Raw genomic sequence first — 71,882 nt, forward strand, 5'->3', positions numbered from 1 at the left:
GGAAGAGGAAAAGGGGAGAAGGTGGTGTTCTGCGGGCTGTGCGTCTGATCCCCAGCAGGGAGGGAGAGGGGAACATATGTGTGTGTCATAGACAATTTATTCTAGGAGGGAAGGAGAGAGCTGAGGGTGGGGTGGGGGACCGAGTGCCTCCCCCCTCATTTCCTCCCCCATTCCTGCAACCCATTCCTCTGGATGAAGATGAGGGCCTTCATTCCAGGAATGGCCCTCCTCCCTCTTCTCCTCCAGCCAGAACCTCCTTCTTCTCTCCCCTTAGAACCCAGCCTGCCTCTTCCTCCAGAGAGTTTTCTCTGACTAGACAGGAAAGGAGAGTGGGGGCGGGCAAGGCGGGGGGTGTCCCATGGAATGACAACCTCTAATATTTGATCTCTCTTGGTAACCCCTCGTCTCATACCACAGCACCCTACACTGAGTCCATCCATATTCACCTCCCTTGTGATGTCATAGAAAAAAGTTCTGGACTTGTAATCAAGAAATTGGGGTTCAAATAGGGGTTTATTAGTTGTTCGACTCGGGGTACATCACTTCATGTATTATAAAACAGGATCTTGCACCACCTACATCACAGGGTCTGTTGTAGAAATCAAATAAGACAACGTGGTAATAACTTTACAAACCCTAAAGGGAGCTATAAACGTCAGCTGTTTGCTCCCATTCCCCTAATTTCTGGCTCTTTAAAATTCTTCATCCTATGTCTCCCATCTACCCAGTAGTATCCCTATTCCCCACCTCTGTGACAGTCCCCGCTCCTTGCCAAAGAAAAGAAAAGACAGCCTAGTTCTGCTTCCTCTGGGAAGCCTTCCAGGATTGAGTGTCTTTGGAGGTCTCACTAACTCGAGTCTATGTCTTTGTCTACTCCTCCAACTCCTGATGGCCAGGGCCTGATCAAGGAAGACCCTTGGGTTGGGGGAGTCCGAGGTGTGGAACTCCCAGGGTCATCTCAGCCATCTGCTCCGGGCACTGGATGGATGGGCCCAGGGCTGTCTTCTCCCTGCTGCAGGTCTCTAAGGATCTTCGGGGAAGGCAACTGTAACTTGGTAACATTTGACCTACTTCTCCAGGCTGGATCTGTGTCTTTGGCAATGAGATCCGGACCCACAAGTTTGTAGAGGGAAAGCGAGGGCAAACTCCCTCCTCACCACCCCACCCCCTTCCCCCACTGCCCCTGGCAGGAGGAGGGACGGTGAGTGTCTTGCATTACTCCAGGAAGAAGCCAGATGGCGGGAGAGCTCACGCTACCGTCCAACTCTGCTCCCTGAGCCGCCGGGATGTGGAGCCCTGGCCTGCCAGCGGACACTCAGACAAAGCCAGGGATTCTCTGGGTCCTGGGGCTGTCTCCCCCTCAGACCTCAGCACAGCTGCTGGGTCTACCGCCTGTAAGGGGAAGGGCGGCAGCGGGGACGTCTCCTTGCTCAGTCTTAGGAATGGAGAACAGCAAAGTATCCAAGAAGAATCCCCCCAATAAGGAGGCGGTCAAAGGGGTGACTCTTGTCCCTCTCTCTTAGTCCCTTGTTCTCCTTCTGGCTCAGTCTCCACTGGAGAGGATGGCCCCGAGCCAGCTGACCTACCCAGCCCCAGCCCCTGTGCCCAGAATGCTACTTCTCTTCTCAGGAGAGCAACAGCCAGCATTGGGAAACATCCCTAGGAACCCAGACCCAAGAGCAGATTGTTTTTCTCTGAAGGGAGGAGGTGAATACCTCTTCTCTGCACTGTCCTCCCAGAAAAATCACACATACTGAGCCCGGGCCCTAGAGTCAGAGGATCTGAGTTCAAATCAGACCTCTGGTACTTTGGGCATATGTGATCTTGGGCAAGTTACTATCTCTTTGGGCCTCAGTTTACTCATCTGTAAAATAAAGGAGATGGACTAGATGGCTTTTGAGATCCCTTATATTTTTAGATCTACGATCCTATGAATGTATCTTCACAAGATGGCAGCACTCATCGAGAGAGTGGCAGGCCAGGCCATCTGGAGTGCTGGCTCTTCTCTCCCACCCTCTGCCCCCAAACATACACATACCACAAAAGAACCCACAGGAGCAGGGCTTCCCTTGCAACGTTTGTGGTTGTGTGACTCTAATTAAGCTGCTTTCCTTTTGGGGTTGAAGTCTTCCCATCTGCAAAATGAGGGTGTTGGATTCTGCGATTTTTGAGGTCTCATCCAACTTTTACCAGATCATTCTGTTTGATGTCCCATCCGGCTCTGAAATTCTGTGTGTGTGTGTGTGTGTGTGTGTGTGTGTGTGTGTGTGTGTGTGTTCTAAATTCCCATCCAGATCATAAAATTCATTGCTCTCAAGCAGCTTTGACATTGTGTCTATTCAGTTTTCCTTGGATATTATTTACCAGGGCCTGTTGGGTGCTCAGCATTTTCCTAGGTATAATGAGGGAAAAGGAGACTCAGGAGATAGGGTTCTTGGTCTCAGGAAGCTCACTGTCTTATGGGCATACGCTACACATAATCTGACCAGGGGCATTGGAATGTGGGATCCTGGAGGCCAGAGACCACTTTTGCCTTTCTTTGTACTCAATAAAGTGCTTAATAAATAACGTGCTTAATAAAGGCTTGTTGATTATTAACTGAACTTTGAGTCTCAACTTCCTTTTCTCTAAGATGGGATTTTAATCTTGACATGAAAATTAAACAGAGAGATATGTGTATATGCGTCCTTGAGAGGCTATACAAAGTCATGGGTTTTGTATACCTTAAAGTCATTCATTTTGTTTAAAACAAAAGATATACAAACTGAGTGTGCTGATAAAAGAAAAAACAGCTGGCTTATTACGGGACACACAAATAATGATCTTTGTGGTCAAGGGGAGATGGAACTGCAAACCCATAGCTTGGGTAAGGGACAAATGGGGCCTCTGATAATGTCCCTCTTTTTAATTTTTTACTGTAGGTAGGGCAAGTAATGAAATTCTTTGAATTCAGTAACATAACCCTAAAACCATAGGATCAGAAGATTTAGAGCCAGCAGGGGCTTTAAAGATCACCTGGTGTTTATTTTAAGTAAGAAGAAACTGGGACCCCAAAAGAGATGTGATTTAATCAGGTAAAAACAGGTAGTAAATAGGGAGGGAGCAGAGTGTGGTAGAAGGAGGACACTTATAGAGACTGAAAAGGCCTAATGTTGTTTGATTTTTTAAAAAATTATTATTTATTTATGACTTCTTTTGAGTTCCAAATTCTCTCCCTCCCTCCCCCGCACGGAAGGCAAGCAAAAATGATATCGATTATATATGTGAAATCATAAAACCATTTTCCATATTTGCCACATCACCAAAAAAAGCAAAAAAAAAGTGAGAAAATTATACTTCAGTTTGCTCTCGGAGTTCATCAATTCTCTCTCTGGAGGCAGATAACATTTTTTCATCATGAGTCCTTAATTGGCTTGGATCATTGTATTGATCAGAGTAGCCAAGTCTTTCATAGCTGATCGCCTGCTACAACACTGCTCTTACTACGCACAATGATCTCCCAGTTGTTTTCCTGTCACTTTGCATCAGTTCATATGGGTCTTGCCATGTTTTTTTTTCTGAAAACACCCCCCTCATCATTTCTTATAGCACAATAACACTCCATCACACTCATACACTACAACTTAGCCATTCCCCAGTTGATAAGAATCCCCTCAAATTCCAATTCTTTGCCACCACATAAAGACTTGCTATAAATATCTTTGTATATGTAAGTACTTTTCCTTTTTCTTTGATCTTGGGGTACAAACCCGGTAGTGACAGTGCACAGTTTTATAGTCCTTTGGGTATATTTGCAAATTGCTCTCCAGAATGGTTGGAACAGTTCACAATTCCACCAACACTTACTTATTTTTCCTTATGCCCTCCAGCATTGTCATTTCTGATAAGTGTGGGGTGGTATCTCAGAGCTATTTTAATTTGTGTTTCTCTAATCAATAGTGATTTAAGGCATTTCTTTCGTATGACTATAGATAGCTTTGATGTCTTCTTTTGAAAACTGTTTATAACCTTTGATCATTTGTCAGTCTGGGAATGGCTCTTATTTTTATAAATTTTACTCAGCTCCCTATATACTTGAAAAAAGAGGCCTTTATCAGAGAAACTTGATGTAAAAATTTTTTATATTATTCTATTGTTTATGTACCTTTTATCTAAATGTAGTTTCTCTGATTATCTCTTTTAATTAGGTCTATTTTTGCTTTTACTTTGTCAAGATCATGACAGCTATCCCTGCCTTTTTTTTTAACTTAAGCTGAAACATAATAGATTCTACTCCATTTCCTTATTTTAAGTTTATGAGTGTGTATCTTCCGTTTTAAGTGTGTCTCTTGTAAACAACATATTGCTGGTTTCTAATTCATTCTGCTATTCACTTTCATTTTTTGTTACGATTGCTGTGTATTTCTCCACTTTCTTTTGTTTATCCTTCTCTCTCTTTTTATCCTGTTTCTTCTCAAAAGTCTGTTTTACTTCTCACCACTGCCTCCCTTAATCTGCCCTTACTTTTGTCTCCCCCTCCCTATATGCCCTTCCTCTTCTATTTCCCTGTCAGGCAAGAGAGATTTCATACACAACTGAGTGTGAATATATATTCTTCCCTCTTTGAACCAATTCTGATAAGAGTGAGGTTCAAGCATTATCCTCCACCTGCCCATTTTCCCTTTCACTACAAAAGCTTTTTTATGCATACCTCTTTTATGTGAGAAAAACTTCCCCTTTCTACCTCTCCCTTCTCCCAGTGCATTCCTCTTTCTCACTCTATTTTTGTTTCTGAGATCATCCCAACATAATCAACTCACAGTCATGCCCTCTTGTCTATGTAGAAATGATAAAGTTCTTAGGAATTACATATATCATCTTCCCATATAGAAATATAAGCAGTTTAATTTTATTGAGTCTCTTTCATGTTTACCTTTTTATGTTTTTCTAGAATCTTTTGTTCAAATGTGAAACTTTCTATTTAGTTCTGGTCTTTTCATCAGGAATGCTTGAAAGTCCTCTATTTCATTAAATATCCATTTTCCCCCTGAAGGATCATAGTCAGTTTTGGTGGGTAGATTATTCTTGATTGTAATCTTAGCTCTTTTGCCTTCTGGAATATCATATTCTAAGCCCTGTACTCCTTTAACATAGAAGCTGTTAAATCTTGTGTGGTCCTGACTATGGCTCATGATACTTGAATTGTTTCTTTTTGGCTACTTGCACTATTTTCTCCTTGACTTGGGAATTCTGGAATTTGGTTATAATGTTCCTGGGAGTTTTCATGTTGTGATCCCTTTCAGGAGGTGATTGGTGGCTTCTTCTTATTTCTATTTTACTCTTTGGATCTAAGATACTGGGGCAGTTTCTCTTTATAATTTCTTGAAATATGATAGCTAGGCTCCTTCTTTGATCATGGCTTTCAGGTAATCCAATAATTCTTAATTCTTAACTTATCTCTTCTTGATCTATTTTCCAGGTCAGTTTTTTTTCCTTATAAGATATTTTACATTTTATTTTATTTTTTTAATTCTTTTGACTTTGTTTTATTGTTTTTTTGTGTCTCATGGAGTCATTAGCTTTAAGCAATTATTTTCTTCTGTGAGCTATTGTACTTCTTTTTCCATTTGGCCAACTCTGCCTTTTAAGGAGTCCAATTCTTCAGCGAATTTTTGCATCTCCTTTTCCATTTGGCCTATTGTGCTTTTTAAGGAGTCCTTTTCTTCAGTGAATTTTTATGTGTCTTTTACCATTAGGCCAATTTTGTTTTTTAAGGTAGTATTTTCTTCCATATATTTTGCTCTTTTGCCAAGCTGTTAATTCTCTTTTCATAATTTTCTTGCATTATTTTCATTTTCTTTTCCAATTTTTTTCCCTACCACTCTTAGCTCTTTCTTAGCTCTTCCAGGAATTCTTGCTGGCCTTGTGTCTAATGAGCAGGTTTTTTTGGTTGGCTTTGGTTATAGCTGTTTTTTACATTGTTGTCTTCTGAACTTTGAACTTTATATTAAAGTTGGGCTCTGCTCATCTGGGGGTGGGGTAACACTGTTCCATACTAAAGGCTTTTTTGTGTGCTGCTATTTTCAGAGCTAATTCTGGGGGTCTGCAATTCTTTGGTGCATCCAAGGTTGTGTGATCCTGAAAGAGGTACAGTCATTCCTCTCCTGGTCTTCACTCTGGTCTTTGCTCAGGAAAGGCCCATGGTCTCCTGTAGCCACAAGTACTAGGGCTCCTCTTTGCCTTGGAACTGTAAGCAGGGCTTGTGCTCCCTGTGACCGACCATCAACCCTCTTTTCCAGCCTGAAACTGGGACCTAGAGCTACATATGGGCAATAGAGTTGCCAAACAGCACCAGCTGCACCCAATGCCAGCAAAAGGTCCCCTATAATCTCTTTCTGACCAGTTGTCCCACCCCCTTACTGTCTCTGGGCTGAGAGCTACTGAAGCTGCTGCTGCCACCACTGCTGCTCTTGCTGCTGTCCTGGCTGCCTCTGAGGCCCGAAGATGGTGCTTCTCCTTCTGAGCTCTGGGCTGGGTCCCCACCCTGGTGTCACAGACCTCTTCTGCTGGCCACCTAAGCTGTCTTGGGCTGGAAAAATGTCTCACTCTGCTCACGCACTCACATAGCTGCCCCTCTCTCTTTTTTGTGAGGCAATCAAGGTTAAGTGACTTGCTTAGGGTCACACAGCTAGTAAGTGCCAAGTGTCTGAGACCGGATTTGAACTCAGGTCTTCCTGACTCCAGGGCCAGTGCTCTATCCAGTGCACCACCTGGCTGCCCCCCTTTTTGTGTTTTTATTTTTTGGAGGCAATTGAGGTTAAGTGATTTGCCCAAGGTGACACAGCTAGTAGGCATTGTCTCTGCTGCTCCAAAATTTGATTTGAGGAGTTATTTTGAAGTTGTTTGGAGGGGAATGTTGGGAGACTTCAGCTGGGTTGTTGCCTGTACCCTGCCATCTTGGCTCTGCCAAGGCCTGTTTTTCAGTCTTGATATTTGACCTTCACAATGACCCTGTGAAGTAAGTATTTTCTCCATTTTACAGATAAGGAAACTGAGGTAAACGGGAGTTGAGTGGCTTGTCTATCTAAGCAAGTGTCTCAGGCAGGATTTGAACTCAGGCTTTCGTGACTCCAGTCCAGTGCTCTATCCACTGCACCAACTGACTACTCAGATGAATCTGCGATCTCACCCATGTGAGTCCTCCTTATACTAGTACCAGATCTCAACTCGGCTGTACCTTTTCCTCTTGGGCGATTCTTGTCCATGTGTGATCTACAGATGATCCACCCGACATAATAGAGGCCTTCCTCTGGCTTTCTTAATATTTCCCAGAAACCAGCACAGCCAGCAGGCTGTCCGTCCAATCAATATTCTTCTCTCTGCCTACAAGATTGGCCCATCTCCTTATCCAGCCAATTGCATCCTTTGATATACTCTTAAGTTGGGAGCGAGATGTTATTATTAACATGCTACAGGTGATTAACATTACTGATACCCGCCACTGTCTTTCCCCTGCTCTTGGGGTCAATGTACCCATTTTACCCAGATTACCCACATAACAAGTCAGGTCATTCGGTCAGTCAACAAACATTTATTAAGCACCTACTATGTGCCAAACACTGTGCTAAGTTATGCGGATATGAAAAAAAGATAAAAGACAGTCCCTGTTCTCAAGAAGCTCATAATCTATTGGAGGAGACAACATGAAAACAACTGTGTGCAAACAAGACATGGGCAGGATAAATCGGAGATGATCAGCAGATCAGCATAACGACACGTCCCCTCGGGCCCAGGTTCAATCGTTAAGTATCACTTTTATTGTCTTTGGTTTTTTCTGTTCAGTTAAGGTTGTTGGGTGCCTTCCCCTCTGTGTGTCGCCTGTAAACGAGGGCATTGGACTTACTTAGGTGGTCTCTGAGCATTTACATTCTCAGCTAGGTGGTGCAGCGATAGAGGGCTGGACCCAGGGTCAGGAAGACCTGAGTTCAAATGGTGCCTTAGATACTTACCAAACGAGTGATCCTGGGCAAGTCACTTAACCCCCATCTGCCTCAGTTTCCTCATCTGTAGATTGGGGATAATAATAGCCTTTATCTCACAGGGTTGTTGTAAGGCTCAAATGAGATGATATTTGTAAAGCACTTGACAAGTCTTAAAGTGTTGTAGCGATGATGGCATCACCGACACCGACCTGATGATGACAGTGATGGTGGTGATGGTGGTGATGATGATGATGATGATGATGATGATGATGATGATGATGATACCACCGACCTGATGATGATAATGATGGTGGTGGTGATGGTGATGGTGATGATGATGTCACAGGGTCACAGGGCCAGAGACAGTTACGTGATGCAGTGGATAGAGTGCTGGGTCCAGAGTCAAGAAGACCCCAAGTTCAAATCTACCCTCAGACACTTACAAGCCATGTGACCTTGGGCAAGTCAGTTAAGTAACTGCCAGGTGCCTCAGTTTCCTTAACTATAAAATCAGGATGATAATAATAGCACCTACTTATCAGAGTTGTTTTGAGGATCAAATGAAATAGTGTAAATGTAAAATACACTTTACAAATGTAAAGTATACTTAGTACAGTATCTGGTACATGGTAGGTACCTAACAAATGTTTATTCTCTTACCTTATTTAGAGCTTTGGATGGGACCTTGGAGGTCAACTGGTCTAAACCTCACATTTTGCAGATGAAACTGAGGACCTGAGAAATCATGGCAGTCTCAGGGCTACCCAGGCTGTAGGTGGGGGAGGTAAGATTGGAACTTGGGGGTTCAGCTCTTGATCTTGTGTTCACATTCAAAGATTCTTTCCCTCTGACATTCTATGCTCTAAGGGTCTTTCAAGCAGAGAGCAATGGATCTTTCCAGCTCTAGGAACCTAGAGTTTGAATGAATCCATTCCACTCCATTCCTGTAGTGTCCAGAGTTCTAGATCTGGAGTCAAAGAACTCTTGGCTTGAGTCCTTGCTTTGCCATTTACTATCTTGGTGACTTTGGTCCAGTCACTTAAATTCCCTGAGTCTCGATTTCCTCATCTGTACAGTGAGAGAGTCAAAGCAGACAATTCCTAAAGTCCCTTCTAGCTCTCAAGTCTATGATTCCAGGACAGGGTTATCAGTTTAAGCCATAGTCAAATATGAATCGATTTTGCGTGAGCTCTAACTTTTACTAGCTGTGTGATCCCGTGTAATTCATTTCTCCTTCCTGCATCTCAATTTTCTCTTCTATAAAATGGAAATGTGGTACAGTGATCAGAGGGCCAGCCTGTGAGCCAAGAAGACCAGGGTCCAAGTCTTACTTCAGTAAGACTGTGACGCCAGCAACTAAGATTAGAATTTGCAGAGCAGTTGCTGGTCTACATTGGTAGAGGGAGTTCCCTTCTCCAATGAGATCAGAGGAGTGTACTAAAAATAAAAATATGGGCACTACCCACCTCATGGGAAGGGGTTGGGAAGAAAACTTTTAAACAAGATGCTATGTAAATGAGAATTCTTACTCATTAATCAATAAGCATTTGTTAGGGATCTGAAAATAAAATTGAACTTAAAAAAACAAGCATTAGAGATAAAAATGAGACAAAATGAAATAGACCTTATATCCTTTATGGGGAAACATATAACTATGTAAATATATACAGAATAAGCAAACATGAAATACAATCAAAATCCATGCATTTGTTACTTCAACATTTCAGGGATCTATGTGATTCCATTGGCAGGAGGGAGTCTGCTAGCCATCAACCCTCATCTTGCTCTTTTTCTAATTCAGAAAGTAAGTTGTCTCTGGGAGAGTTGATGTCACCAAGCATTTCATCGCCCTGTAACCAGTGTGGTGACGAGAGCCTCCAAACTTAGCTAGGCCAGTGCTCAGTCCCAGGCCTGGGCTAGAGGCCTGTGAGCCATGGAGATGTCAAGGTCACTTCTGCTGTGAGAACCCCACACCGTTGTTGGTGCCCCCAGGAGGCCGAGCAGGGCTTGGGTCAGGAGCTATTATTACTATTGTCGTCATAGAGCTGCAACCAGAGGGCCATGGGAGTGGGAGCTGGTGAGGATTCATTACAGGGACTGTATGGTTGAATAGGTTAATAGGAGATGGTCCTGTCGAGGGTGAAGGCGATGGAGGGGATGGCTATCATGCTGATCTTCCCTTAGGGCTTCAGGAGATGAGGAAAAGGCAGGATGTTGGATTGGAGGAGTCAGGATTTATTATAGAATTATTGTTTATTATGCAAATTATTGAATTTGCAGTCAGGAAGACCTGGGTTCAAATCCCTCCTCAGACACCTATAACTTGGGTCAGTCATTTAAACTCTCTGGTCCTCAGTTTCCCCCTGAGTAAAATGAAGATAACAGCAGCTACCTTAGGGGTTATTACAAGGCACAAGGAGATAAAGTCTATAAAGGACTTTACAAATCTCCAAGGGCTATGTAAACTCCAGTTCCTATGATTATCTAGAAGACCAGTGACTGGACCCTTGTTTCATCATCTGCTAACGTGGTGAGAATCATTATAGCTAATATCTGTCTAGTGCTTTAAATGCTTTTGTATATATTATCACATGGGAGCCTTACCACATCCCTGTGAAGTGGTTACTCTTATGATCATCCCCATTTTACATATAAGAAAACTGAGGCTGAGAAGGACTAAGTGACTCACCCGGGGTCATATGTCTGAGGTAGGATTTGAACTCAGATCCTCCTGACTCAAAGTCCAGTCACTTAGCATCAGGATGGATTTCAAGTTAGACAAAGAATGAGACTGAGGGTCAATGGGACTGGAGAAGGTTCCTAAGAGAGGAAAGTGAATGTCTTTTCCTGGAAAAGCCTGTGAGTGATTTCTTAGCAGAGGGCTTGAGAGGGAGAGGGTGTGGGGCTAGATCAAGTGAGAGGGGGCCAGCAAAGGGCCTTATGAAGCTCTGTAGGAATGTGCGTGGTTATTATTACTCTAGTTGGGGTGACTTTTCAGTTCTAGAGGCCAGCTCTGCTCTAAACCCAGCCCTGTGGGGAAACCCCCACCCCCTCAACCTTCTTGCCTCATGCCAGGCCTGGGCTACCACAGATTTTGGCAGCAACTACCAGCCGTGACATCTCCTCCCTTCAGGAGTTGGACCTGGTAGGAGGTGAGAAATTCCTCTTAGGCCAGTAAACACCTCGTGAGAGGAAAAGAGACCCAAGAGGGGAGGGCAGGTCACAGATCAGGGGATTTAGACCTGGAAAGAACCTTAGATATCCTCCAGGAAATATTTAACAAAATAAATAAAAATACAATAAAACATAATGGTAATATACGGGTTTTCTAAGTCGAGATGTTTCCTGCAGAGATATTTATGGCTCTGTTTCTATTTGAGTTTGACACCAATGAATTAATCCAACTTCCTCCTTTTACAAATGCAAAGATGGACCCGAGGATAATGGAAGTGAATGCTGAAAACTAAAAATAAATAAAATAACTTATTAAAAAAAAAAGATGGACCCAAATCAACTCTTCCAAGAAAACACAGAAGGGGAGAGGGGGAAGGGAGGGGAACATAGGAAAAAAGGTCAGGAGCAAAAAGAGCTGTGTTAGTTTTGTGGAAGGATAAATTAATATAGGTTGGGATAGCTAGAGAAGGGTCCCTGGAAGGATAGGGGATTTGTCCTGCCCTGGAATCCAAAGGAATTTTGCCTGCTTGAATTCCCCTCCTTAGTCTCCAGGATCCCAGCTCAGGCCTATGGGGTGGGGGAGGACATGGCTAAATGGTTTTTAAGGCCCCCTCCTCCTCTAAAGCCTAGGGTCCCATGAGCTCCTCTTCCTGCTTCATATTGCCTTGGTGGATCCTGCCCTCCTTCTCTAGGGTTGGACCAGCCACCTTCCCAGTGGCCCTGATTATGCCCAGTCTCTGGGTCTGAAATGTGGGATATCTATCTGTCTGGGGGCCCGTGGTGGAAGAGAAAGTTCAAGGAGCAGGAGACCGCATGGACGAATCCTTTAGCCTTTTCCTTTGTTCCTCCCCCTTACTCCTGGATGGATGGATTCTCTTGGGCCACTGCCAATGCTGAGAGATTGTTGAAAAGAGCCTTGGACTGGGAGTCAGGACACCTGAGTCCCCTTTCTGACACTTACTAGTTATGTGTCTAGGCCTCAGTTTCCACCTCTGTAAAAGGAGGGGGTTGGACCTCTTCTAAGGTCCTCTCTAAGGACCCCTTCCTGTGCTTGAAATTCTTTGTTCTCGGGTCCCTTCTAGTACTGACATTCTGTATTTTATATCCGACTACCTTCCTGGTTCCAACAGTCTATATTCTGAGTTCTAAGCCCCTTTTCAAAGCTGATGTTCTGTGTTCTATGTTCTCTAGTCCCTCCCAGCTCCAACATTCTATAATCTGAGTTTCAAAGTCCCTTCTAGCTTTGGCCTTCTGTAATTCTGAGGTGGGAGTATTGGGGCCACACAGAGTATGTAGCTAGTTGGACTTTTGTCTATGGGTTGGCCTCTTTGGTGGATGTACCACCGGGTACAAAGAATGTTGTGAAATTATAACGAATAGCAGGAAAGCTTCCAAGCATAGAAAAGTTCAGATAAGAGAGTAGGCATTAGGCAGAAGGAGGAGGCGTGTCTAGAAGAGAGAGAGCCTGTTAGAGACAAACCTCAGGGATCTCAGAGAGCCCCTTCTCCACCCACCCACCCACCCACTCCCAATTTTTTGAACACCACAGGATCAAACCTGCAGTTTCCCAGCTAATTACTGAATGCTAACCACCGACCTACCCAACTCTGTGATGTCGTAAATATCTTTGTGGAAAATAGTAGATTCATCAATCCTTCTTTCAGCTCCAATGAAGCCAGTAATGCTTAAATATTTCTAAGTCTTAAGACAGTTGGAAGGGATGAAGAAAGACTCCATCCCAGCTGTGATGTTAAAGGTTCCAGAGATATAGTTTCTGGGTAATTCAATCATCTAATTAATAAGGCCAGCAGGTTATTAATAAAAGGACGGCCATCTGACCGTCTCTCTTGGGCCAAAGACAATCATGGTGGCGGAACTCACAGTTTATATAGTAGGTCTTCAGTGGGGGGCTGAGAGTGACATCAGTCATCCTTGGACAGAGAAATTATCTCTATTCTCAGACCACTTCCAGCCTTGGGCTCTCTGGACGAAAGGATTTGTTTCCACCCAAGCTGGAGTAGAACACAGTGGGCTGTCAGACCAAGATGAGGAGAGTTATTCGAATTTTGTTATCAGTAATGTCCTTCAAGAGACTGAACTTAACACCAGGACTTTGGGAGAAGGAGAGGTCTGAATCTCCCCAAGATAGTGGTTATTAACAGTCATTTCCCTCACAGCCAAATAGTGACTCACCTGAGCTCACATAGGTGGAAAGCCACAGAGGAAGAGGAAAAAAAGGAAAAACCCAACCCAATCTGGTTTCTGGGCCCAGACTGGGTTCTAATCTTCATCACAGACAAAGTTCTGGCCCTGGTCGATTCAATTTAACACAATAAACGCCTCCTATCTGTCTGTGTTATACAAAGCCATGAATTCTGTGCTGGGAGCACAGGGGTGGTAGATGGCACTTTCTACTAGCCACAAGGCTAACCCTAGCCAAAGACTGACCACAGATTCCCCTTGAGTTTTCTCAGGAACATGCATCATGGGTCACAATGGGACGAGAAAATGTAGGTGGCTCAGTGTGAAACAGACCCATTGTTGGAGATACTCCAGGACCCAAGGGCAGTATCTACTTTCTAGAATCCCCCCCACCTCCTGTCCCCCTGTTGCTGTGACCAATGCGACCCAGCCCAGAATTTGGTTATGGTGAGTCCTTCCATGCGGAACAGGATGATATTGACAATGCTGAGGGCCCCCTCTTCCCTTTCTCTTTCCCCAAGTCACGCCAACTCGTAGAATATTCCATGCAATGACTGCATATGTATAATCTATATCAAATTGTTTGCTTTCTCAAAGACAGGGGAGGGGAGGGAGGAAGGGGGAGAATTTGGAACTCAATTTCTAAAAAATGAATATTAAAAATGATGACATGTAATTGGAAAAATAAAGTACAAAAATTTTCATTAAAAAAGAAATAGAATATACCATGCAAGCCAGAGAGCTGTGGATAGCCTGTTATTCGTTCTTGGGTGGGACCAACCCCCTGAGTGCACATGTGGGGCCCAGATGGTAGCGGGGACAGTCTCCCCTGATGTGTCAGGGTGAGAGCTTCTCACCCTAGATGGTACCAGCGACTGCTCTGGCCTCTGTCCTCTTGCTAGAGCCTCCTTCCTCAACCTTCCACCCTGTTAGTCACAGCAGCCTTCAAGACAAACTCATGGAGTCACATTTGGGGGACAGGGAGACCTCCCTCTGTGATTTTCATCTCTGTCTCTGTGCCTTTTTGTCTTTCTCTGTCTCCATGTGAGAATAGGATAGAGAGCTGGCCTCTGAGCTGGGAAGTTCTAGCTCTAACACATACTGGCTGTGTGACCTTGGACAAGTCATTTCCCCAAGTGCTCTAGACGGTTCTAAAACTATAAGTTTCAGAGAAAGTGCTCACCTGCACTTTTCCAAGAATTCCCCATATCCTCGAAATCCTAGGTCCTGTCCCTTTTATGTGTCTTTTAGCATTTTGTAGAAATAGGAATTGTTATTATTATTTTTTTTATCAATGTCTCTCTCTCTGCTTCTCTCTCTGTCTCTGTCTCTCTCTCTGTCTCTGTCTCTCTGTCTCTGTCTCTCTCTGTCTCTGTCTCTCTCTGTCTCTCTGTCTCTGTCTCTCTCTCTCTTTCTCTCTCTCCCTCTCTCCCTCTGTCTTTGTCTCTTTTTTCCCCCTCGTGTTTCTTTCTTTCTGGGTGCGTGCCTCTTTTTCCCTGTCAACACTATCTTTGGATAGAAAAGTGAAAAACTCAGCCTATCGTCCAGATGCTGTCACATTTCCAGATGTCGAGGGGCCTGTAGTACAAACATCCAGATGATGGAGGACATTTTTCCATTTTCATCTGGATGATCAGGCATTATGTAGAGAGAGCTTGTGCCAGAGCCTGTGTTTCTGTCACGCTGAGGCTTCAAAGTGCTTAAATCTCCCCCCACCACCTCCATCACAGGCACCCCCAGCCCCTACTGAGAGCTGCTGGAGGGATGGAAAGCACATGGCAGGAGAGGTAGGGATGATGGAATTGTAGCTTTAGATTTAGAAAGGACCTTAGAAATCGTCAAATCCTGCCTCCTCATTTTACAGATGAGGAAACAGAGGCATGGGCAAGTTAGCCCACATGCCCAAGGTTACACAGCTATTAAGTGTCTGAGATGGAATTTAAACCCAGATCTTTCTGATTCTGTGTCTTATACTCTACCCCTTACTCTTCACTATCCCCTTGGGTTGCTGGGAGAAAAATTCAATCTTCACTCCCAAGGAAGTGGTAGTCTATGGTATAGATGGCTGTCTGACATTTGGGGCCTTTCATTTGAGAGGGAGATGTAGCCTTTGTCCTTAGAGATCCATAGTCTGAGATTAGACTTTAGAGCACTAGTCCAGCCTACTTATTTTACAAGTGAGGACAAGGAAGAGGACGCCTAAGGTCACACAGATAGTAAGCAGCAGACTTCAGAATCCAGGTTCTTTCTGACCCCACTCCCTTAGGTATACTAAGTGATCTCAGAAATGCTGCTGGACCCCCTGGCCCCCCCCCCAGTCACACCCCATCCACATACTCCTCCCTAAGCTATTTTCATGGGGCCATGATGACACTATCCTCGAGAAGTTCATTCTCTGAGGGGCCTGCCCCAGAGGGGGCCTCTGCCCACTATGAGGGAGCCAGATGGTACCTCCCAGGAAAGCTTTGTAGGGCACCAGCAGGCTGTGAGCTGTAGTGGGGGCCATGTGTGAGGTTTCTTTCAAAGGCCCAGGATGATTTAAAAATAACCTTAGATGGTACTCTCTGCTCCCTTCCACCTTCCCTCAACACATGTGCTGTGCAGCAGGCATGGCCCAGCCTATGCCAACCCAACATGTTTGCAAGATGGTGCTCTGAAATCCTTTTGAACCCCACTTAGTGGAGGGGGGAGGGGAAGAGCTGAATGGGACATGGGTGGGGAGGTTGAGGGGATCTCCACCTTCTAGTAGTCCCTTCTCCTGCCTCTCTCTCTGCTATATCCAGTCTTTAGTAATGGAGAGCCACCTGCTTAATGGCCAAAGAGCACATGATTCCCCAAAGACCGGTCATATATTTTACAGGAGGATAAAAGAGTATTTGGGAGGGGATCTGATTTGGGGGGGGACTCGGCTTGCCCCTAGAGAAGGGGTTCTTAATTACTTCTGTGTAATGGATCCCTTTGACAGTTTGGTGAAGCATATGGAGCCACTTCTCAATATAAATATTTTTAAATGCTTAAAAGAAAATGCATACACTTACAAAGGAAATGAATTATATTGAAATACAAGTTTCACGGACACCAAGTCAAGAACTCCAGATCTACGGTTACTACAACATTATGTGATAAGTGCATTAGGAATTCACGAGCCGAGGAGGAAGGCAGGTGTCACCCAGTCTTTACTTAGACACCTCCAGTGACAGTGTTACTTCTCTCACAATGAAGCCTGTTGGGAGCTCTCATGGTTCTGTATCCTGAACCCCTTCAAATGGGAGCTCCTGAAAGCAATGGTTTAAGGCACTCTTTGAGTTACCATCTATTCAATACGATAGCTTATGAGTCTCCATCTAGTGTTTCTTTTCTTTTTTTAAACTAGACACTTTAACTCAAAACAACGACAATTTAATTGTACAAAATAGCAAGGTAAATAACAAGATTCCTTTCCTCTCTGCTCACAACATGCACACAGATTCTCATACCTCTAGTGGGAGGGGAAATACTCATAACCTGGGTAGCTTATACTCCCAAGGCTGCTTCCTAGTTGGAAAACCCCTCTACCTCTGAATCTGCCACTTGCTCTTGCCACGCAGAGCTCTTGATATCATCTAAGGCTGATTCCTCAGCTATAATAGCATCTGCTAATTCTCTGCAGAAATTTTATCTGTTAGTTTTCTGTTTCTTTACAGTTGTTAAGAAGCCTCTCTTCAAAGGAGTATTAACAGCACTTTTTGCTAGCCTTGGGGATATTTTGACTCTTTTGTGATTCAGATTTACAGACATATACAGTCTACACAAAGGGAGCAGTGAAAATACCCTAGTACAAATCTATCATTTGAAGAGTTTTGGTTTCTCTCTAGTGTCAGCTCCCCCTAGGACTGGTCCAGGTTAATGCTGCAACCTTTATATAGTCCTGATAACCAGTTCATAGGGTTACTAGATTGAGAACTGGAAAAAGACCTTTAGAGGTCATCTAATTGAACCTGTTCATTTTATGGAGTAGAAAGCTGAGGCTCAGAAAAGGGAAATGATTTCCCCAAGCTCAGTCAGGTAGTAAATAGCAGAACTGAATTCCAAATCCAAGTTGTCTGATTCCAAAGCCTGTACTCTACCCACTGCCTGACCCTCCTTGATGTATGAGAGTTCATGAAAGTCCTTTAGGACTTCTAGGAAGAAGTTTAGAAAATTACTTCCTTGAATAGATAAAGGAAAGATAATTCTTTGGATTGCCTGCCAAAGGAAACCCAGTTCTTCTGCCTCTAGGCTCAAGAGTCGGCTGGTCTGGCTACCACCCTGTTCCATCAGGAAGCTCAGAGGTGTTTTCTGGGCTGGCTAAGGAACTTCCTAAGCTTCCTCTTACAACTTGGGGTTTTTATGAATCTCCCAGGCAAACTTCAGACTGGTTGAAGGTGGGGTATCACAGAGCTACCCAGTATGGCACCATAATCAATAATAACTATTTATTAAGAACCTACCATGTGCCAGGCACTGGACTAGGTGCTAGAGATATAAGCATATAATTTTTATTGCATTCCGGTAAAGGATGTGGTTAATATTTCTGCCATTCTGTTGTTGTTTATGCCCTAATCAAATAACTGAGAAAATGCAGATTCCTTTCCGTTATCAGTAATCACCAGAGATGCATCACTACTGATTTTTCTAAAATTCTACTTGATCCTTAACTTACTTATTGTTTATATTTTTATTAGAGTTTTCCATATCTGGAAGGGATACATTGAGATCCGCCACTATCATAATTTTACTCTTTCTCTCTTCAATTTGGTTATCTTTTCCTTTAAGTATATGATGCTATGCTATTTGGCACATATATTAAACATTAACATTCATTTGTTATCTGTGGAACCTTTAAACATAATGTAATCTTTCCACTTATCCCTTTTTATCATGTCTATTTTTACTATACCCTTGTGTGAAATCTTGTTTATCCCTGTTTTTTTTTAATTCACCTGAAGCACAATAGATTTTGCTCTTGCCCCTTATCTTTACTCTGTGTGAATCTTTATGTTTCAAGTGTGTTTATTATTAAAGACGTTGCTGGATTCTGCTTTTTAGCCCGAGTGAGATACAAATACCAAGAATGAAATAATCCCTACTTATAAGGTGCTTACATCGTAACAGCAGAGACAACAAGTATACATATAGATATATACAGCATAAAGAAAAGAAATAAATACAAGTATATTTTGTTTTTGTTGATTAGTTTTGGCAGTGTCCGACCCTTTGTGGCCCCATTTGGGGTTTTCTCGGCAGAGATACTACAGTGGTTTGCCATTTCCTTCTACAACTCATTTTACAGATGAGGAAACTGAGGCAAACAGGGTTAAGTGACTTGCCCAAGGTCACACAGGTAATAACTCTCTGAAACCAAATTCAGACTTACAAAGATATGTCTTCCTGACTCCGGGTCTGGCACTCTTTACAAAGCAGTTACATACATAGTAATTTGGGAAGGATGTCATTAGTAATTGGGAGAAACCAGGAAAGGCTTCAAGCAGAAGGTGCATTTTAAAGGAAGAGAGGAACTCTACGAAGTAGAGTTAAGGAGGGAGGGCATTCCAGGCATGGGGAATGGAAAGTGCAAAGTCATGGAGACAGGCTAGGTTGTGTATGAGGAAAAGGGAAAAGCCAAGTTTGGCTGGATTAAAGAGTGCAGAAGTAATGGAAGTGATGCCTAGAGAAAGGGAGGGCGTAGATTCTCTCTGTCTCTCTCTGACTCTGTCTCTCTCTCTGTCTCTTCCCCCTGCCCTCTCTCAAAGTTGATTATCCTCTTTTCTGGCATACTTTTTCTTCTCTGGATTTTCATGACATCACTCTCTTCTTGGTTCTTCTTCTCCCTATCTGACCACTGTCTACCTTCTCCTTCCTTGTTCTTCCTCCTCCCTCCTCCACTCTCCTTTCTTCCTCTTTTCTCCTTCCTCCACTCTACCTCCTCCTTTCCTTGTTCTCCTTCTTCCATTCTCTCTTCTCCACTTTCCCTTCTTCCTATTCTCCCTCTTCCCTTCTTGCTTTCTTTCCACCACTATCCCCCTTCTTTGATTCTTCCTCCTCCCTTTTCTAGTCTCCATTTTCCATTTTCGCTCTCTCCTCTCTTCTCCCTCCACTCTACCTCCTCCTTTCCCTGTTCTTCTTCCTTCCTTCTTCCTCCTCCACTCTCTCTTCTTCCTTCATTCTCCCTCTTGCGTATTCCCTTCTTACTTTCTTTCCACCATTCTCTCCATTCTTTGATTCTCCTCCCTCCCTTGTCTAGTCTCCCTTTTCCATTTTTACTCTCTCCTCTCTTCTCCCTCCTCTACTCTCCCTCCTTCTTTGATTCTCCCTCCTTCCTTTTCTAGTGTCCCTTCTTCCTCCTCCACTCTCCCTCCTTTTTTTGATTCTCCCTCCTTCCTTTTCTAGTCTTCTTTCTTTCTTTCCTTTCTATTTACTCCTTACTTTCCCTTCCTTTATTCTCTCTCCTCTCTCCTCCCTCTTTTCCCTTTGGAGTGTGAAGAGCCAGGTGGCAGGAGAGAAATGTCATTAATCCTCCTCCACATAAGCCAGAAATGGAGAGCCAGAGGGACCTGTAACCTTCACACTGTGTCTCACCTCCCCCCCTCCCCAACAACCTCCCATTCCTCAGATGTGCCAACTCTGAACAATGCTGTCTACATCAGCTCCAAAATAGCCACTGGTCCCCTGGCTTCTTCTCCTTTTATAGCCCTGTCCCTATTGTAAGGCTCCCCCAACCTCCACTGGGGGTGGGGGTGGGGAGGATGAAGGGCGGGGGAGACACTAGTGACTTGGGGAGGGGCAATCACGGCTGGAGATAAAGACCCTGAATTTGACCCGAGTCTAGCACTGCCTCAGCTCCCCTGAGCCTTTCCTTCCTCTGCTTTGTTCTCCCTGGGCTCACTCTCCTACCTCCCTCTTCTTTGCCTCACCAGCCCCTCTCCATGGCTCCCAAGAAGCCTGACCCAAAGAAGGATGAGGCAAAGGCTGCCCCCAAGGCAGCAGCCCCAGCTCCAGCTCCAGCTCCAGCTCCAGCTCCTCAGCCTGAGCCCCGCAAGGAAGTCGAGTTTGATGCCTCCAAGATCAAAGTAGGTCTCTTCCCTGGGGGTCAGACTAGAGTCAGCCCTGGAGGACTTCTGAAATTCAAAAGAGGGACAAGATTGAATGGAGTTAGGCTAGACTTCTGCAAGGCGAGAGCCTGGGAGATAGAGTAGAGACTGGGGGGCTGCGTCACTGAGGGGGTGGTACGAGGAGCATGGCAAAATACGAATTTCCTGGCGGGGGGAGGGGCTGGCAGTATCAGAGTTGGAAGACAGAGGTGTAGCACGCTGGGTATTTAACTGTAGCGAAAAGAATACTGGGTTTGCAAGCGGAAAATCTGGGTTCAAATCCCAATTCTACCATCTAATTTCTGTGTGACTTTGGGCAGATCACTGAGTGTCAATTTTCTTAACTGTAAAACTAGGTGAGTAGATTAGGTGGTCTTTAAAATTTCCTCCAGCTTCAAGTCCTGCGATCATTTTTTTTTGTTCCTACTAAGGGAGAAGGCAAAACGTAACTAGGATGGGGTGACCAGCACTTTGTCCAGATATGCTGAGGTGGGAAGGGGCCCCCTTCCTTCCAGACACTTCAGTTGCCAAACCTCACACCTAGTTTTCCATTCAATTTGCCATGGTGTGATCCCGTTCCATCACCTGACCCCGGGCCACCGTCCCCTGTGGCACCCCTCTCCCGGGCCCACTTTCTCCCCAACCCCTCCCTAATGAGGGTGAAACCCTTTATGAGCTGGGCTGCCCCTTCTCCTGTTCTCTGTGGCTGGATAGTCCTCTGTGCCAGCACACCTTGTGTACCTACTGCCACTGTCCCCATCCTGATAATCCCTGCCCCCTCCCCCAAAAAAACCTCAACTATTTTTGTCCCACATGAAAGAAAGTCTAGCTGTGGCTCAAGAAGGAGGAAAGCAATTTAATATTAAGCATATTCATGGAAAGTGAAGCTAGAGGAATTAAAGGTAGATGCTAATTAGAATCTTCCCTGAAGGGTTAAAAAATTTTTTTTGAGATTAAAAGGAGAGATGGGGGTGGGCACTCAGTATAGCGAAGTGGTATCATAGAGACAATCCTAGAAGGAAATTTAGAGATCCAACTCCCTACAAACATCCAGTGACTTGCCTCAGGCCACAAGATACAATTAGCAGAATTGGGATTTGAATCTATGTTGTCCAGTTCCAAATCTGGTCTCTTTCCACTATGCTAGCCAGCCTCTCGGGTATACCAAGAGCAAGGAGACAGATGGGATGATCTTTCACCCTGGGCTTCTTTCTCTGATTCTAACTCTAGGGGAGGGCAGCTAGGTGGAACAGTGGATACAGCACTGGCCCTGGAGTAAGGAAGACACATCTTCATTAGTTCAAATTTGGCCTCAGAGAGTTACTAGCTGTGTGACCCTGGGCAAGTCACTTAACCCTGTCTGCCTAGTTTCCTCATCTGTAAAATGAACTGGAGAGGGAAATGGCAAACCACTCCAGTATCTTTGTGGAGAAAACCCCAAATGGGATCACTAAAAGTCAGACATGACCAGAAAAACAAAACAAAACACAATTCTAGTGGATAGGAGGGATTCTGCCCATGCTGGGGACTGGGAATGAGCAAAAAATTAGGAAGTTGGCAACATTTACCTTAGCCATGTGTACAACTCTCTATTCTGATAAGTAAATATTGTGAGGATTAGTTGAAGGAAATGGGGATCTCTAAGCTTGGGGAAGGGAAGACTCAGGGGAATGTGATTGCTGTATTTCAAAGGGATTAGACTCGTTTTGCTTGACCTCAGAGGGTAGTAACTAATTAGGAGCATTGGGTGGAAGTGAAGGGGAGGGCAGATTTCAATGCCATAAAAAAACAAACAAACAAACAAACAAAAAAAACTCCCTGAAAATGAGAACGATCTCAAAGCGAAATTGGTTACCGGAAGAATTTGTGCTTTTTCTCACACTGCATGTCTTCTAGCAGAGGCAAGATAATAAGAATGATCCCATTCGAGCATGAGGTGGTTGGGATTAATGCTTCAGTCAATCCATAATTTACATTTTTATCATGCTTCAAGCCTGCCAAGTAGTTAGTACTTAGTAGTTACATACCTATGGTAGGTATTTACCTATTTAGGTCATCAGGCACATGGCTGCTGTATCAAGCTCAGCTGTTATTATACCTGTTATGGGCAGCTAGTTGGAGCGTGGATAGAGTACTGGGTGTGGAGTCAGGAAGACACCTCTCCATGAGTTCAAATCTGGCCTCGGACACTTGCTGGCTCTGTAACCTTGGGCAAGTCACTTGGCCCTGCTTGCCTCAGTTTCCCCATCTGTAAAATGAGCCGGAGGAGGAAACGGTGAACCCCTCCAGTATCTCTGCCAAGAAAACCCCAAATGGGGCTTCGAAGAGTCAGACGTGACTGAACCACAAAAAGGACCTGACATGTGCCAGGCACCGTGCTAAGCGCTTGACAATTTTTACTTTATTGGATCCTCACAACAAGCCTGCAGGGTGGGTGCTGTCATTATTCCCACTTTACAGTTGAGGAAACTGAGGCAAAGAGAGGCTAAGCAACTGGGCCAGGACCACAGGGTTACTTGAGCCAGTAAGTTTTTGTGAAGATGCAGTTCCTCCCAGTCTGGTTGGGGAGACACTGGAACAGTTAAGTAACAGGGGGATTCTCCTAGGATTACCATGATGAGCCTTCCTCCCTTCCCTGTGGTGGGAAATTCTTCCTGATTTTTAGCCCTAGTCCTAAAGTTTCCTTTTCTCTAAAGCAGGAGTTCTTAACTTGGGGTCAATGAGCTTGGATAAGAATTTTTTTTGCTTCAGTATAATTATTATCTTGAATAATTATTCTAATTTCAAAACAGTTGGTTTCCTTTGTAATTCCATATGTTTTATTTTTACTAGTTAAAAAATATTTTCTAAGAAGGGGTTCATAGGTTTTACCAGACTGCCAAAAAGGTCCATGACCCAAAAAAAGCCTAAGAACCCATGCTCTAAATGGTTAATAGGACGAGGTAGGTGGGTCCAGGTCCACGCTGGGGATGTGACTTTAGGGCTCTGGCATTACACATAGCGGCACGACTGATCGTCTAGCACATGGTGGGGGTGGGAGTGGGGGCAATGTCTGAAAGTGTCCTTGGCTGAGGTTGGTACCCCACCCCTACCCTCAGGCCCCTCCCCAACCCCCTTCTGAGCCTTGGCCACCTTCCTAGCTGTGTCCTGTCTTGCCCACCTCACGAACATTTCCCTTTATTCCATTTCACAGTCCAAGCCCAGGGGGGGGAAAGGTACCTTTCAATCACTTGCACAGATGATGAGGGCGCAGATGATGGATAAATAACATTCGTAAAGTGCTTTTGAGCTCCCAGAGTGCTTTATGAATGTGAGCTTGTTTGTGAGGTATTACTGGTATTTAAGCCCCCACTCTACAAATGGGAAACTGAGTCTTGGGGAGGTGATTTGCCTATGGTCACCCAGCTAATAAAAGTCAGAGGTCTTCCTGAGGTCTGGTCTTCCTGACTCCAGATCCCGCGCTCGGCCCACTGTGGAGGTATTAGTAATGATAATTAATGATAATAAAAGTAGCATCTATGGAGCACTTTGTCACCACACAACTGACTGACCTCTCTAGTCATACACACATATGTATTTATTTATCTCCGTCTCTATCATCTCTCTTTCTCTCTCTCACCTTCTATCTCTTTCTCTCTGTTTCTAGTTCTATTGTTATCTACATCTCTATATCTCCATCTGTCTCACTCTCTATCTCTACATCTCCATCATCTCTAGTTCTAGTTCTTTCTCAGTTTCTGTCTCTGAATCTGCTTCTCTCTGTCTCTGTCTCTCTGTTTCTCTCTCTGTCTCTCCCTCCCTCTCTCTCTCTCTCTCTCTCTCTCTCTCTCTCTCTCTCTCTCTCTCTCTGTCGCTCTCACTCTGTCTCCCTCCAGATTTCCATTTCTAGCTTCACCTCTCTGTCTGTCATCTAGTACCTTATGCTGAAATCAAGATGGCCCCGGGGCAGTTCCTCCAGGCCTATTGACTGAGAACCAATCTAGCCTTGTTTGAAAAAGAGTGTTGGCCAACAGATAACGTTATCATGTGGCTGCCATATATTAGGTTGGTTTTTTTTATTTTGGAGGGGGGTAGGCAGGGCAATCGGGGTTAAGTGATTTGCCCAAGGTCACACAGCTAGCAAGTGTGGTTGCCATGTAAAAGAAGGATTAGATTAGTTCTGCTTGGCACCAGAGGGCAGAATCTTATAGGACCAAAGGGTAGAAGTTTCAGAGAAGCAGACCTTTGTTCTATGTAGAAAAGACTAAGGTGGGCTGCCCTATTTGGTGGTAGGCATTATTAGGTAGCATTCACTAGAATTCTTCCAACAAAGGCTGGATGATCACTTATTGAGGATGGTGTGAAAGGAATTCTTGTTCAACTCAAGCAGAATTAGAACCCTTTCAGGGTTGTTGTATGGGTCCAATGAGATAATATTTATTGAGTGCCTAGCACACAGTAGGCATTATATAAATGTAAGTTATCACCACCACCACCACCACCACCATCATCATCTTGCTCTCTCCTAGCTATTTCTCACACAGTCCTTGGGAAGCAATCGTAGGAGAAGAGGAAATGTCAGCAGCCTGCAAAGTTGGGTTGGGCGGGAGAGACCTCGAGAGGCCTTAGTATGTGTCTAGAGCGTTGACAGATATCATTGACCTTGGGCAGACAGGGCGTCAGACCTTGACTGTGACAGAGATAAACCCCTCTTCTTCCATGGCCTGGTGCCCACATAGCACCATGGGATCATAGAGCTAGAGCTGGAAGGACCCTCTGAGGCAATCTAATCTAATCCCCTCATTTTATAGATTGTGACAATGAGGCCCAGGGTTGGGGAAGACAGTTGAGAGACAGTACGGGTTAGTGGTTAGAGCCCTGGACTTGGTGGTGTCAGCAGCCCTAAGTTTGAATTTCACTTCAGGTATTAGCCCTGGGATTATGGGTAAGTCGATTAACTGATCTATAAAACAGGGATAATGACACTGGAACTACTTACCTCCAGGGCTGATGTGAGAAAAGTGCTGGGTATGAGTGAGTTATTAATATCCTCTTACAATGCCAGGTGGACTCAGCTATTAACTTGCTATAAGACAAATTTGTTTAGGAGCAGACCAGCAAAGAAAGACCCTTTAAGGCTGGATCATAGACTCAGAGCTGGCAGGGAACTTGGAGGTCTTCTATTCCAAAGCCCTCTTTTTGCAAATGAGGAAACTGAGGACCAGTATGATATTAATAATAAGTGTGCTTCAAAAGAGGATGGGTATTTGTTCTACTGCCCCATAGCCCAGATTTGCTATGTCTTCATAGACTATTTTCATGAACAAGTCTCTGGCCCCTCTCCATGACTAGATGAATTCCATTCCATACAGAGGAGAGAAGTGATTCACCCAAGGTCACATAGGCAGTGATAGTGAGTGCTAGAGACAGGATTTGAAATGGATCTGTAGTCTGAGGTCCTGGGTTCAAATCTTGGTTCTACTATTCACTACCTATGTGATCTATGGCAGATGCTTCTCTATTCTGTGCGGAATGGAATTTTTCTGGCTTTTGATGGCATTCTATCATCCCCCTGCACACCTCTAACATTCTCCGATTCCCTGGTTCTATTCCAATACTCAGAAATTACCTACCAGCGTAGCCTACAAGGCCATTCGAGGCTGGCCATGGAGGTTATCACAGCTGAAGTGGCCAAGGTCACATTTCCTATGATGCATCCAAAAATAGACCTGGAACGCTTTCTGGACAACAGCCCCTCCTCCGGCCCCGACCCCCAGGGACCCTAGTATAGGATATAGAGAGGCCGAGGGAGCTGAGATAAAAATAAAGTACATGGTTTGGAGATAGGCAGAGAGTGGGGGATGGGGTGGAGATTGATAGGTTCTCAGAGGTCCCCTTAGCCTCGAGGGGGCTGAGCACTAGAATGCAAATCGGGGGGCCCTTTATCTGCTCACTCTGAGTCTCAGTTTCTTCTACAAAATGGACCGTAGATTCTTAGGTTTTAGAACAAAGCCATTTAGTCCATGCTTCTCCATTTACAGGTGAGGAAACTGAGGCCCAGGAAGGCTATCTCTTGTCCCCCATCCCTCTTTCCTCACCTGTCCCAGTCTCTCTTCTCCCACAAACTTTCACTAAGGCATGGTGGGCATGAGTCTTAGAGGGAGCCCACAATGGGCATGAGGAGAAAGGGGCTGGTTGATTTAGAACTGGAAGAGACTAACTTCATCCAGCCTCCTCAGTGTTTGGGTGAGAAAAATGAGAGCCCGGGGGAAGTTAAGTGACTCATCTGAGGTCACACACAAGGGCTGGATTTGAACTCAGGTTCTCTGACTCCAGAGCCCATCCTCTTTCTCGAGACTTATCAGACAAACTGCTTTGGGCTCTCACCTCACACAGCTTTCTTTCTGTCCCATGTTCTGCCAAGGAACTGAGCATCCATAGAAACCAAGGACTTCAAAGCTGGAAGGGACAGGGCCTAGGGTTTTCATCGGGCTTGAGAAGGCCACAAGAGTGAGGAGTAAGCCATTCAGTGACATGGCTAATCAGCAGCAGAACCGAGATTTGAACCCAAATCTTCTGACTCCAAATCAAATGTCTTCTCACTGCTTTTCACTGCCCCTCAGTGAGATAAAAACACTCATGGTACCTGCCTCATGGGCTATGATTAACCTTAATCTTCCTATGTAAATGTAAGTTATTATTATTATTGCTATTTCAAAACTGGGCTTTTGTGAAGCTGCATCTCGCCCATCCCGGCCCTCTATGGCTGGCCCTCACAACCCAACTCTAGCTCATCGAGGGTTAGTTAGCTCAGGCTTTGGGGGAGGGAGCTCAAGTGTGGGGTGGTGCAATAGGGTACTGTGTGCAGGCAACCTAGGCCCCAACCAGGGTCAGAATCCAGAAATGAAGGAAATGACCAAGGAATAGACAAGATCGAGATTCACGATGGCAGTCTGCTTCCTCCAGAGAATGGAGACCTGCCCACCCTCCCAGGTTCAGAGGGCCCCTTCCTCTGTTATGACTTCCCCCTCCCAGACCATAAGTGGAGGATTATTTGGAATTAGGTGGGGAGGGGCTCTGAGGAAAATGATTATATTTCCCACTGGCAGCTCCCACCCCCACGTCAGGGGAGTACACAGGGCAACATCTTAGCCTCAGACTCATTGCCGTTCCTCTCTCATACCTCCACTAAGTCTGAGGCAGGAGATTATAATGTTTTTTTTCTGTTGTTTCTGTATACCCCAATAGTTATATACACACACAACCCTCTCCCCCTCCTCCTTCTCTTCCTCCTCCTCCTCCTCCTCCTCCTCCTCCTCCTCCTCCTCCTCCTCCTTCTTCTTCTTCTTCTTCTTCTTCTTCTTCTTCTTCTTCTTCTTCTTCTTCTTCTTCTTCTTCTTCTTCTTCTTCTTCTTCTTCTTCTTCTTCTTCTTCTTCTTCTTCTTCCTCTCTTTCTTTCTCTGTCACTTTCCCTCTCCCTCATTCTATGCCTCTGTCTTTGTATATTTATTCCTCATTCTGTCTTTCTGTATATTTCTCCTTCTATCCCTATCTCTCCCCATCTCTCTCCCTCTCTGCCTTTTCTGTCTTTATGTATTTCTCCCTCACTCTGTCTTTCTCTATATCTGCCTCTCTGTCTCTCCTATCCCTATCTCTCTCCCTGTCTGTCTTCCTTGTCTCTCTGACACACACTCAGTCTCTCACAGATTCTTTCACTCTCTCACTCCCCCTCCCTCTGGTCTCAGTTTAGACCTGGAACATACGGCTCGCAGTGGGAAATGATGACTTACACCCTGGGCCTGTTTGTGGTTGCCTTCTCTGAGGGAGAAAATAGCATCAAAAGCACCAGCTGCAGGCCTGCCCTGATGGGTGCCCGGGCACAGTGGGGCCAGGCAGGCGATGATCCAGCTCACACCTCGTAAATCTCTCTCTCTCTCTGTGACCGTCAGAGCTAGGGATCTGGCTGCTTCCACAGCTCCAGTGGAGGGTGGTGAGGATTTGGGAGGGAGGAGAGAAAAAAATCAGTGAGAGCAGCTAGGGTGACTCTTTCCTCTCTTCCCTGGTCAGTCATGGGAGAAGGGCAGGAGTGGTGGACCTGGGCAATTCTAGAGGGCACTTGTGCTGTTGAAGGTGGACTATTTCTCCTCGTCAACTTGGTGTGGTTGGAAGAACCCTAGAATGTGAAGACCTAGGTTTGTCTCCCATGCTGGTTCTCTGACCTCTTTCCCGGCCTCAGTTTCTTCATCGGTTAGGTGAAGGGCTTTGACTAGACAGTCTCCAGGGTGTCTCCCATCTCTGACGCTTTTTGACTCTCATAACAAAAGCTCACTTTTATAACCTTATCTATATACCCCTGTGGAGATGGGTAGTATAATATTCCTATCTTACAGATGAGAAAGTTGAGGCCCCTGAGAGATGAAATAGTTTGCTAGGAAGTGTGTATTGGGTTCCAAACCCAGCCTGACACAAGGCCCACCAAGTTAACCATGCTGTCTCTTGTGAATCTTGTGTTAGACACTGTGGGAGATACAAAGATCAGTTACTCAGCCCTCGAAGAGCTCACAGATCAGTAAAGCATGAGACTGGGGAAGCAAAAGAGATTTGGGTTCGATGCTATGAAGGATGCTGGGATATTAGGGCTGCAAGAAGCTGCCAGGAATGAAGGAGAGATGTTGTGGGGAGTTATCTACCGTCCTTTGCTCATTCCAGGCCTGCTCTACTCGTCCATACATAGCAGCTCCGCCTCTGTCTATCTGGGATAGAGGGACAGTCTGCTCTGAGGGCCCCGAGCCAATGGCTAAGAGCTCGAGGCAGAGGATGGGGAGGAAGGGACTCAATCAAAGTGCTACTTCAGAGTTCCATGTTGTGGGTGAATCAGGGTCAGGGAATAATAGAATTTTAAAAGCAGGAGGAGCCTTAGAGAATACCTAATCTGACCCCCTCATTTTGCAGATGAAGGAAATGAAGAAAGAGGGGATTTGCTCATGGCCATACAGAAAGGAAGAGCAGAACTGATTCCAAATCTTTCTAGTATGCCTTCATCGACTGTTAAAATGAAATTTAAAAATGAGGCAGGGGAGATATCCCTCTTCCTCTCGGAGACTTTCTCATGTTGTTGAGGAGCTCAAGCTATCCTTAGTTTCTCTGTGTGCGTGGGGATTGATGGTAGAGATAGACCCATTTCTCCAATCTGCACTTCTTCCCCCAGCTCCCCAACTCCACCCCACCAAAGAGGCCCTTGTGGCCAGTATGGGACATTCCTATCCATTCATAGCCCAGTTTAGAGTTTCCATGGTGTGGTTGGTCTAACTCAGCTCAGCGTGCCTGTCTGAGACACTGAGCTCCCTGTGAGTGGGGCTGGGTGTGTGTCAGTTGCTGGGGGACAGAGCCGGTGATGACTGAGGGACCTGTCTGGGGAAAGAGCCATAAATGCCTCACTGCTCTCCTTCCCTATCCCATAGCAACACACTCACACATACACACTGATTGAATGGGGTCATCTTTCTTCTCTCCATATTTGAGGAAACCGGGATTAATCCCTGGGAGTGGGGAGTTCATCCTTGCAGTTAGGGAGGAGGGAATGCTAAGGCAGCTTCATGAGTTGACCATTGCCCTTGGTGGCAGGGACTCTGATCTTCCATGTCCACTCCAAAAAAGCATCCCCAGAATAAAAGTCCAACCCTCATGGCCACATAACTCCTGGAGGGTAGGTCTCATACATCAGTCAAATGTTAAAGAAAAAAATACAGTGAAAGAGTATGGAGGAGATTCACAGAATCAGAGCTGAGTCTTCAGAAATCCTCAGAGACTGCATAATACAATGATGGCCAGAGAATTCAACTTAAAATCAGGAGTACTTGGGTTCAAATTTTGCCTCAGACATTTATGAGTTTTGTGCCAAGGGACACAATCTTTCTGTTTTTCAGTTTCCTCCCCCATAAAGTGAGGCTGCTGGCCTAGATGACCTCTATGGTCTCTTACATTTCTAATTCTATGATCCTCTGGCCCCGTACCCTAACAAGGATCTCCTTTACAACGTAGCAGACTTTACTTGAAGACTACCAGTGAGGGGGCACTACCTGCTGAGGCATTCTGAGAGAGTTCTAATTGTTAGAAATTTTTCCTTCAACTGAAATCTGCTTCTCTGCAATGACCACTCTTTACTATTAGTTCTGCTCTCTGAGCTAGACAGGATTAATCTGTCCTCTACCCGATGGCCCTGAAAAGGCTTGAAGATTATGGGATTATGTCCTCTCTAAGTCTTCTCTTCCTAGGCTAAAGATAACCAGTTCCTTCAGAAGGAATTGTCAGAAGGGATGAGAGGTCCTGAGATTCTTTACGGTCACCCTTCTTTGAATAATCACCATTCACTTAATAATGTTTTGTCATAATACTCAACAATGTTCCCCAAAAGAATTTCCAAGGCATCTTTCCATACATGGAACAGACGACTTCAGTTCGGGTGTCAGGGCTGTCTATCTATCTTCACTGGGCTCTGCTGAGGGGGCTTTTGAGAGTCCAGGGGCAGCAATTAGAACTTTTCTTCTGTCTTCTATTCCAGATTGAGTTCACTCCAGAGCAGATAGAAGGTGAGTAGCTTTGGGCCCCTCTGTCCTCATCTAGTACTCAGATTATTAGTCAGTTAATAGGCTAACTTGCTCAGCCCCTGTGGGATGCCCAATCCAGTGACTGCCCAATGCCAGTCAGGCATTATTAATGCCAGAGATGACACAACTCCCATCCTCTGGAAGCCCCCAGTCTGAGGAGGAGACAAGACCCCTGCCTTTAAGGAGTCCCTAATTTGAGGGAGAGAGGTATGACACTTGCCCTCTGGGAGCCCCAAGTCTGAGAGAAAAACATGGCTCTTACCTTCAGGGGATTTCCCATCTTACCTGAGAAACATAGCTCCTGTCCTTAGAGACCTTCCTCCTTCACTCTCCTTTAACTGCCATAGAAATCCCAGCCTGAGGTGAAAGGCACTGACCCCACCTCTTTCAGGAAATTGTACTAAACTAACCATAATTAACCTCAAAATTAATAGTTGCTCTGGAACCATGGGTTTCAAAGAATCAGAGGAGGACATTCACTTCCTGGTTCATTCTATGTTCTGAGCCCTCCCCATGTCATCAGACTCATCTGGTGTTTCCACCCCACCCCACCAGAGTTCAAAGAAGCCTTCTCTCTATTCGATCGGACCCCCAAGATGGAGATGAAGATCACATATGGGCAGTGTGGGGATGTGATGAGAGCACTGGGTCAGAACCCAACCCAGGCTGAGGTTCTTCGGGTGCTGGGCAGGCCTAAGCAGGAAGGTAAGTGACCTCAGACCTACTCGCAGGGAAAGAAAGCAGCAACCGCAGTCTGTGAGAGGTGTTATTGCTAAGCCCTACCTGCCTCAAAATTTCTCCCTGTTCAAGGTTGTTAGCACAGCGAGGAAGCCAGGGCAGCTCACTATTGGAATGGGAAGGTAGGAGCTACAGATGACAGCCTCAAGGTGGGCACCAGTTTCCTAAGCTGGGGCTGCCTGCAGTCAGCTCATATGAGCAGGATGAAATAGGTCGTCCCCTGGAAATTAGTGCTAGCCTAACTGTTTGACTAGAATCCTTTGGCTTTAAAGGAGAGGGAGAGAGAGAGGGAGGGAGGGAGGGAGGGAGGGAGGGAGAGAGAGAGAGAGAGAGAGAGAGAGAGAGAGAGAGAGAGAGAGAGAGAGAGACTGAGAGCCTTATTCTATTGAGCAGAAGGTTATATGCACCTCGAGGTCTTTCTGTATGGGCTTCGTTGTGAGCGATGCCCTTGAGAGGTCTTGTGTAGAGAGCCATACAGTTGCACTACCAGTGATTTTAGGCACAGAGAAGATCAAAGGGATCAGTGGTGATGAAACCATGTCACTAAACCAAGCGCTGCCATGTTTTTGAACACCTGCTACGCCCTTCAGCCGGCCCTGGGGTTGTGGGGAGTGGTTAGGGTAATTATTAGTGTCTGAAGTAACCTAACAATCTGCCACTTTCTCTAATCCTTGCCCCAGAATTCCCATTAAAGTCATTCCTTTGGGTTAGCAGGATTGTTGTCTTCAGAAGGTATGTGCAAGATTGTGGAGGACCTTGAATGTCAGTCAAAGGAGCCTGAATTTTACTCAAATGGCAATAGGGAATAATCAAGTCATTTAAGGCAGGGAAAGTCATATGGTTGGTTCCAACCGTGTAAAACAGAGCAGTACTGGAAAGCATTCATTGGGCCTTACTGTATGTCAAGCACTGTGCTAAGCTTATACAGATAGAAAATCGAGATGGTCCCTGACCTCCAGGAGCACACACTGTGATTGGGACAGACAAAAGGAAGACCTTAGGTTTTGGCAGGGAAAGTGCTAGAGCAGATGACAGGGTCCCAAGGACCTTAGGGAACAAAGGCCAGGCAGATAGACTAAGAGGATGTTAGCTTCAAGGGTAAGTGATGTCACCACTGGGGGACATCCCAATATACTTCCCCATAATTCATCCAAACCCCTATAAGACATGCCTTGCTCCTTCCCAAATGGGTCTGGTCCAGAGATAGGTGTGTGTGTGTGTGTGCGTGCGTATGTGTGTGTGTGTGTACGTGTGTGTGTGTGTGTGTGTGTGTGTGTGTGTGTGTGTACGTGTGTGTATGTGTGCATGGCGCATGGTTCTCATGTTTGCTTTTAACTTTCCCATCTCCCTTCTCTGTCCCCAGAGCTCAACACCAAAATGATGGATTTTGAAACCTTCTTGCCCATGCTGCAACATATTGCCACCTGCAAGGACACTGGCACTTTCGAGGACTTCGTGGAGGGGCTGAGGGTCTTTGACAAGGAAGGCAATGGAACTGTTATGGGCGCTGAGCTGCGCCACGTGCTGGCCACCCTAGGTAAGTCTCTACCTACCCCCGTGAGGCCCTTGGGGAAACATGGCTAGATGCAGGCCAGCAGGGAACATAAAGCAAAGGCCTGAATCTCCCTGGAACCCTATCTGTTATTATGTCAGGGACCCCTGACCTCTAACTCAGAGATGCCCTAGGACAGACGGAAGACCTCAAGTGAAGGACACAGTTTTCTCTGACCTTATGGTACAGATGTTTCGGCCAATCTTTTCAATGTCCTCCGTACCTCCGAGGACTTTAGATGGCATAAAAATAGCCAGCATTTATAGATGTCATTTCACTCATTAATCTCCCCAACAACTCTGTGAAGTAGCCGCTGTTATTAGCCTCATTTTACAGAACAGAAGATGCGGCCTGAGGTTAAATGAATTGCACGGAATCATAGAACTAGTGTCTGAAGCAAGATTTGAACTCAAGTCTTCCTAACATCAGGTCCAGTGCTCTAATGATGATGATGATGATGATGATGGTGATGATCATTATAATGCCTAACATTTGTATAGCGCTTACCAAGAGCCAGCCACCATACACTTTACAATTATTGTCTCATTTAATCCTGGGAGGTAGGAGCCATTATAATTCCCATCTGACAGATGAAGAAACTGAGGCAAGCGAAGTTTAAGTGACTTGCCTCAGGTCTCTCTCTCTCTCTCTCTCTCTCTCTCTCTCTCTCTCTCTCTCTCGCTCTGTCTCTCTCTCTGTCTCTGTCTCTCTCTGTCTCTCTCTCTCTCTCTCTCTCTCTCTCTGTCTCTGTCTCTCTCTCGTGCGCACACACGCACACACTAGTATCTCAAATAAGATTTGAACTCGATTCCTAACTTCAAGTCTAGCGCCCTCTCAATGATACCACCTTGCTACTATACACGGTCAGGCTCATTCCAGAGTTTCCCAGGCACACACAGCAGCCCAGGGGAAATACGTCTGCAAACACGAAAGGGAAGACCCCTAGGAACACCTGGCCCTTGCAGTTGCTGGGATGAAGTCTTACCCGTCTCCTCCTTCCTACCGCTGATGCTATGGATCTCTAGTGCTAACAGTTATGAAGACGAGTCTCCACCACCACTTTCCTTCTTCCACTTTTCCTGTGCTCCTTCTGGGCAGCCCTCGCCGCCGGGGGCTCTTTGGGGTTCATAACCACAGCTGCTGCCTTCCCGACCCCACAGCTCAACCATCCCGTCTTCCCTGGTTCCATAAGTTGATATTGTTACATAGAGATGTGCTGAGAACAGCCTGGACCGGCTTTTGAGAGCCAATCGCTTGAGCCTATTGTTAAATTTTCATTGTGAATATTTACACGCCGGAAATCAGCCAGGGCTTGACTTACTGTTTTATTGATTGTCTAGACTTAACAAAGTGAAGGAGAAGATAATGATAAAAATTAAACTTAAAAGTCTGTCCTGGTACACCCCTATTGTTAACCACGTCCTCCAGAGATTTATGTTGAGTGAAGCTGTTTGTTATAGTGAAGGCCTAAAGTCTTGGTGGTTGGTAAAACGCAGGAGGCTATAATTTCCCAACTTGGCCAGGGGAGTGTCAGTGCTTCATTCCAGCTTCCGACAATGCCCAAGGTTGAGGGGATTGGTGCCTGTTTTATACTTTCTCTTGGGCTGTCACCAGAATGTGGCCTTGCCACATATGTCCCCTTTTCCTCTTATACACCCAAGTCTTAAATGGGGTTTTGAAACAATCAGGGATGAGAGGCAGAAATATGAAGGTACAAACTTAGGAGTTACAGAAGGATCACGTTACAGGATTCGGGGACCCCATCTCAAGACCTTCTACTCTTGTCACATGACTAGCATGCAATTATCTAATGACTAAACCCATCCCTCTACCAACCTGGGGCAACATAAGGAGTGAAAATGCAGCGGAGCGCCCCAGTGGGGAGGTTTTCCTCTTGGAACATCTTCTCTGTCTTCCTAGCCCTGAAGGACTGAGGGCTTCAATGGATTATAAGTTTAGTATAAATCGATCATACGATATGACAAACAAAATAATTAATATGATCTTGAGTCGTATTAAAGGCAGTGTTACATTAGGCCGCCAGGTGGCATAGTGGATAAAGTACTGGGCTTGAAGCCAGGATAGACCTGAGTTCAAGTCCTGCCCCAGATGCTTCATAGCTATGTGACCGTGGGCCCATCCTTTAACCCCTTTCAACATTGGTTTCTTTATCTGTAAAATGAGAATAGCAGCTCTCTCCTTCCCAGAAGTGTTTGAGAATCTCATATGTAAGGTGCTTCATAATCTTTAAAATGCTATATGAACGTCAGCTAGTATTATTATTAAGGCTAATTAATTATGGAGACTAATTAATAATTAAAGTTAGCTCGATTCTTTTAAATCTAATATTAAGAGACACAAAGCATTCAGAATAAAGGATTTCTGCTGTCCTCTGCCTGGTCAGGTCACACCCGAAGTCCTGTGTTCTGTTCCAGGCCTCCCTTAAGGAGGGATGCTGATAAATTGAAGGATGTTGTGGCAAAGTAGAAAGAGGCGCCCCAGACGTAGGAAGACCTGAGTTCAAGTCACACACGCTGTGTGGCTCTGGGCAAGTCCAGTAACCTCTCGTGCCCCAGGCAACTCTCTAAGACAAAACAATCATAGGACAGTTGGTGATCTGCCTTGGTGAGCTTTGCTTTTCCTCACAAGAACAAAATTACAAGTCTATATTTTAAATAAAAAGAGCCTGAAATAAACTACCTGGAGGGAAAGATGACCAGAATTCCCCATGAAGGAACTGGACATCTTGGCATCTTAGCATCTTGTTAGGCTGAAACAGGAGAAGACCTGGGAAGACAGGAAAGCTATCTCTGAGTGTCCTTAAGTGGAAGAGAAAATAGATTTGTTTTGTACAGTCCCGGGGAGCGGGGGAGGGCAGAATGATGAGCAACGGACAAAAGTGACAAAAAGCCAGAATTCCAGTAGGGCTGTCCAAAAGTTGAAAGAGCTGCCTCAAGTTTTCTTTTGGAGGGGGGAAGGCAGGGCAATTGGGGTTCAGTGACTTGCCCAAGGTCACACAGCTAGTAAGTGTGTCAAGTGTCTAAGGCTGGATTTGAACTCCTGACTTCTGGGCTGGTGCTCTGCCCCCTCGCATTTTGATAATATTGTCTCACATTTACAGAACATTTTAAGGTTCACAAAACACTTTTACTCATAATATCCATGGATGGTAGATACCGTAAGTATTATTGGCTTTCCTATTTTGCAAATAGGATTAAATGACTCGCCTATAGCCTTGTATGAATGAATGAATGAATGGATTTATTAAACAACCCACTATGGGCTTAAATATATATTAAAAAATGAAACAGTCATTGTCTTTTTAAAGCAGTTTATATTCTAACAGGGCAACTGGGTAGCAGGCCTGGGCCTAGAATCAGGGAGACCTGAGCTCAAATCCAGCCTTGATGCTTTCTAACCGTGTGACCCTGGACGAGTCACTTAACCTCAGTTTTCTCATCTGTAATATGGGGATTATAATAGCACCCACCTCCCAAGGCTGTTGTAAGAATAAAATGAGAATAATTTAAATCACTAAGTACAGTTCCTTGAGTATAAGAAGGGCCATATTAATGTTAGTTATTATTTTATTATTATTGATGAGGGAGCCAATACACAGAAAGGAGCGGTGACCGTTTGCATCAGGGGTACGCTGGTAAATGTTTAACAACCGGCTGTCCCCACCCCTCCCCAACTATATACAGGACAAAGTTTCAAGTTTAATCTGCATGTTTAATATTTTCTCTGTCACTTTCTTAAGTCTAAACAAACAGCGAAACAATAAATCAAGTTGTAATTGGCAGCATTTACTTATTTCTGAGACGTAAATGCTCCCATCGAAAATTTAACAATCAGCTTTCCTGCATGTGCTTAGCACACCCTCACTAGTCAGCACAGCTCATGCGTTAGGTGCTGGGAACATAAAGACAAAAACAAAACCATACCTCCCCTTGAAGAGCTCACTTTCTGTGGAGAGAAATAACATATACAGGTACTACCATGATAATGTCCTGTATTATATTCTGCTTTCTGGGTTTGTAAAGCACTTTACAAATATAACTTCATTTGATCCTCACAATGACCCTGGGAAGTAGGGGCCATTATACCCCCATTTTACAGCTGAGAAGACTGAGGCAAACAGAGGTCTGAGGCAGGATTTGAACAGCTGGCTGCCTTGTGCACTCGGTTCATGGGGGAGGAGAGGAGCTGCGGGCATCCAGAAAAGTCCCTCATAGGAAGGAGGTGGCACCAAAGGCGAGCTTGGGATTCCAAAGGCAGAGGGGAGGCTGGAGTACTCCAGGCATGGCGGTTAGAGAAAGGAACGGTGCCGTAGAAAGAATGCTGGAGTTGGAGTTAGAGAGCCTGGGTTCAAATTCTGGTTCTGCCACTTATTTCCTGTGTGACCCTTAGGCAAGCGATGAACCTCTCTGGGCCCGGGTTTCCTCATCTATCTAGGGGGCTGGCTGGACTAGAGGTCCCATAGGATCCTTGCTGTGGAGCTTGATGGGCTGGTTGAGCTGGCTAGTCAATCCCCATCATCAGTTAAGAAAACTGATGCCCATGGAAGTTAAGTAATTTGTCCAGGATATACAGGTAGCAAGCATCAGAGGCAGGATCTAAACACAAGTCTTTTGATTCTGGAGCCAGTGCTATTTCCACTGAACCACACTGCCTCCCAAAGTTCCCTCTAGTTCTTAATCTAGGTTCCCGAGATCCAATGAATGGATGAGCCCTCCTGAGATCTTTTCCAGCCAGAGAGTATCATAGACAGAACATGTGGGACTCCAGGCTTGCCCTTAAACCCCTCTAGGTGAGAGACTGACTGAAGATGAGGTGGAGAAGCTGATGGCTGGACAGGAAGATGCCAACGGATGCATCAACTATGAAGGTGAGAGGCAGAGGCAGAGAGGGAGGTTCCTCCCAAAGGGCCAAGGGGCTCGTGTTCTAGGGACCCGCCCTTGCAGGGGAGACAAGGGAGCTATAGAAGAGCTGCGGGCTTCCTCGGTCTCAGGGGTTGACCTTGCAAAACAAACTCCTTCCAGTCATCTCCCCACAGTCCTGGTCTGAGGGGGAGACAAACCTCATCTTACCCCACCTCCACCCTAACCCCACGCCCACCCCCATCCATGAGATCCCAGTCTGATGAGGGAGAGGGGCACATCAGCATGCATCTCTCACACACTCATATGTATGTACGTGTTGACCCATTCTCCACTCTTGGCTTCTTTCTAGCTTTTGTGAAGCACATCATGGCCAGCTGAGCTGTCAGCTCTTCAGGTGAGCTTGCCTCCTCCCCTTTCACCTCTGGCAGCAGAGGTCCCAAAGTCTGAGAGGGTCTCAGGTGCCCAGGGGCAGAAATTGGACCGGGAGAAGAAGTCAGGGCTCCCTCTGCATTTGGATTTCAATGATTTTCCTTTATAAGAGATTGGATAAAGAAGAGAAGGAAGGAGAGGAAAGAAGTAATGATGGGAAGAAGGAAGAAAGGGAGGGAAAGAAGGAGGGAAGAGAAAGAAAGGAAGGAATGAAGGAAAGAAAAAAGAAAGAGAAAGAAGAAGGAAGGAAAGAGAGAAAGGGGGAGAAGAGAGAGAGGAAAAATAAAGAGAAAAGAAGGAAATAAGGAATAAGAAGTTAGGCCATAAGAATTTATTAAGTACCTACCATATTCCAGGCACTGTGCTATGTGCTAGGGATAGACAGACAGACAGACAGACAGATAGATAGAGATGTAGATATATGTATGTATGTATGTATATGGCAAAATATAAGAAAAGAGAGAAAGGAAAAAATAAAGAAGGAATGGAAGGAAAGAAGAGAGAGAGAAAAAAAAGAAAAGAAAGACAGCGGGGTATCCTGGTCCCTGGAATCTCCAGGATGGGGCTGTGGAGAGCAGCTGACCTTTGACTTTGCCAGTTGACTCTGGAATCACCATGAGGCCTGTACTGCCTCCATCCTGTGGTTTGAGGAGACTTTCAAAACAATAGGGAGTTCTCCTAAAAAAGGTCCCAGGCCAGATTTCTGCCCTTGGGCTCTTGATAACCTTGCTCCTTTGTAATTCATGAATAATTTTTCTTTCAGGAAGCCCCCATAGAGGACCTGATGGAGGTGTTTCTTCAACCAGTCCCCTGAAGTGGTGGGGAATGCTCATTTGGATGAAGGTTGGGTGGTTTGTGGTGGGAAGGCCAAGAAAGAGGAGGCTGACTTCTATGGGATGGAGTCCATGGTGTGGGGTGAAGGAAGGAGAATACAATTCTCAAGGGGGCACTCAACTGAAATACTTGACTGCCCTCTTTGAAAATTGCAATGGTCCAATGGTAGCTTCTGTGGAGAAGGTGAAGAGTGGGGCATTATGGGAGGAAGGAAAGAGATGTTTGGATGTTTCCTAAGCAACTGGAACCAAGTGGCTTTTGCCTGTCTGTCCATCTCACTCATACACACACACACACACACACACACACACACACACACACACACACACATGCCACTTTCATTACCACATGCATCATACATTGCCTCAGGAATAGGGGTGAAGAAGGTGGGTCATGGTCTCTTTGGAGAGTCTAATTTTGTGATATGAGGACCATGACCCTGCCTTCCTTTCTCATTTTCATTTTTACATAATATATTCAAGTCCACCCCCAAGGTCTACCTTTTGGTTCCAAGTCAGGGGCCATGGGAGGAGGGGTTAGAATCTTCCCAATGACCTCTTGGGGTACAGAGAAGCCTCCCCCCAGCCAGGCCACAAGGCTGGATAGCCAAGGCTTCTGACTCCTAGCCCAGGGTTCACCCTATAGCTTGGGGGAAGTGCTGCTGACTGTAGCATAGCCCCTGTTTTTGTGCTCTTAGGGGTGTGTTCCTGATGGAAGAGTCCAAGGAGCAGGGTCCTAGGGTCCTTTGCCCATCCCTACCCCACTTCTACCTCTTGGTGCTACCTTCATCCCCCTGGTTGCTGACACCCTCTCCCCCCTTCATTAAAGGGCTTCCTCATTCATTTTAGTTCTTGTTTTATTTTTGTTGAATGAAGCAGTGTTCATAGAGCAGAAGAGTGGAGAGGAAGGAACCTAGCGTTCTTCCTCCTTGCACATATACCAAAACCCCCCAGCTTGTGTGCCAGCCCTTTATGACCCAGTTCTCTAGACCACTCAAGTCAATGGCTCACTAATATGATAAACTTGTTCATGATGCCGAAAGAGGGATAGAGAAAGGCACACAGAGTCCTCCAAGGGAATATAAGTGCACTTTTATAGACCATTTCTGGAAACAAAAGTCCTGTGTCCATGATCTAAACACATAGTAATTCTGATGAGGTGGGGTTAAGGCCTTGGGGGGAAGGGAAGGTAGCATGGAGTGTGGGGAAGGGAGGAAATTTGGAGTCAGACAGGGCTCTAAGTACTCACCTCTTTCCCCTGGGCCTGGGATGGCCCTAGTGATTACTCTGTGCCCTAGAATCCCTACAGGCTGAGTTAATACCCTATGGCATGAGTCTAGACATCGAGGTCACCGTCCCTCTACTTCTTAGAATGCCAAGTGTCCTTGTCTCATTATGGGATACTGAAGGACAGTTTGTATCCCTGCAGACCTAAGATTGTTCCCCACGCCTACATAAAGGGTGATGCCTCAGGGTCCCACCAAGTTCCCACTTGCTGCTCCCCTCACCTGTGATAGAATATTGTCCATCAAGCTGGGATTGTTCCAGAGCCCTGGACCAAGCTCATTTGCCCATTCTCCAGTTCCAGGCTTACTCTTAGACAGCCTCAAAGTCCACTTTTGATGGTTTGCGTACCTTCACTGGTTACCCGGATAACTACTATCCTTTCGAAAAAAAGAAGGAAGAGAAGACCTTATAATAAGTACTATCATTACATTTTTAAAAAATCTTCTGGATGGAAATCCTACCTCAGACACTCAGATCACTGTGTGATCCTGGGCAAGCCAGTTAACCTTATTGGGTCTCATTTGCCTCATTTGTAAAATGAGGTAGTTAAAGTCAAGGATTTCTAAGAATCCTTCTACCTCTAAATCTATGACCCTGAAAATCATTACAGCTTCATGGAAGACATGACTCTTAACTGAGGATTTAAAGGAAGAAAGGGACTTCAACAGGAAGAAATGGGGGAAAGTGTATTCCAAGCATGGCAGAAGCACAAGCAAAGACAACCAAGCCATAAAGGGAAGGGTGAGATTGGCCAGGGCAAGGGGGTCATATTTTAGTTTGGCTGGAACATAGAATAAATGAGGGCCAGGAGTTAGTGTAAGATAATCAGAAAAGGAAATTGAAGCTAGATTGTGAAGAGCTTTGAATGTTAGGTTCTTAAATAAGATCATAGATTCCTGAGCTAGCAGAGGCCTTACAGGCAATCTAGCTTAATTACTTTATTGTAGGACTTTGTGGTTTCTCCACTAGGTGATGGAGAACCCGTGAAGGTTTTGAGCAGAGGAGTGATGGGATTGAAAATAGCACACTAGGAAGATTATCGAGGTAGCCCAGTGAAGGATAGATTGGAGAGGAAAGATTATAGATAAGGGACCAGTTAAAGGGGCTATTATAGTACCACAAGAAAGGGTGGCAAGAGATTGAACTAGGATGGGATTAGTGAAGGGGAAAGGAGGAAATGAAGACTGATGGGTAGATCAGAGGTAAAAATGGACTTGGCAGTGGATTGTATATGAGAGATTAGGGAAGAATTGAGGATAAAGATACCCTAATATCATTTTATCGTGTTTGTCATTTATCAACTGGATCTCTGGGAATGGATGGTGGTTGGATCAGTGGAAGAAGAGAGAGGTTAAAGGGAAGGCCAGGTGTGAGAGGGAAGATTCTGAGTTCTGTTTTGGTTGGGTCTAAGGTGCTGGCAGGCCATTCAGGTGGTGATGTCCAGGGGGAAAGTGGAAAAGGGTCAGGGGTCCAGAGATTCGGAGTTACGGAGTTAGGGGTCATCTACATAACATTGTAAATGGTGTCATTGGATTGGATAAGTTTGCTACTGGACAGAGAGAAGACAGAAGGAAAGGAAAGAAAAGGGGAAGGGGGGAAGACGATGAAATCGAAGGTCTAGTGTCAGACCTGGATTTGATTCCTAAGCGCAATGCTCTATTGAGTCTTACCCAGCTAGGTGGAGTTTTTCCTCCGACCCCTTCTCAGGAAAGGATGGGAGATCAACAAAGAGGTGCGGGTATCCAGTGACGACAGCAGCTAAGGCTCAGTGAGGGAATGAGGGATTAATGTTAGGGTTGGGGGCTTAGTGAGGAAGTAGGGGCTTAGTGAAAAGGGCAGGAACTTGGTGAGGGTTATGGGAGCCGAGGGACTGGAATGAACCTCTTTCAAGGTTGTCTTTCTGGGAAGGGGCACCAAGCATGGGTAGGCAAGCTTTGCTGAGTAAGCATTGACATCTCTTGGGGAATGTTGCCCCTGCCAGCTGTGGCCTCCCCACAGATGCGTAAACATTCATCTCTGATCCCCCTCCAAGCACGGTGGTCTGGTCTCTCATAGCCCCTGAGGGATAGCCATAACCGGAGAGAGCTATTCTTAGGGTTTAGCACTGAACACTCCCTCTCTGAAGGTCTCCCATCCTAAGGATGATGAGACACGTGGGGCAGGAGGGAGAGTCCATGAGAACCCTGTCTATGGAGGAGACTGTGTATTAACAAGGACCCAGACCAGGAGACAAAAGTCCTAGATCCCAAAACTTATCTCTTATCACTAACTTGCTGCGTGACCTTGGGTAAGTCAGTTTAATTCTCCAGGAATCATTTTCCTGAGTATGTAAAATGGGAGGAGGTGACCAAGATGGTCATCTGTACTGTCCCTTCCAGCTATGAAGTTTTACATTTTAATCCACATTTGTTAAATACCTACTGTGTGCAGAGTGCACCATTTAGATAAGACACAGTCTCTGTCCTCATGGGACATATATACAAATAACAACCATACCCAGCGATGGGAGATAAGCCCATCAGAGAGGTGCAAGTGATGTGCTAGAGGAAGCAGTTCATTTCAAGGGATCAGGGAAGACTTTATAGAGCAAAGGCTTTAAGGGATGAGTAAGAATTCAACAAGCCAAGTGAGATGGAGGCTGGGGGCAGGGGAGGGAAGGTGGGCATTTAAACCACAAGGGACAGTGTGAGCAAAGCAGGAAAACGCAAAACCTGTATGAGAGACAGAGTAATTCTGTGGGGCTTCAGTGTAGAGTAAATGGAGGTGGGGAAGTACCCTATGAGGTGGGAAGATGAGGTAACATCAGGCAATGAAAGGTATTGAACTTTTCTGGTTATGTAATAGGGAGCCATTGAGGGGTTTTGAGCAGAGGAGTGACCTGATTATTTCTCTGCATTAATGAGGACGTCTGGCCATGCTGTGAAGGATGGCGAGGTGGTTTCTGTCTGTTTGTGTGTTTGAGGGAAGAGAGATTGAAGAGATGGGAGAATGTGTTTGGGAGTCCTTGCAATAGTTTAGGTGCTGTATAAGGTCATTGGCAGACCAGATGTGAGAAATATTTCAGAGGTTAGGATGGATAGGACTTGGTGAAGTGACTAAATATGGGAAGTGATGGAGAGGAAACTGTCAAAGATAACACTCAGGTTTCATGTATGGGACACAAAATGAAGGGTGGTACCTTGGGAAAGTCAAAAGCAGCATTATGTTTAGGGGGGAAATAAGTCTCTTAGCATGGATCGAGAAGTCCGAGAGGCCCCTGTCTGTTGTCAATCCAGTGCTGAAATGCAAGCAGACAGATTTAAAAATTCAAGCAGGAGCTTTAAATGAAATCAGGTGGAGGGCTTCATTGCAGAGGTTGGGGGCTATGGATGCAGAACAGTGCATACACTGTCAGACTGGAATGATGTGTCTGTGGCTTAGTTTTGCTAAACTGTTTTCTTTTTTTTTAAAAAAAAAACTTTGTTATGACAGTGACTCACATTTAGTTGTACTTGAACTCTTCGGGGGTTGGGAATTTACTAAAATGGTCAAATACTTTAATGCAGTAAATAATTATAAAAGAATATTAAAAAGTAGTATATTAAATTACACTCAAGGTTCACAACACAGTTTGTTGTCATTGAAAGGGGTTTGTGGAATAAAAAACATTGAGAACCAGTGCTATAAAGTGTGGTTCTCTGAGTGGGAGAGTGGTGGGGATGTATTGGAAAATTCAGGGCCTATAAAAATAAATCATTTAATAAATTTTTAAAAAACATTAAGGAAAAAGAAAAAGAAATCAGATGGAAAGACTTAGGAAAGTCAGCAGTGAACCTGAAAGAAACTGTCCAGATGGTCTAAAAGAAGCCAATTAGTCTAAAAGAAGCCGGGTAGCAAAGGCAAAGAAAGTGGCTGGTATGCCTAAAAGAAATCTGGATGGGGAATGAAGGGATTATATTTCAAGGGTGAAGGGCTTAGGTCAAACACAGCAGAGGACTACCCGATCATTTTTATCTATGGAGTGCCTTCTTCATCCCTAAGGGCTGGGGGCTGGGGGCGGGGGAAGGTGCAGACAGGCCAAGGACAAAGATATGGCTCTCCTAGGAGGGGAGAAAGGTTCTTTCTGGGAACAGGGATATCGCCTTGGGCCAGGGGTGGGGAACCTGCAGCCTCGAAGCCACATGTGTCCTCAGATTTGTCAAAGTGCTGCACTTGAGGACCTAGAGGGCCACATGCAGCCTCCATCCCTCACTCCTGGGCTAGACCATCCCCAGGACACCAGGGTCATCCTGATTGCTTAAATGTACCACCCAGATCTTCTCAAGCTGCCTTGGAGATAAGAAGAAAAAAAAAGCCACCCAAAACAATGACAAAAAAGAAGCAATCTCATAGTTTTGTACCAACTCAATCCCAAACCATCTTTTCTCCCATCCCCCACCTCTCCCCTCTCCCCTACTCCTGGGGGGTTATTTATTCCCAACCCCAAAGCCACACAATTCTGGTTTGCCAAAATGGCTGACAGAGCACAACTGGAATGTGTATGTATGTGTGTGTTTGTGCGCACGTGCGTGTGTGGGGGCTTGAGGCTGAGAATGGAAGCAAACAAGATAGGAAGGTCAGTGGGTAGGGGTTTTCAGGAGCTTTTATCCCTGAGTCTGATCCCCATGCTCAGAGAAGCCTTAGAGATAAGCAGAATATTATAAGATTTTATGGGTGTCAAGAAGGGTTCCCTGCTCTGCCTCCTCCTACTTCCAAGTCTGCCTATCCTGCCATCATTGTGGACTCATCCTTTCAACACAGTAGCTGGTTAAGTCTGAATGAGCTTCTCAGTTTCCTCCGTGACATCTGACACATGTACTAGTTGTGTGACCTTGGGCAAGTCACTTAACCCCAGTTGCCCTGCCTTTCCCCGCCAAAAAAACCAACAAACAAACAAAAAAGAATTTAAGACCTTACACAGTGACTTCCTCTGGATGCTCAGTACAGAAATTATGTAAGGATTATGATCCCCTCATTAGACTGTGGCACATTGGATAGAATGCTGAGCTTCTGGAGTCGGGAAGACTCATCTTTGTGAGTTCAAATTTGGCTTCAGACATTTACTAGCTGTGTGATCCTGGGCAGGTCACTTAACCCTGTTTGCCTCAATTTCCTCATTTGTAAAATGAGCTGGAGAAAGAAATGGCAAACCGCTCCAGGATCTCTGCCAAGAAAACCCCAAATGGGGACATGACTAAAAAAGGACTGAACTACAACAACAACACAAGAGTGTAAGCTCCTTGAAAGCAGGTGAGACTGGACAAGGGATGGGAGTTTGGGTGGCTCTTTGCAGGAACAGACATCAGAGGAAACCGAGGCCCAGAGCAGTTGAGTGACTTGCCCATGGTCACACAGCCATTGAGTGGCAGAGCTGGGATTCAAACTCAGATTTCTCTACTCTGAGCCCAGGCCTATTTCCTTCACACCACCTCCATATCACCAGTGTGAAAAGGAGTTGTTTGAGAAGCCATTGGTGCGAGTGCTTGGTCTAGAAAGGACCATTCTCCCTCCCAAGTCATCACTGAGGGGATATCTGATCTGTGGGGCAGGGGAGGGCCTGGAGTCTCCTTTCCCCCACCCAGTCTAACTGCCCAGGTCTGCGGTTATCTTCAATGGGAAGGCACGGGGCCCAACAAGAAGCTCTGATGTGTGTTCCCACAAGGAGCCACCCAAACTTCTATCCTTCATCCTGCCTCATCTGTTCTCAAGGAGCTTACACTCTCATGATAGGGCCCAACATACATACAAATAGGTAATGAGGTACAGTGGAAAAAGCCCTCAATCTGAAATCAGGGAACTGGGCTTGAATCCTACCTCTGCCCTTTACCGCACATGTGATATTTGTGGAGTCACTTAACCACTGTGGGCCTGAGTTTCCTTGTTTGTTAAATTAGGAGGTTGAACTAGATGACCTGTAAGGTCCCTTAGAGCTCTACATCTATGCATGTTTTCTCCCCCATGAGATTGTAGGCTGTTTGTCTCTTTTTTGTATCCTGAGAACAGTTCCTGGCACACAGTAGGTGCTTTATAAATGTTTAGTGATTGATATAAATATATTTAAAGCTCCAAAGTTTTCTTGGCTATTTAAATCACCTTGCAATAAATATAGGGTGATGTCTCATTTGTATACAAACAAACAGTCTGATGACTTAAAGGTGGAAGAGAAGAAGCTTTTATTTATTAAAGACTGATCAAATATGAAAATGAAGAAAAAGTTTTCAAAGGCAAAGAATGTGAAGGAAGACCATTTGGATTAGTGGTTGGAGAAGCAGGCCATTGTAGTTCCTCCTCTCCTTTGCATATAGCTTTTAAGACTTGATAAAAACTCACAAGATGAAAAAGTAATACAACAATTTGGAAATTAAGATACTGTGAAATATTGACTGCTGATTTCATAGGGGAGATTTGATGAATTTTTACCTCATAGATGAAAAGTGAGTGACTGAGTACTAGTAGGGGCAGATTTAAGCCACTAAAAGGCTGAAAGAGATGAAGGAATTGAAGAACCAGAAGGGACTGAAAGTCAACTCTACTGGAGTCGCTTGAAGAAAACAGAAACAAAAGCCGTCAGCTGTCAAGAAGACATCTGCTGCTAGTTCCTGATTCAATGAATTGAAACTGGAGTTCATTGACAGGAAGCCTCAGTTTCAGCTCTTGCCACTCAGCACCCCATTAAGTTTGAGATAGATAAAGTCTTTCAGAAATCTCTTGTCTTTCCTGCCTCTCTGGTTTAAAAGAGAAAGCACAAATGGGGAAAGACAGGTTGTGCAGTTGCTTTGCGATATAGGAAGAGATGCTGAGATCTTAACTGGATGCTGTAGCATCCTAATGAGTGGAGATCTGGCTGGGCTTGTCTGTATGTCCCAGACAGAGGCAGACTGATGGAACTTTGCAGATCTCTAATTGCTAGCTAATTCAATAAAGTAACACTTTTCTAGCACCCTTTTAAGGGTGACTGTGAATTAAAAAAGCTTCTAATGCTTCATTGCTTGTAGAATAGAAGGAAAGATGTGCTTGGCTGGATAGCAATGAGAATCAGGTGGGAGTGACTGAGCCAGTACAAGGAGAGAATGGGTGCCCATATATCGGGGTATGAGGTGCTATGGTGTGGGTGGCCACAATATTTATCTATTACAATAGAATCATTGTTCTAGAGCTCCAAGGGACCTTAGAAGACATGCAGTCCACTCCCTTCACTTTACAGAGAAAGAACTGACACCCAGGGAGATTAAGTGATTTGTCCCCAACCATACAGGCAACAAACATCAAAGGTAAAATTTGAACCCAGGACTTCTAATTCTAGAACCAGTACTTTTTCTACTGTGACTACTGGATAAATTAGATATGAGGTGGTAAAAACCGCAAAGGGGACTTTTAGGTGCAACTGAGAGGGTAAGATCATTGTGACCTGGTGCCCAAGCAAGTAGATGGGGAGATAGTTGGGCTGGGACAAATGTGGAATGTGATTTCTTCCAAGGCTTGTCCATCTTCCCTGATTTAGCAATAGGACGCAGCTAATGCTGGGAAAACACTGGCGGATCCACTCTACCTTTCTTGTAGGAGCTTAATTGGGGTGGGAGCTGAATTGGAGGTCCCTGGACCACAGGCAGGCTTTGGATTTCTGGCCCAGTGAGATCAAGTGACCTGCTCGAGGTTACATAGACAGTAGAAAGACCAAGAGCTGGACCAAAGTCCTCTGATTCTTTCTCTGGAAGCTATGCTGGCCCATAGGTACACACTCTACACTGTGAAACTGGATTACTGTGTCCTGGGATCTGACACCTTCTTGACTTTGCTCATGCTGCTTCCCAGGAAAGTGTGTCTTTTCCCCCCAACTTCATCTGTGGGACCCATCTTTTAAAGATCCACTCAAATGTCTCCTCAAAGAAGCTACTGACACTCTCCCTGGCAGATAATGACCTCTCCCCGTGTACCTCACAGTATCCTCGGTCTGACACCTGCCCAGTGCACCTATTACGTAATAATAGTGTTTTATAGTGTTCTATCTTGGGGTCTCTCTACAAGAGGTATCATGGTGTAACAGAAAGTGGCCACCGGGTGATAGTACACTGGGTCTGAAGTCATGAAGACCAGAGTTCATATTTTACCTCAGACACTTACTAGCCATGTGACCCTGGGCAAGACCCTCAACTTCTGTCTGTCTCAAGTTTCCTCATCTGTAAAATGGAGATAATAAAGCACCTACTTCCCAAAGCTGTTGTGAGAATCTAATGAGATATTTGTAAAGTGCTTTGCGAAGCACTATGAAATTACAAATAAATAAAAATGTAAATTATACAAGCTGTATAAATTATAAAAATAAATACATATAAATAAAAATGAGTAATAAAATAAATAAGACAAACAAAATAGATCATATAGTTATAAATGAATAAATTTAAAATATAAATAAATTAAAGTACTATTATTACTAGAAAGAACACGGCTCTGTGAGAGTTGGACTCTAAGGAAAGCTGAGCACTACAGAATCAATGCTTTTGAACTGCAGTGCTGGAGAAGACTTTCAAGAATCCCTTGGACAGCAAGGAGATCAAATCAGTCAATACTTAGAGAAATTAATTCAGGCTATTCACTGGAAGGTTAAATACTGAAGCCAAAGCTTGAATACTTGGGCAACATAATGAGAAGACTCATTGGGAAAGACCCTGATGTTGGGAAAGACTGAAGGAGAAGGGGATGACAGAAGGTGAGATGGACAGATAGTATTATGGAAACATGAACAGGAACTTGGACAGACTTTGAGAGATAGTGGCAGACAGAAGGGCCTGGAGTGCTGTGGTCTATGGGGTCCCGAAGAGTCGGACATGACTCGGAGTCAGAACATCTGGGGCAGGATGGGGAAGGGGTAGAATCTTAGTTCTGTGCTATCTGTGTCACCTTGGTTGAGTCACTTAACTTTCTGAGCTGCCTCTGAAAATGTGGAAGTTGGGCTAGATGCCTTCTAAGCTTCCTCTCTACTCTAAATCATATGATCCTAAGACCATCACCCCCACGAGGACAGGAGACCTGTCTATGTCATCTAAATTTTGTATTTCTCCCGAACACAGAGCATAGCTCTCTTCCCAGTCCTTAATAAGTGTTTGTTGAATGAATAAATGAGTGAATGAGCTCTAGGGCCTGGGTTTGCCTCTCGGTGCTGATCCCTCCCTGCCTGGGGCTACTTCCTTCCAGTTTATTTTACCTTCTCACCTATGATTCAAGGAATCATCTCTCAGGCATGAAGTTTCTTTCTATAAAGGGCAGACCTCTCCCCAGCAAAAGGGAAATAAAAGCCCAGAAAAGGTGGGTGAATTACCCAAGGTCGCACAGTGAGGGGAGAAGAGTACCTGGGAAGAGAATGTAGTAGTAGGAGGCCTCCTCAGGCTCCCCTCTCTGTTCCCATTGGGATATGTGGGAGAGTTTCCCTCGAACTTGGCCCCGGCTCAGTCTCATCTATTCCCCGTTTCCCTGGCCTCCGGGACAAATGAAGCCCCTTTGGCCCGGTGCCTCCCTTCCTCACTCTCTTCCCTCCATCCTGCACTTTCCATTTTAATGAAAGAACCTATAAAAAGTCTAGAGAATGCAGCCAGTAGCAATTAAATATTATCCACAGCTGCAAACCATTGGGGGCCTGAACATGGAGCCGGGAAAGCAAATATGCAGTGGTTTTATGGTGAGGAAGGGGATTGGGGAGAATTGAAGAAAGGGGAGGGCAAGGGTAGAAAGGAGGCCCAGGAGGAGGGGCAGGCAGTGAGGAGCAGTCACGTGGTCTTAGGTTCTCCAAGGAGTGAGGTTGGGGAAATCTTCAAGAGGCTAGGACTGTGGGCCTTTGACCTCTTGGTGCGCCTTCCCCCAGTGACCCTAACTGTTGCTCCTCCAGTTGACCCCAGCTCTTCTTGACCTCTTTTGATGTTCTACTGCCTCTCGGAGCCAATGCCAGGAATCCAGTGAACTCCCTCAGGTCACAACTGGTGGCAGACAGTCCACGGATGTCCCCTTTGTCTCCCCCTTAGGCTGAGCAAACGGGAGGCAGCTGAAGCAGCAGCTTTCTCCCTCTCTTCCCGAGCATCGTAAGATCAAGAGCTGGAAGTGATCTTAGAGATTGTCTAGTCCAGGGGTGGGGGACTTTCCAGGCCACATGGGACCTTCTAGGTCCTCGGGTACAGCCTTTTGACTGATTCCAAGTTTTACAGAACAAATCCTTCTATTAAGAGGATTTGTGCTGTGAAGTTTGGATTCAGTCAAAGGGCAGTACTTGAGGACCCAGAGGGGTACGTGTGGCAAGTTCCCCACCCCTGGTCTAGTCCAAACTCCTCATTTGAAATTGTTTGATTAGCTGAATCAACTAGTCCTTCAAAGAGTCTAGTTATTGGAATCAAATTCACATTAAGCTAAACTGATCCACTGTTTGACTAAATCAACTTTTTTTTTTTTTCACTGAACTGGCCAAATATTTGAAGCCAATAGGTGAACACGGTGTGTAGATAACCTGTGTTAACTCAGCCTCAGCCACTGTTTGGGGAATTCAGGTATGATAGAGAGTCTGAGAAAAGGGACTTTCTTGGAACAAAGAAAGTCAGAACCTGGGGGCTCTGGCCAGGCTCCTATGTCCAGGGTGGGACTTTCTCTTCTTGGGAGCCAGGACAAGTACCCAGGATAGTGATCTAAGGGTGGGAACTACTAAGAGGTCAAAGTTTTTTGGGGAAAAAAGATAGCAGGAAGCAGACATTCCAGGTACTAGTGCCTCCAAGATGGCAGGGCTAGCTTAAGAATGTCTTGTTTTATTTGCTTTCTGGGGCTCACATGGGGATGTGAGTACAAAGTAGGTGAACAGGGGCATCCATACAGTAGGTGCTTAATAAATGTTTATGGCATTCAAGAGAATTATCACCAGGAGTATTGGTTACAATCACCTTCAAGGTCCTCAGTGACGGAGGGTACAAACTCAGCCTCTGCTACTTACTAGCTATGATTTTGGCCAAGTCACTTCACCTGTGGGCTTCACTTTAATGATCAGTAAGTAAAATGTCAGTGCCTATGAGCCTATAGTTTCAACCTACTTTTCCAGTCTTACCCACAGTCTTTGTGTTCCAGGCAAACTGGATGACTTCTCACGACCAAATCACAACTTCCCTTCCCTTACTTCTTGCCTTTGCTCCTACTATTCACCATATCTGGAAGGGATTCTGTCCTTCCCTGCTCCCCATCCCCTGCCCCCATCTGCTGAAGTCTCTTCCTTCCCTTCAAAGCCCAGTTCAGTTTTTACCTCTTCCATGAAACCTTCTGTATGTTTGTTTGTTTGGTTTTTGTTTTTTTTTAGTTTTGGGCAGGGCAATTGGGGTTAAGTGACTTGCCCGAGGTCACACAGCTAGTCCATGTGTCAAGTGTCTGAGGCCGGATTTGAACTCAGGTCCTCCTGACTCCAGGGCTGGCGCCCTACTCACTGCACCACCTAGCTGCCCCTATGAAGCCTTCTGTAATTCTTCGCCCCTCTCCTGAGTTGAAAGTCATCTCTCTCTTTTCAAATCCTCATCATACTCTGCCTCGACTTCTCCTTTGGAGATGTCTCACTCTCTCCCTTGTTTTATAATTTGTATGGGTATTTCCCCCCACTAGAAGGAAAGTGCATCAAGAGAACAGCTGCTGTTGTATTATACACGCAAGCATGTAATATGTATATCCATGTGTACATGCATACATAGGTGTGCCTGTATGCATCATGTAGGGCTGAGATATACGGAGTGGTCAAGGAGGACTAGCATCTCTGGTGTGAGGTCTTGCCAAGTTCTCTTCAAGGCTGCTCATCCACCTTGGGTGTCTCCCTGCCACCCAATTCTCACCTGTGGCTCCAAGCGGCTGTAGCATGTGTAGTGGTCACACCCTGGGAAACTGTCTCAGCTGATGGGTTAAACCAGGTTGAGTGGGTGAGTTAGCGGGGTGTCTACCTCAAGCATGTGATGACCTTCTCCATTTGTGCCAATGACTATGAAGATGCCTTGAAGCAAGTACTGGGGAGCACTTAGAATTTACTTAGATATCAAAGGCGCCAAGGTCATCCACTGCATCCTGGGCATTCGCCAGTCATCCTGACCTTTGCCTTGTCCAATGACTCAGGAAGAGTGACGACTTTGCTCAACTCTGCATCATTTAAATCAAATTTGTGCCAAGTCAAGACATCGCCTGTGATGTCATAGGTCCTCTTCCAAAACAAAAGACAAACAACAACAATGGAGGGCTAAGCATAGGTTTGTGCAAGAATAGCAGCTTAATAAATATTGAAATGAATCAACTGTGTTGAACTCCTACCCTCTCTCCCATGGTAGTAAAGATGTTTATTTATAAATATCCAGACATCCTTTTCATATCCTAGAGATATTTTTGGAGAAAGTGTATATAAAGCAAGAATGTGGGCAAGGTGTCCAGGACCTCATGACCTCTCACTTGGACTCACTTGCAATGGTCTTCCAATTGCTTCATCTCTCCCTCCTCTGATTCATCCTCTACTCAGATGCCAAGGTGTTTTTTTCTAACTTCTTGGTCACCCCCTACTCAATAAACTCTGGTGGCTCCCTACTTCCTCTAGCATTAAGTATAAATTCCTATGTTTGACATTGAAAGCTCTTCATAGCCTGGCTCCTTTGGACCTTTGTAGTCTTTTTTTTAATCAAGTTCTGAAAAGTTAACAAGCATTTATTTTTTCTCCCTTCTTCCCCACCTTCCTAGGGGAAAAAAAACCAAACTCTTGCAACATATATCCATAGTCACACAAAAGAAATTTCTACCTTGGCTATGTCCAGAAATATGTGTTTCATTTATCACATTTAGTCCATCACCTATAAGGTGGTGGGGAGACTTCTTCATTGGTTGAATGATGGTCAGTCATTGCATCGATCTGAGTTCTTGAGTCTTTCAATGTTACTCATTTAAATTGTTAGTATATAAATGGTCTTCCTCTTTAGAATATGAGCTACCTGAGAGCAGGGATGGTTTTTTTTTTTTACTTTTCTTCTTACATTCTACTCCCCTTCCTGAACTCAGTGACGTTGCTACACTGGCCTGTCTGTTCTTCCTTGCATAGGACACTTGTGCCTTTGCCCGGGCTGGGTCCCATGCCTCCTCCTTCCTTATTTCTATCTCTTAGTTTTCCTGACTCCAAGATTTGGCTGAAATCCCACCTCCTGCAGGCAACGTGCTAGAGCCTTCCCCTCTGAGATTACCTTCTATCCCCCATATCTATCATGTATGTACCTGTGTCTTTATGCTGTCTTCCTTGTTGGAATGTGAGTTAAGCTGAAGACAGGGATTGTTTTTTTATTTTTTTTGTTTCCCTCAAACTTCTCACAGTGTCTGATTTAAGAAATGCTTGTTTAGTAGAAAACATAAAGCGTAATAAACGTAATAGCATGTGTTTAATAAATGCTTAGTACAAAGCTTAATAAATGTAATGGTAGGCACTTAATAAATGCTTTAGTAGAAAGTGCAATAAATGTAATAGTGTGTTTAATACATGTTTAGTACAAAGCTTAATAAATGTCATAGTAGGCGCTTAATAAATGCTTGTTGCTGAACCGACTTTGGTGGCAGCAGTAGAGAAAGTGGAGCTTGGGCCTTTCTGAGGGGGGTGGTGCTGGCCTACATTATTGAGGTCACATGGAAGCCCTGGTGGCTCTGGCAGGATTTGGGGGGGGTGCTTTCTGCAGCCCCTTTCCTGGGCTTCCTACCCGACCTCTGAGATGAGCAGTGGCTCTGGGCATGACAAGAGCTGTGTCTACTGACCATCCCTCCTACTTTGGCAGGGGTGCACTTCTTTCCATCATGGGATCCTAGGTCTAGAGCTAGGAGCGAGCTCAGAGACCCTCAAGCCCAGCCCCGGGAGGAGAGAGAACAAGCATTTACATAGCGTCTACTGCACGCCAGGAGCTGTGCTAAACAACTCCTTACATACATTATCTCCCCATAACAACTCTGTGAGGTGGACGCTACTGTTATTCCCATTTTCAGTTGAGGAAACTGAGGCAAACCCAGTGAAGTGACTTGCCCAGGGTCACACATCTAGGACATGTCTGAGGCTGAATCTGAACCCAGATCTTCCTGACTCCAGGCCCAGCGATGGATCCCCTTGTGCAGTCACAAGTTGTAAACATCAGGGGTGGGGATTTGAACCCAGGTTCATTGACTCTAGAGACAGCGCTCTTTCCTGTCAGAGGAGCACAATCACTTCTCAAATATTTCCCTCTCTGTACTTGGGGCCAATGGCCTTCCTGGTTTCTCTGTGGTTGTTTATTCCGTGTTTCTTGCCCATTAAGATAACTCAATTAGTGGCCCAGGGAATAGGTCATTAGTGGCAGTGCTTCCTGGAATCCCTCTCCCTCCCTTGACCTCCTTGGTCCTGGAATCCCACCGAGGGAACACCGCACATCTGCAGCAAATTAAGCTACCTCTGTCCAGGGCTCCCTGGTCCCTGCCCTGCCCGCAGGCCTCGCTGCTCTCCCCTGATCAACCTCTGCCTCCATTCTCCGAGTCCTCAGGGAGCGGTGCGAGGCCATTGATGGGCTCCAGCTGGATGCCAACCAAACACTTCCCCAAAGGCCTGCTCCAGTTCTTACAGATTCCACCATTAAATCTTCATTCTTTCGGGTTAAGGGATTACCCTCTCTCCAATTTCATCTTTGAAAACGCACTCCTCCCCCTGGATGGAGAATATGCTGAAGAACTGAATCATTGGACCATAGGGTTGCCAAGCTGGAAGGAACGTTAGAGATTGTTCTGCATAATTCCCTCATTTACTGTAGGAGCGACGTGATTATCAGAGGCAGCTCGGGGTGGTGGAGAGACCTCTGAACCTGGAATGGGGAAGTTCTGACCGAAGCTGACCACCTGTGTGACCTCAGGACAAATCATCCCACCTCAGTCCTCTCATGCGTTGTCCCTTCTTCACATGGCTGTAGTGAGCATCCCGTGAGAAAAATGGATGCAAAGATTTTAAAGGGTCTTATTATCAATGTTGTTAATGATTACCCATGGAGAAACTGATGGAGATGATATGCTCCGAGTCACACAGTGAGTTCAGAATGCCAGAGCTGGGACGGAACCCGCCTCTCCTGACTCCACTGTCAGGTGCCTTTTCTAATAATCCCTGCAACACATTCATCGCACACTAGCGCCTCTTAGCTCCCGCCGCTGTCCCTCCTAATTATTTCCTATTTATCCCACGTGTAGTTTGCTTTGTATTTGTTTGTTCACACCTTGTCTCTCTGGTTAGATTGGAAGCTCCCTGAGGGCAGGGACTGTCTTTAGCCTCTTTTTGTCTCCTCAGCATTTGTTTGGCACATGTTGTTGTGGTTCAGTCGTGTCTGACTCTTCCTGACCTCATTTGGGATTTTCTTGGCAGAGATACTGGAATGGTTTGCCATTTCCTTCTCCAGCTCATTTTACAGATGAGGAAACTGAGGCAAACAGGGTTAAGTGACTTGGCCAGGGTCACACAGCTAGTAAGTGTCTGAGGTTGGATTTGAACTCAGGTCTTCCTGACTCCAGCTGTGGTGCTCTATCCACTGTGCCACCTACCTGCCCTGTAGTAGAGCGCATAGTAGGTGCTTAACAAATGTTTATCGAATTGAATTGACTGCTGCCTGGCCTCTTCTGTGTTGTTGATGCCATCTCCAAAACATTCTCTCACTTTCTTCATTGACTTTAGCTCCTGGCTCACAGTCTTCCTGTCCCCTCTCACCACCTCCCAAACACCTCCAAGGACTTCAATATTTATGCTTAATAAATGTTTGCCATATTATTAAAAAAATAAAATGAACCAACCTCCCCCCCCCTTCAATATGTGAGTCAAGTTGATAAGCCTGCCCAGCCTAGTACAGTTGAAAGAACATGATATCTGAGTTGAGGCACCCAGGTTCAAATCCTGCCTCAGATACTTGTGACTAGTGTAACCTCGGGGAAGTCACTGAATTTCTTTGGGCCTCAGTGTCCCTATTTGTAAAATGAGGAGTGAAGACTAGATGGCCTCCAAGTTCCCTTTCAGCTCTTAATCTATATCACGACCACACGATTTCCAAACTTCCTCATCTCCAATGGTATTCTTCTCCACTCTGTTCCTGCCATTTGCCAGCATCCTTACACCTGAGCCCTCCTTGTCTCAGAACTGTGACCTCTCAAAGATCTAAAACTTCTAGCTGACACTTTGTTCTCATCGTGATCTCTGGCTCCTTGCTATCCTGCCTCCGCTATCCTCCTCCTCCTCCATCTCCACCACCATGACTTCCATTTCCAAACACCCAACCTTGTTCCCACGGTCTGTTACTGTGATGATTTAATATATATTAATATTTAATTATTTAACCCGTATTACTAGAATCCATCCCAGAATCCCTGCCCCTAGCACCTCCCCCTATTCCTGATGTACTAACCCATCAGTTTCTGATTCCTCAGTCCTGTTCTAAGGTTTATGATCACCCCCTCAAATCCAGGCTACCTTCACAAAACTGTACCCAGGGGACCAGTCATTTCTTCCCAGATCCACAATAAAACGATTCTGGAGGTGATTCTGCACCTCCTCCTCCCACTGCTGTCTTTGATTTGGCTTGTGCTCTGGAAGCTGGGAGAAGTACAGATTGTGCGCTCCTTAGAACTCAGCCTTTACCCCAGCCACCCTGAGTTATGACCTTGACCTGTATAGGAAGACCCTGGCCAAGTACAGAGAACTTTCTGTGAGCTATATGATCTCTTTGCAGAATATCCACGGGTAAATTAGCCATGGCAATGTGACAGTCTGGGATGGGGTCCCTCTTTCCCTGCCAATGCTAACCCCAATGATTACAGTTTATCGCTGGTGTGGTCAGTGGAACCCTCTTTGGGCAGAAGCTCAGCCCGGGCATTATGGGGTAGAATGGTGATGTCTCAAATAGAAACACGGGCTACTAAACCATGATAAGGATCCCTATGGGCCTCATATTGACTTATAAAACCATATATTAACCTTAACATTATCTATATTTTATTGCATTTTTAATTTATTTTGATTACTATCTCCCAGTTGCATTTTAATATGGTTTGGGCTGCATGGGAGTGTTGTGGGCTGCAAGCTGCTGCTAGGCCACATGTTTGATACCTCTGGGGTAGAAGAAAGAGAGAGAGAGAGAGAGAGAGAGAGAGAGAGAGAGAGAGAGAGATTTAGGAGAGAAAGGGAGAGAGAGAGAGAGAGAGAGACAGACAGAGAGACAGAGAGACAGAGACAGACAGACAGACAGAGAGAGAGAGACAGAGAGAGAGAGAGAGAGAGAGAGAGAGAGAGAGAGAGAGAGAGAGGCAGAGACAGAGACAGAGAGAGAGAAGGGGGAGAGAAAAGGGGAAAGAAACAGAGAGAGAAAGAGACAGATAAAAACGAGAGAGATACAGAGACAGAGACAGAGACAGAGAGAGAGACACTCCAACCTCTGGCTTCGAGTGTACTATGCGCCAGGCTGACTGCTAAACATTTTACAATTATTATCTCATTTGATTCCCCAACAATACCTCTGAAAGATAAAGACACCGAGGCAGACAGTGACTAAGTGACTTGTCCAGGGTCATACAGCTAGTACATGTCCAAGGTCACATTTGAACTCAGGTCTTTCTGACTCCAGGCCCAGCACTGTACCCACTAGACACCAGATGCCTCTATAGGGATGCTGGGCAGAAGAGAAGCTGGATGCAGGTGGGAGTGAGTCCAGAAGGGCTTCCTGAAGGAAGAGTCAGGGAACCTTTTGGTGGTGGCTTTGTAAATGAGGACAGGGTTTGAAGGAGATCAAGGGCGATGACAAGTGGCTTACTGTGTGACCCAGAACAAAGCACTTGTTTCCTCCTCTAGCAAGTGGAGGTAATAATAGGACCTTCCTCACTGGGCTGTGAGGACCAAATGTAGGGCGAGAGCCTCACAGAACGTCAAGAGCTAAATCTATAAGAAAACCCAAAGGGGGATGGGAAAACCCAGTTGAGGTGACCAAGGAATAATGGCAGGTGGAAAGGGCCTTAACCTATGGGTCTGAAGGCCTGGATTCAAATCCCTCCTTTGCCCCTAACTGTGACCAACCTTGGGGAAGCACCTTCCCCTCTCTGGGCTCTGGCTTCCTTCTCGGTTAAATGAGGGGTTGAGCCAGAACCTTAGAGGGTGCCCAAGGCCTTTGGTTCCACATCGCTCTTATAGCTCGGATGCGAGGTCCCATGAGTCTCTGGCTGGGAGTTTAAGATTCTGAACTGTGGGATGAGCTCGGTGACATGGGGGAACAGGGGGAGGAGGCCTCAGCAGCTGTTCCGAAATGTGGGGGATAATAAACTGAGGAATGTCTGAGCTCAGGGGAAAAAAATAACCCCAACCAAAAAAAAAACCTCCTACTGGGGCGGCTGGCTTGTGTTTGTGCCTTTAATGAATTCAGTATAGGGCAGGCGGGCGTTTAATGTGGGGCGAGAGGGAGGCCTCAAGGGACTGCCGGAAGGAGAGAGCTCAGTAGGAAGGAGTGAGCTCAGTAATGAGAAACAGGGGGATGGAGCGGGTGGGTGTGGCAGGCAGAAACTTGGAGGCATGGCTTGGGGTGGCCCCCTTCAGAGAGCCTGAGCACTTTCCTCATCACACCTCCCAGCCCCACCCCCACCCCGCCCCCGCATCCCACCCCGCCCCCATCTAATCTTCTATGCTCAGAAATATTTAACCCGGTTAGCCCAATGGTTAGTGCCCTGTGTTAATAAGGCCAAGGTTGTGGGTTTGAGGTTGATTAGAGCCAGTTACTTTTATACCAAGGGAGCTCTCTAAGACTGGAAGGTGCAAGACAGTTGCCCATCAGCCTTAATAAGAGGGCGTTCCCTACACCTATAAAATCATTGGTCTAGGTGGATAGATGGGATGGATAAATGGATGGGTGGATGGATGGACAGACAGAGACAGATAGAGAGAAAGATAGATGATGGACAAAAAAGAAATAAAAGGTCCTGTCACCAATTAGCACATAGCTAAGACTTTGGACAAGTCTTTTCTCTCGGGGCCATTGTTTTCTCTACAAAATAAGGGAGTTGGCTGAAGATGCGCTCCAACGTACCCCCTTCCAGTTCTGACATTCTATGATTCTGATGTTAGATGCGTCACATCACACTATAAACTCCTAATTCAAGAAAAGAAGCCGTAGTAAAGAAGAAAAGTAGAATTATTCTGGGAAGGACTTCCTTGAGGAAGCTGGGGTACTCCCCTACCACTTCCTAGTCCTCCTTCCCTTTCTCCTCTTCCTCCTCCTGGATCAGCTGGCAGCTGGCTGAGTCTTTCATTTTTCAGAATTCTAGAGCCCCACTAAACTCACTTCCATTTCTGAAAAAAGTGTTCTCTGCTGCCCTCTTCTCCTACCCCCTTTAATTAAAACCATTGTTTTTCAAGAGAGTTTTAATTAAAAAACAAACATGTTTTGCTAACTAATTTGGGGGCCCGTGTTATGCAAACCAGAGCATCTCTACTTAAAAAACAACTTCCTGGGGGGCCCTTTCCCTAAGAAGTCTGAGAATTTCACCCCAAGTCTTGAGGACAGAGGGTGGGGTAAATGAGGTTACTCTTCGTCCCCTTAACCAGCTGTGAGGCTGATTTCTCTGCTTGTGGCTCCGGCTAAGTTACACCTTGAACTTTATCCCCATCCAGGCCAGCTGGTAGCACAGATAGCATTGCTCTCCTCAATGAGGGTGACCCTTCACCCTAGGCAGTGCCGGAACTAGGGATCCTTGTGCTGGGGTGAATGCACCCTAATGTACACAATTGATTAAAGAGCTTTTATCAAGAGCCTACTACGTGCCAGCCACTGTGTTAGGTACAAGGGTGAGAATCAATCACAACTCATTATGTTTTAATGAGAGAGACGAGTCCATATATAAATATATATAGCATTATTATATAGTGGACAAATACCTATATATACAAAGAAGCTAAATTCAAGGGACTTTGGGGAGGACGGCTTGAGCAGCTAAAAGGATCAGGGAAGATTTTCCTTGAATTGTGTCTTAAAAGGAAGAAAGGGATCCTATGGTTGTTTTTCAGTCATGTCCCTCTCTTTGTGACCCCATTTGAGGTTTTCTTGGCAGAGATAATGGATTGGTTTGCCATTTCCTTCTCCAGCTCATTTTACAGATGAGGAAACTGGGGCAAACAGGGTCAAGTGACTTGCCCAGGGTCACACAGTTAATAAGGATTTGAATTCACAGAGAGGTGTCTTCCTAACTCCAGGCCCAGTGCTCTATTCACCGAACCACTGAGCTGCCCCGATTCTACGAGGAGCCCCAGGATAAAGCCTTGGTTGCTCTTCTCTAGTTACATCTCTGGCCCTCTCCTCCCCACCCTAGACTGTATCTTCCTCCAATCATAATCTAAGCTCTAATTCTAGGAATGGGGCATGGCCAGTACAAGGTTCAGAGGTCAGAGATGGAGCGTCATTTGTAAGGCCCTCTCGGCTGGATTACTGATTCGGGGAGGGAGAAGGATGTCTATTGTAGCTGCTGTTTGTCCCTTGTTCTCAAGGAGGACTGATGACATCAGGAGGGTGATGTCTTGACTTGCCAGTGAATTGGATTTAAGTGAGGCAGGGCTGTCCAAAGTCATTAGCCTCACTCTCTCCTCCAGAGTCATTGGAGTCCGGTGGCAAGATACAGATCAGGATGACTGGAGGTTGGCCCCAGATGCTGTGGGAGACCTTGGCCTTTTTAAACTAAGGTCTTTCCCAGGTCTCAGTTTGTGTGAGGCAACACCCATTCAATGATTAAGGCTAGGAAGCTGGCAAGATAGGTTGGGAACAGCTTGTGAAGGGCTTTTAAAAGCTTTGCAGAAGGGTTTGTATTTTATCCTAGAGGCAATAGGAAACCACTGGAGCAGACTGACTACAGAATATTCTCTCTCTCTCTCTCTCTCTCTCTCTCTCTCTCTCTCTCTCTCTCTCTCTCTCTCTCTCTCTTTCTCTCTCTCTTTCTCTCTCTCTCTCTCTCCTTCCCCCCCTCTGTCTTTGTCTGTCTCTCTCTGTCTCTCTCTTTCTGTGTCTCTGTCTCTCTGTCTCTTTCTCTGTCTCTATCTCTCTGTCTCTGTCTCTCTGTATCCCTCTCTGTCTCTCTTTCTTTCCCTCCCTCCCTCCTTCTCTCTCTGTTTCTCTCTCTCCCTCTCTGTCTGTCTCTCTTCCCCCCTCTCTCTGTCTGTCTCTGTCTCTGTCTCTGTCTCTGTCTCTGTCTCTGTCTCTGTCTCTGTCTCTGTCTCTCTCTCTCTCTCACACACACACACACACACACACACACACACACACAGAGCATGGGAAAAGCAGTTGAGGGGGAAAAGAGGGACCTCAGATCCTGGGCACAAGGTTTGTTCTGTGAGCATAGAGACCCTAGGACAGGAGTGCCTTCTAGGAGAATAGGAAGCTCAGGATACTTGAGACCACTGCTGGGAAGGGAGCAGGGAAAGACAGGATGGGAAGGAACTCATCTGGGGTTAGGGGGACAGGACAGGGGTGGTGGTGAGAGGAAACCTAAGTGGTGGCTTCCTATTTTAACTAATTATTCTTGGTAACTAGGTAATTGTTTCTACCTAGACAAGGAAGAGTTCTGACCATTGCCCTCTAAATTTCAGCACCAAGACAAAGCCGTTTGTCCTGCTCTAGTTACACTTCTGTTCCTCACCTTTCCATCCCAGACTGTCCTAACCCAGTCATAGAATGAGCCCTAATGGTGGTCATAGACTGATCCCAAATCCTGGCCACAGCCTGACCCCTAACTTCAGTCACACGCTCATAATCCCACAAAGACGGACCCTCCCTTTATCTCTATGTTCTAACCCTGGGAGCTTTCTCTAGTCCTGCACTCTGTCCCAGATGGTTTGCTTAGAACAAATTTTGCTAGTTGGAGGCATGGAAGGAATGGTCCTGATCTCGAGGATTTATGACTGATAAAGCTGGCTTTTCCACCCTAGTGCCCTAGACTAGCATTCAAGCCATGTTATCACTAGTGGCCTCTGGCCTCAGAGAAGTCAAGACCCTATGAAGGATTCTCTTCTTTTAGACTCTATTACATCTCTACCTTTTCCCCTTGCAACCCCAGCTTCTACTTCTGTTTAAACCCTAATGTCCCGGGAGTCCCTGGTTCCTAACTAAGGAGGAGAGCACAATTAACAGATGCACTCCCTGGACCCTTATTTAACGGATGCCTTTTACTAGGCTCTTTTGTTTGTTTGTTTTGGTTGGCTGCCAACCTACCTAGAAGGGTGCTGTGTTAAAGTGCAGAGAACCCTGGAACTGAAGTCAGGAAATGGTGACTCAAATACCAGCCCTTACTGGAAGCATGAACATGCCTAATTGTGTCTTATCACTGAGCCACAATTTGCTCATCTGTAAAATGGGGGTGATATTTGTACTACCTGCCTCATTAAGCTATGAGGAAAACCCCATAGAAATGGAGACATCAAAAGGAATGGACCTTAGACATCATTTGGCCCGAACATCTGACAAAGAAGGAAAACAAAGCTCAGAGGAAGAAACCAACCTTTCTTTTCAGGAAATATCTTCAAACACCAGCTACCCTTTGACAGTCTGGGTCTGGTCTCCTTTATCAATCTCACTGGGCAGGCTGGCTGTTTCTGTCTGGGAGATGGAGTCTCCCTCCTGCTGACTCTAAACCAATAATACTCCAGCCTCAGGGGGCCTTAGTCCTAACCACTTTGGTGTCCCCACTTTCATCTGTCCCTCTTTGTCAATACCCAGTCTTCTTCCCAGGAAGTGGTTTTGTAGATGTTAGATTTTATAAAAGAGGAGGAAAAACTTGGTATTTTTACAGTAAACATCAGTGTACCATTCCCCCCCCCATGCCCCTGCATGCATGTACACACACACACACACACACACACACACACACACACACACACACACACATCCCTTCCCTTCTTTCACTCTAGAATCCAGCCCAACTGGCCTTCCCTCTATCCCTCTGACATCATGCCCCGCCACGCTGTCTCTCTTTTTGCAGTGGCTGTCCCTCATGCCTGGAATGCTCTCCTTTCCTCATTCAACACTGTCTCTGCATGAAGCCTTTCCTGATCCCCTCAAACTGCCTCGTATATAATGATTTTGTGCTTATTTTTCACTTATCTTGTATATGATTATATGTTTACATGTTACATCTCCTAATAGAATGTAAACTCCTTGAGAGTAAAGATTATTTCACTCACTGATTTTGTATCCCCAACTATCTTTCACCTAGACAGTCACTACACATTTATTAAGCATCTACTGTATACCAGGCGCTGTGCTAAACAATATGCATTTATTAGATGTCTGCTATGTACTAGGCACTGTGTTAAATAATATGCATTTATTAAGCATTTGCTCTCTACTAGGCACTGTGCTAAACAATATACATTTATTAAGTGTCTGCTATGTTCCAGGAACTGTGCTAAACAATATGCATTTATTAAACATCTACTGTGTGCAGGTACTATGCCAAGTTATATGCATCTATTAAATGTCTGCCATGTACCAGGCATTGTGCTAAACAATATACATTTATTAAGCACCTACTGTGTACTTCACAGTGCTAAATTTTACTGTGCTAATGTTAGGGATACAGAGAAAGGCAAAAATAGTCCCTGACTCACAGGATTCACACAGCACCTGGTACATAGTAAGCACTTAATAAATGCTTGCTGATTTATTGATATTTCATATCCTAGACTGTGAGTTTCATGGGGGAAGGAACTGAGGTTTAGCTAGACTTTATGTCTCCCCTAGTATTGGGCAGAGTGTTTACATACTGTACACACTCAAAGGATTTTTTATTTGTGTCAGGATAGGAAACTTCTGGTGTGGGAACTCCCTCCACCAATGCAGATAGCAACCTGGCTAGCAAAAATCACAAGGCATTATCTGAAGCATAAAGAGATTAAATGAGTGACTCACTCAAAGTCACAGGGCTAGGGAGCATCAAAGATGGGATTTGAAGTCAGGTTCATTTGTCCAGTCCTCAACAACATGCCAGGCTGATGGGTTCTTGATAAATATCCATTCAGGTTTGGGGGGGGCAGAAGGTAGGTTAAGAAATAGGAGGGAAAGACAATGGGTAGAAGTAAAGTAGAAGAGTGAGGAGATATAAGAATAGAGTGAGAAGGATAGTGAGGAAAATAGGAAAGAGGAAAATATATACAAGTAATTATGATTTAGAATGTGAATGGGATGAATTTACCCATAAAATAGAAACTGATACCAGATTAAAAATCTGAATTCAGAAATATGTTGCTGTCAGGAAATGCTACAAAAATGAGAGATTCATACAAACATAAGATAAATGTCAGGAGTAGAATTTATTATGTAAAAAAACAGGGATAGTAATCATGACCTCAGACAAAGTTAAAGCTAAAACCAGATTTAATCAAAAGAGAAAAACAAGGAAAGTACACTATGTGTCGGCCATATTATTCAACAGTTTTAGATCATATAAAATAACTAGATGGCCTTAAAAATGAGAGTATATTTGTCAAAACAGACACAGAAACTATATGAATATAAACACAAAACACCTTTTGTACAAAGTTAGATCCAAATAACTGAAGTAATATTTATTGTGCGTGGGTAAGTAAAGCAAACATAATTTTTAAAAATGACAATCTTACCTAACTAATCTATTTATGTAATGCCATCCCAATTAAATTACTAAAAAAATTATCTTACTGAGTTGGAAAAAATAATAACAAGGTACATCTGGAAGAGCAGAAGCTCAAGAACTTCAAAGAAACCAGGGGAAAAAATGTGAAGAAACTAGATCCAGGAGTACCAGAACTTAAACCATATTATAAGGTAAGAGCAGTGTTGAAGTCTAAAATGGATAATTTTGATTCTTTCAAATTAAAAAATTTCCTGTATAAATAAAACCTATATAGCCAAGAATAGAGGGAATGCAGAAAATTAGGGAAAAAAAACCCTCTCACAGACAATCTCCCAGATAGAATGTGATTGGGTTGGAATATTGTTGTGGTATAGGGAATGATGAGCTGCTGGATTTAGAAAAATATGGAAAAACTTGGACTTATGAGGGAAGATGCTATCCACCTTCAGCGAAACAGATAAGTGGAAATAATCATATGTGTCTAAGTGTATATATGTATATATTTATGGATATTTGTGTATATGCATATATGTGTGTATATGTATCTATCTATTGTAGCCTTCTGGAGGGGTGTGGGGCTGGGAGAAGAAGGGAAAAAAATAAAGTAAAAGGTGCACAACAGAAGATAAAAGAAAATATACAAGGAAGCAAAGATGGACAGCTTTGAAAATAATGTGTAGTATTTATTATATAGGTTTTCTTGAAATGGAAATTTATTGCTTTATATTGAATCCTCTCTTATGTTCTGCTATGGACATGGCAGTGTTTTCTTTTTCTTTTCTTATTTCGTATTTTAAGTTTAAAATAAATTTAAAAACTTAAAAAATAAAAAATAAATATTTACTCAGTTGAATTTTTTCAAATGATCCATGAAAAAAGTCAGCCATCCCATGTAATCTCCATGGCTTAGAGACTCCAGCTGTGGCTGCCTGGATGGGGGATCTGGTGTCTTCATATTCATGTGAGTTTATTGTCCCTTAGCATTAAAGAGGAGGACTCTGTGTCTGTCTTAGGGGCATGCAAGAATGCAGTCTCTGAGAATGTGAGGGAGGTCAGCTGCGACGCTTGTTCTCTGGGGACATCTTCTGGGAGAGGATGTGAATGGAGACAGTGAAGGCATTTGGACTTCAGAGGTCACCACAACATGTTTACCCCAACAACTCCCCAGCCCCCGTTATCCTACCTGCCTCCTGGAGCCCCAGGATCATAGAATCTTGGAGCCGGAAGAGGCGGGGAGCCCCTCGTCAACATTCCTGACACACAGCCATCCAGCCTTTGCATGTCAACCTCGGATGACTGGGGAATCACTGCCTCCAGAGGCAGTCTGTTCTCCCTTAGGACAGCTTTGCCTGTATACTTATATCTATATTTAAGAACAACTTTGAGCGAATAAGTCATTTTGATTATTATAAATACCCAAATTAACTACAAAGGACCTATGAAGGAAGTTGCTATCTGCATCCAGAGAAAGAACTGAAAAATAGAAGTATGTATAGAATGAATTTACATATATACATACATACATATGTACACACACATATATATTTGTGTCTAATGGTAGCAATCTCTAGGGGGGAGGGAGAAAAAAAGGGAAAAAGAAATTTATATGATAACTTTATTATATACTAATAAATAGAAGTATGTGTAGAATGATTTTACATATATACATATACATATATACACATGCATACTTGTGTCTAATGGTAGCAATATCTGGGGGGAGGGAAGAAAAAAGGAAAAAAATGTATGCAATAGCTTTATTATATACTGACAAATAGAAATATATATAGGATGATTTTACATATATATATATATATATGTATGCGCACACACACATACATATTTGTGTCCAATGGTAGCAATCTCTAAGGGGAGGGAAGAAAAAAAGGAGGAAAAATAAATTGACATGATAACTTTATTATATACTGATAAGTAGAAGTATGTCTAGAATGATTTTACATACACACACACACACACACACACACATACATATTTGTGTCTTATGGTAGCAATCTCCGGGGGGGACAGAAGAAAAAAAGGAAAAAAATAAATTGACATGACAACTTCATTATGTATTTAAAAGGAATAGCAAGTTGCAAATAATAGATTTGCAGCTTCATGAGCCATCATCTTTTTAGATCATGCTGTGTTATGGAAATGCTTGTTTTATTCCATAAATTAAAAATAAAATAAGTTTTTTTTTTAAAAGGAAGAAGGTTTGCCTGCACACTGAGAAGAAATCCATTTCTCTGCCACTTACAGGATGATAGGTTTAAGGCGAGAGGGAACCTTAGAATCCATCTTGTCCAACCCTCTCATTCTGTAGCTGGGCAAACAGAGAGGTTGACAAAACTGTCCAAGGGCATGCAGGTGGTAGAGTGAGCACTTTCTCCTGTCGGACCTAATTCTACCATTATCTTCCCCCCAACGACTCGACCCTTCTGAATGTCCCTGTCACTGTTGAGGGAGCTTCCATTCTTCCAGCGTCTGTGGTTTGGAACCTTGGCATTATCCTACAATCCTTGTGCTCAGCCCACAGCCAATGTATTGCATTTACAGTATCTCTCATATAGGTCACTTTCTCTCTATTCACAGTCACAACTCTGCAGACCCTTTTGATCTAATGCCTGGACCTTTCAGTTGATTTCCCTGCCTCCTCACTACAGTCTATCCTGAAATCAATCAATACACATACAGTCAATACAGTCAAACACCTGCTCCATTCTAGGCATTGCGCTAAGCATTAGAGATACAACACATTAAAGTGATCTTCCTGAAGTACAGGTCTGACCATGTCACGCCCTCTCCAATAAACTCCAGTGGATCCCTATATTTGATCCAGGACCAAATATAAAATCCTCTATTTGTCTTTTAAAGTCCTTCATGACCTGGACCCCTCCTACCTTCACAGTCTTCTCACTCCTTACTCCCTTTCCACAAACTCTCTGATCCAGGGACACTGCCTTCCTCGGTGTTCCTCCCGTGAGACACTCCGTGCCTTTCGTCGGCTGTCCCCCATGCCTGGAATGCTCTCTCTCCTCTCCTCCACCTCTTGGTTTCCCTGGCCTCCTTCCAGACTCAGCTCAAATGCCACCTTCTGCAAAAGGCCTTTCTGGAATTTTCCTCTTTCTTCTCCCCTGCTGTTGTCGTTCAGTCGTTTCAGCCTTGTCTGACTTTCTGTGACCCCATCTGGGGTTTTCTTGGCGAAGATACTGGAGTGCTTAGTTTCCTTCTCCAGCTCATTTTACAGATGAGGAAACTGAGGCAAACAGGGTTAAGTGACTCACCCGAGGTCACAGCGTCAGAGGGCAGATTTGAACTCAGAAAGAAGAGTCTTCCTGACTTCAGGCCCAGCGCTCTCTCCACACCACCTAGCTGCCCTTCTTCTCCCCATTCACACCCAATTCATACTTCAAATGCTGCTAGACTTTATGCATAGCTTTGGCCATGGAACTCTTCTGTTCAAAACCCTCCAATGGCTCCCTATTGCCTACCAAGGAAAGTTCAAACTCCTTGCCTTGGTGCTACCTTACCTTACCTTTTCAGGCTTACATCCTGTTATCCTACTCCGTCATGTACACTATATGCCAATCCCTCCTGGATTTCCTGATGTCTCCTGTAGGCACTCTGTACTTCCCCGCCTCTTGGCCTGTTTTTCCCTATGCCTGAAAAGCCATCACTACCTACCTGAAAGGTCCAGCTCAAATTCTATTTCTTCTATGAAGCCTTCCCTTGATCCATAGATATAGAACCTCAGACATTGATTAATCATAATTAATGATTATCTCTTCCTTGTCTGATCGATCCTCCACACAGCTGCCATAGTGATCTGGCAGGTCTGAGCATGCTACCCCACCTCACCCCCCAACTCAATCAACTCCAATGGCTCACTATTGCCTCTGGAATCAAACCTAAGTCTCTCTGTTTGGCTTTTAAAGACCTTCACAACCTAGACCCCAACCTGCCTTACCAACCTCAGGACTCCCTACAATCCAGCCAAACTGTGGTGACTTCCTGCTTTTCCTTCCACACAATACTTCATCTTTCAGCTCTGTACCTTTGCTCTGATTGCCTCCCATGGAATGCACCCTCCCCTCCCCTCCACCTCTCAGGATCACTTATTTCCCCTTCCAAACATTGCTTAAGTGAAATCTTTCCTGATCCTACCATCTGTTAGTGCCCTTCTCCCCTCCTCCCTGTATTGATTATATGTTCCTTCTGCATATATATTATTGCACACATGTATATAAACTTACATACGTGATGTCTAATTAGATGGAAAGTAAGCTCCTTGAGGGCAGGTTCTGTTTCACTTTGGTCTTTATAAATCCCCAGCACCTAGCACACTGCCAGACTATAGCAGGTATTTAATAATACTTGTAAATTGTTCCTAGCTTTAGAGCTCAGAGGCCATCTGGCCCAAACCTCTCCTTTTACTAAACACTAAGGCCTAATGACTCCTAAGTAGTAAATGGTAGAGATGGCATTCAAACTCAGGTCCTCTGGCTGCAAATCCTTCATTCCAGAATGCGTGGAGCATAGTGTACTTCCCTGACATGCTTCTTAGAGTATGTTGTACGTCGTGGTGTTATTTTATTGCATGTGCTGCTTCTCCCACCCATGCCCCCACCCCACCCTCCATTTCTATTGTGATTCCCCTAATATTTTTGTATCTTCTCCATTGCCTAGTAGAGTGTTTTTTTCTTATGGTATGTGTGAAGGAAGGAAGGAAGCATGGTGCAAGTCACCCCTCGTGGTATTTACACCATGTGGAATGAATGTAGCTGGATTACTGGGGTAAGGTAAGCCCTTTGTATAGCAATGAATAGGGGAAGAGGGTAGGGGAAAGAAGGGGAACCCAGGAGTGCCTCCCTAAAATGTTCCCAGACAAAGGGCACTCCTTCCTGTCTAACATCTAGGCTTTTGCTTCCACCACTAACAAGAGTCTGGGGGAAATTTATGCTAAGTGGAGAATCCAGGAATGTATCACTAAGGCCTTCCAAAAGGGCCCTCCCATCTCTCTCAGCTCCCTACTTATCTAATGGGAAAGACCACAACTCTCATCGTGCACCCAATTTCCCTCTTTGCTTTTGTTTCTGCTGCTGGTCACCTAGGGCGTGGAAGAGCACTCCAGATGTCTCTACCTATTTGGGGGGTTTATGGGGAAAGACTGCTGTTTAGTCCCTATTCTGCCTGGTACCTGCCCCCATGATAGTTCTGTCTACAGCACTGCTCCAGGGCGTGCTGGCTCCCACTTTTATTGGCCAAATAGAATCACGGAAACCAAGGAGAATGAGATAAAAATGCGGTGTTGTTTTTTCATTTAGCAAAGGATTATTCTAGCAGCATAGGGGACAGATGTAGAAAAGCAAGGGGAGTAAGAAACACTGGCCAATACCACAGTTAATGTTAAACACGTCTGATTACAAAAGTGGGAAAAGAAAAGACTTTTCTGGGACAGGAGAGACAGAACACATAGTGGCTCACTCCACAGTGGCTCCTTGAACTTTGTTTTTTTTTTTTTTTTTTTGGTGAGGCAGTTGGGGTTAAGCAACTTGCTCAGAGTTAGACGTTAAGGGGCAAGTATCTGAGGCTGAATTTGAGCTCAGGTCCTTCTGTACCGCCGAGGTGCCCCCAATGTATTTGACCACTGTATCAGCCCACATCATCATAGTCTCATCATTGGTCATAGTCTCTTTCAATGAAGCAACTGGGTCACCTGGGCACCAGCATTGTTCCACATGTTCCAAAGTAAAAGGACATACCCACGCACCACACTATGTCTCTCGCCATCTTCTCGTGCCTTTCTCCCAGAATTCTTCACAAACAATCACAGAAGCCCTTCATGTACGTCATGACCCCAGCAGCCAGTATGATCCTGGAATAGTAACTGCATCTCCATGGCTTCTTCAATATGGGATCCAACTTTAGGGCAAGGTTACATTCCTGTGCAAGGTAACATTCCTTGCCTGGGCCAGAAATTTTAAAGTCCCTTGCAAAAGAAAAAAAATGAGACAGGATATGTTTAGAAGTTATAACTATGCAGCACAAAAATAAGCATCAACATTTCAGAGAATAAGAATTGTTTTCCTAATATCTCAGAGAATATCCCTCCACCGTCCATATCTGGTTCAGAAAGTCTTTGCACAATGTTCTCTTTTTCCTACTGTCTGCTGAGGTCAAATGTTCATCACTTCTCTCCACCTGTTCAACAGGAAGTCCAACTAACTCCTGTGATGGATTATCTTGTTAGGGCCCCCTCCACTGTCTGGGGTTATTCTATGTTCAGACAAATTGCCTGGTCCCTCAATCACTTCATAAGCATTAGCTTTCCATCTGAACTTGTGAGTCCCCTGAATACCAAGGTTCTCAACAGAACTCTGTCTCCTGATCGAATGTCTTGACAACATACTCTAGCATTCTAGTTTCTGGCACAGCTCTTGTGAACTGAAATGGTGGATAAAT

At 44.9% G+C, this 71,882-nt stretch overlaps 1 protein-coding gene across 1 annotated transcript; it reads left to right on the forward strand.

Annotated features, from left to right (window-relative positions):
* The first annotated feature begins 20,084 nt into the window (after positions 1-20,084).
* MYL3 (myosin light chain 3) lies at positions 20,085-40,315 on the forward strand. The gene is made up of 7 exons (XM_036739035.1): positions 20,085-20,425; positions 30,987-31,014; positions 31,588-31,737; positions 33,134-33,307; positions 38,133-38,210; positions 38,555-38,599; positions 39,398-40,315. The coding sequence occupies exons 1-6, from the start codon at positions 20,282-20,284 to the stop codon at positions 38,581-38,583; spliced, it is 603 nt and encodes a 200-aa protein (XP_036594930.1). The 5' UTR covers positions 20,085-20,281; the 3' UTR covers positions 38,584-38,599; positions 39,398-40,315.
* The last annotated feature ends 31,567 nt before the right edge of the window (positions 40,316-71,882 follow it).

The sequence above is a fragment of the Trichosurus vulpecula genome, chromosome 9 (assembly GCF_011100635.1).
Source record: "Trichosurus vulpecula isolate mTriVul1 chromosome 9, mTriVul1.pri, whole genome shotgun sequence".
In the NCBI taxonomy this organism is placed as follows: Eukaryota; Metazoa; Chordata; class Mammalia; order Diprotodontia; family Phalangeridae; genus Trichosurus; species Trichosurus vulpecula.

What these genes read in the sequence shown, in the direction of transcription:
- MYL3 (XM_036739035.1), top strand. Translation starts at nt 20,282, where the DNA reads ATGGCTCCCAAGAAGCCTGACCCAAAGAAGGATGAGGCAAAGGCTGCC. An exon ending in CACTCCAGAGCAGATAGAAG is followed by an intron (nt 31,015 to 31,587) that starts GTGAGTAGCTTT and finishes CCACCCCACCAG; the next exon opens with AGTTCAAAGAAGCCTTCTCT. An exon ending in GGGCAGGCCTAAGCAGGAAG is followed by an intron (nt 31,738 to 33,133) that starts GTAAGTGACCTC and finishes CTCTGTCCCCAG; the next exon opens with AGCTCAACACCAAAATGATG.